At 41.8% G+C, this 72,089-nt stretch overlaps 1 protein-coding gene across 1 annotated transcript; it reads left to right on the top strand.

Moving 5' to 3' along the window:
- The first annotated feature begins 22,667 nt into the window (after positions 1-22,667).
- Positions 22,668-49,151, top strand: PI15 (peptidase inhibitor 15). Its single transcript, XM_073329382.1, has 6 exons — positions 22,668-22,796; positions 23,358-23,699; positions 45,166-45,284; positions 45,624-45,756; positions 45,919-46,034; positions 49,016-49,151. Exons 2-6 carry the CDS (start codon positions 23,427-23,429, stop codon positions 49,149-49,151), a joined length of 777 nt encoding a protein of 258 aa, XP_073185483.1. The 5' UTR covers positions 22,668-22,796; positions 23,358-23,426.
- Positions 49,152-72,089: the final 22,938 nt, after the last annotated feature.

Raw genomic sequence — 72,089 nt, 5'->3', positions numbered from 1 at the left:
CTAAACATTTCCTGATCTACTTCCATATCTTATCTACTTACTTTATCAGATAAGTAGTTCTTGGTATGATCTGATGATTTTTCATACCTGGCTTAAAGCTTCTTATGGCATTGCTGATATGTGACTCCTCTCTCTGGAGAACAACCACAGGCAGACAAAGGGAAAGTTTTTTTTCCCCAATTTTAAAAAGTTCTAGTCCTCCCATTGACTTTTTTGGACAGGTGCACACTCCCTTCCTTTTATCTGTTGACTTGTTAACCCTTTACAGGTAAAGCAAGTAGAGAACAGCTACTAACAGGGATTTTATAGCTAACTGGCTGGCTGGGTGTCCATAAAAAGGGAGCTACCCTCCCCACCTCATTTATCACAAGTCTATACTACGCTATTCAGGTTCTTATACTGCGCTCATCACTGTAGTATCTGAGTGCCTTCCACTAAGCTACATGAGTATCATTTGTCACATGAGGTGTGTTCTCTCTCTTATCTTCTCCCTAGAGAACAACTGTGTGTGCAAAGTTGTGTTTTCTTCTAGTGTTTTATTAATTATTTATTTTATTATGATATGAACACACTGTGCTGTGTTTATATTACAGAAGGCAAGGTCACAAAGTGTGTCTTTCACTTGGAATAGAAGTTGGTAAGGTTTGTGATGATCCTTAGTTCCTGTGGGTGTTTTTCCCCTGTTCTTGGACCAGCCTCCAACAAAACTCTGTTACCTACACAGATGGCAAACAGTAAGGGAACAATAAATAAGTGACACTTAAAATACCCATAAAACTTTTTCAGTAAAAATGGTACCTTTTTTCCTCAACAGATCTGCTCCTTGTGTGTATTCTGAACACTTGCTTTAGGGACAAAAATAAGGCTTTACTGCATTTTACTCCTTCTAACCCTACAGAGCCAAACAGCTAACAGAGAGATAGCTACCAATTCTATACCATCAACTCAATTGTTTGCTGAATTCCAATCATTTAGGCCCCACTCCTGCACCATTTAAGGCATTGACTTAATGAGCATAGGATCAAGCTCTAACCCTTTTGCCACCATGCTGAAGGCACTGGGGCTGCACAAATTTTTCGATTACTTAATTTAACCAGCACAGTTTCATTACTGTTGATGATGCACAAGATGGATGAAAACCAGCATGACTTGAAGAATCCAGTCTGAGTGTGCAAGGCTGGCAGTTAGAAAAAAAAATATATTTTTGCTTGTAAACAGAGCATATTTGATCCATAAGTCATTAAGACATAACACATATAGAGCACCATGATGCCATTTTTAGAGGCACCATTCAGAGCAAAACTATATTTTAAGTGGTACGCAGATGTTTGTGAAGGCCCCTCTCTAGTGGTGTCACTTTTTCACTGCAATACTTTTTGATATACTTTATAAACAGGACATTTCTGCCAGCGACAAGTAACTCAATACAGACACGATATATTTTCTATTAGGGCCGGTTATGTTTATATCATGAGTTAAAGACTTAATTCACTAGGTTCTATAGATGTGAATTTTCCTCTGAAGTGAAAGGTTAAAGGAGCTGTGCAAAACTTATTGATTTCAGTTCACAGAGTCTCATGTAAAGCAAATGTTATCTTCACTGTCAGATGGATTCACAAGAATTCAATTTCCCTTTGAGTTTCAGGACTGAATAAATTCAAAGCAATGCAAAATGCAGGAAAGACATGGCTTTGATACAAAATGACAAATCAGATGAGATTTCTTAGAGATTGGGCCCAGGTTCACTCAAAAGAGTCATGAACCCTTTGATGAATATGGGATCAGTTTTGAGTGTGTAATGATATATAAAACCAGACATGTTTCAAATGGGTTGTAGGTTTTATAATGAAAGTTTTGCATATCTCTGATTAACAATCGCTTATTACTCAAATCATTGAGAACAATGGGCTAACTTCAGTGGTGTAACTCACTGAATTCAATGGGATGAATACACTGTAGTAGGGATGAATATAACCCAATATTATTTGCACAAAGCTGATGTTTTTGTTTTTATTTAAGGTCAGGTTTACAGGTATCAATCAGGAGCAATGCTATTAGGAAAACAAAAGTAACTAAGGAAAATCAAGAACCAGCTAAAGAAATTCACCACTCCTTACTGACTTTGACTGGAATTACTGCTTGTCATTATTTCTCTGAATTTTTTCTAAATAGGTCATTTCAAATAAAGTGACCATAGAGTTTGTTTATACAAATATTTAGTTCGGGGCAAGATGGGATATAAATCTATCCCGCGGAAGCCTGCTATGCATCAAGTGTCTATGTGGATCCTGTTGTTATGCACTAAGGGTTCCCAGGGTTTAATCTACCCTGCTTTGAAACGGGAGTAGATCAAAGTACACTAAGGAACTGTTAGTGTATGGCAGCAAGGTCCAAATGGACACTTAGTGAAAGGCAGACTAGAGTGGGGTAGAATTAATCCCCAGCTTGCCACAAACTAAATGTTCATATAGACAAGCTCTTAGTGAGCTAAAAGTGAGCTAAATGCCATCCATACCACTCTCAGCTCCAGCTGAAGATCTTTACTTCCATCTTTTTTGTTTCTCATTTTCTACTTGGGGATGGAGTAAATGGATGGAGGACTCCTGGCGTGTTACTCTTCTCTCAGTTATAACTTTTTAATGTTACTATAACACCATTGTTTGCAAAGGAGTTACTCTTAATTTACATTGATGTAACTGAGATTCATATGTGGCCCTAAGTATTTGTATAAGTTACAGAGTGTTGCTTTTTCAGATTGTTGTAAATATATATGCTTAGGTCATTCCAGTCTGAAGCCATCCTAGGTATGTGAATTATTTCAAATAGTTCAGCTTTTGAAGCAGTGAAAGTGCAAACAAACAAAAAATATAAAAGGACTGATTCTTGTCTCACTTACACCAATGCAAATTGGAAGTAACTCTGTTGAAGCCAGTGGAAATATATTGGTGTAACTGAGAGGAGAATCAGCTTTCTTCCCCCAGTAAAAGATGAGAAAATAAAAGAACTGAAGGAGAGATTTTTACAATGGGAATTTAGTGTGACATAAATGACATTTATTTCTCTTTTAGCACGCTGTGGACCCTTTATTATTTTTAATGACCTATTTAGAAACATTTCAGGATAAAATGACAAGCAACATTTCCAGTCAAAGTCCGTAAAAGATTAGTGATTGTCTTTAAACTGGTTCATGCGTCATACTGCTTTCATTTGTAATTTATGCTGGCAGCTGGACAATCTACTGAAGTGAATCTCACTTGGCACGACATAAACCTGGCAAGGATTTCTGGACCGTTATGTGCATTCACTTTATGAACAAGTACACCATTCTGTGCACTACCGTATACTGTAACAAATTAAACAGCCTCACATCATCCTCTCATTTTGCCTGCAGTTTTGCTTTTGCAGACAATTGCTGGTGCAAATGATGGTAAATGATTGCCTAATTACCACATTGCACTCACAGATTTAATTGCCATCATTTACACCTGCAATTGATTTTTGAAAATTTTGCCCCAAGGCCTGTGTGATTTAGGAGTCTTTACCTCATTGACTTTCAGTGACCTAAGTGACTTAAGAGCTTCTGAACATCAACCAATAGCAACTACAAAATAGGAGGACAGTTTTATAAATGAAACCTTATGCACAAAACTTGGTGCCTAAAGTTACACAAGAATCCCATGTTTAGACACTCTGTATAAATGGCCTGATTTTCAGAGGTGCTGGAGTCAATGGGAACTGCAATTGCTCAGCATATGACTTTGACAACCCTGCGTTGCATACGAGAAACTGAGGATTTTCTGGACAAAACTCAGGATAGGCTTCTAGGGGCACAAAGCTCTACAGATATAGAGCAGGTTGCACAGAGGAGCCAAGAGGCCAGTGAAGAAGCTTGGCAACATGTGACCTCCAGAAGAGGTAAGCGGAATGTCCGGGTTCCAGTAACACAGACACAGGTAACTAACCGCTTTCATGTTCTCTCCACAGGTATCGTTGCGGAGAGTGGACCAGATGATATGTCTGGGGCGAGAAAGCAGAAGGAGACTCTGCTGGTTGGAAGGCATGAGATGCGATGTCCTGAGGTTGGGAGTTCCACGACCACCACTCCCAAGAGGAGAAGGCAGGTGGTGGTGGTCGGGGACTCTCTCCTCCGGGGGACTGAGTCATCTATCTGCCGCCCTGACCGGGAAAACCGAGAAGTCTGCTGCTTGCCAGGGGCTAAGATTCACGATGTGACGGAGAGACTGCCGAGACTCATCAAGCCCTCGGATCGCTACCCCTTCCTGCTTCTCCACGTGGGCACCAATGATACTGCCAAGAATGACCTTGAGCGGATCACTGCGGACTATGTGGCTCTAGGAAGAAGGATAAAGGAGTTGGAGGCGCAAGTGGTGTTCTCGTCCATCCTCCCCGTGGAAGGAAAAGGCCTAGATAGGGAGCGTCGAATCGTGGAAGGCAACGAATGGCTATGCAGATGGTGTCAGAGAGAAGGCTTTGGTTTCTTTGACCATGGGATGGTGTTCCATGAAGGAGGAGTGCTGGGCAGAGATGGGCTCCATCTTATGAAGAGAGGGAAGAGCATCTTTGCCAGCAGGCTGGCTAACCTAGTGAGGAGGGCTTTAAACTAGGTTCACCGGGGGAAGGAGACCAAAGCCCTGAGGTAAGTGGGAAAGCAGGATACCGGGAGGAAGCACAGGCAGGAATGTCTGTGAGGGGAGGGCTCCTGCCTCATACTGGGAATGAGGGGCGATCAACAGGTTATCTCAAGTGCTTATATACAAATGCACAAAGCCTTGGAAACAAGCAGGGAGAACTGGAGGTCCTGGTGATGTCAAGGAACTATGACGTGATCGGAATAACAGAGACTTGGTGGGATAACTCACATGACTGGAGTACTGTCATGGATGGTTATAAACTGTTCAGGAAGGACAGGCAGGGCAGAAAAGGTGGGGGAGTAGCACTGTATGTAAGGGATCAGTATGACTGCTCAGAGCTCCGGTACGAAACTGTAGAAAAACCTGAGTGTCTCTGGATTAAGTTTAGAATTGTGTGCAACAAGAGTGATGTAGTGGTGGGAGTCTGCTATAGACCACCGGACCAGGGGGATGAGGTAGATGAGGCTTTCTTCCGGCAGCTCACGGAAGCTACTAGATCGCATGCCCTGATTCTCATGGGTGACTTTAATTTTCCTGATATCTGCTGGGAGAGCAATACAGCGGTGCATAGACAATCCAGGAAGTTTTTGGAAAGCATAGGAGACAATTTCCTGGCGCAAGTGCTAGAGGAGCCAACTAGGGGGGGAGCTTTTCTTGACCTGCTGCTCACAAACCGGGTAGAATTAGTGGGGGAAGCAAAAGTGGATGGGAATCTGGGAGGCAGTGACCATGAGTTGGTTGAGTTCAGGATCCTGACGCAGGGAAGAAAGGTAAGCAGCAGGATACAGACCCTGGACTTCAGGAAAGCAGACTTTAACTCCCTCAGGGAACAGATGGCCAGGATCCCCTGGGGGACTAACTTGAAGGGGAAAGGAGTCCAGGAGAGCTGGCTGTATTTCAAGGAATCCCTGTTGAGGTTACAGGGACAAACCATCCCAATGAGTTGAAAGAATAGTAAATATGGCAGGCGACCAGCTTGGCTTAATGGTGAAATCCTAGCGGATCTTAAACATAAAAAAGAAGCTTACAAGAAGTGGAAGGTTGGACTTATGACCAGGGAAGAGTATAAAAATATTGCTCGGGCATGTAGGAATTAAATCAGGAGGGCCAAATCGCACCCGGAGCTGCAGCTAGCCAGAGATGTCAAGAGTAACAAGAAGGGTTTCTTCAGGTATGTTGGCAACAAGAAGAAAGCCAAGGAATGTGTGGGCCCCTTACTGAATGAGGGAGGCAACCTAGTGACAGAGGATGTGGAAAAAGCTAATGTACTCAATGCTTTTTTTGCCTCTGTTTTCACTAACAAGGTCAGCTCCCAGACTGCTGCGCTGGGCATCACAAAATGGGGAAGAGATGGCCAGCCCTCTGTGGAGATAGAGGTGGTTAGGGACTATTTAGAAAAGCTGGACGTGCACAAGTCCATGGGGCCGGACGAGTTGCATCCGAGAGTGCTGAAGGAATTGGCGGCTGTGATTGCAGAGCCATTGGCCATTATCTTTGAAAACTCGTGGCGAACGGGGGAAGTCCCAGATGACTGGAAAAAGGCTAATGTAGTGCCAATCTTTAAAAAAGGGAAGAAGGAGGATCCTGGGAACTATAGGCCAGTCAGCCTCACTTCAGTCCCTGGAAAAATCATGGAGCAGGTCCTCAAAGAATCAATCTTGAAGCACTTGCATGAGAGGAAAGTGATCAGGAACAGCCAGCATGGATTCACCAAGGGAAGTTCATGCCTGACTAATCTGATCGCCTTTTATGATGAGATTACTGGTTCTGTGGATGAAGGGAAAGGAGTGGATGTATTGTTTCTTGACTTTAGCAAAGCTTTTGACACGGTCTCCCACAGTATTCTTGTCAGCAAGTTAAGGAAGTATGGGCTGCATGAATGCACTATAATGTGGGTAGAAAGCTGGCTAGATTGTCGGGCTCAACGGGTAGTGATCAATGGCTCCATATCTAGTTGGCAGCCAGTATCAAGTGGAGTACCCCAAGGGTCGGTCCTGGGGCTGGTTTTGTTCAATATCTTCATAAATGATCTGGAGGATGGTGTGGATTGCACTCTCAGCAAATTTGCGGATGATACTAAACTGGGAGGAGTGGTAGATACGCTGGAGGGGAGGGATAGGATACAGAAAGACCTAGACAAATTGGAGGATTGGGCCAAAAGAAATCTGATAATGTTCAATAAGGATAAGTGCAGGGTCCTGCACTTAGGACGGAAGAACCCAATGCACAGCTACAGACTAGGGACTGAATGGCTAGGCAGCAGTTCTGCGGAAAAGGACCTAGGGGTGACAGTGGACAAGAAGCTGGATATGAGTCAGCAGTGTGCCCTTGTTGCCAAGAAGGGCAATGGCATTTTGGGATGTATAAGTAGGGGCATAGCGAGCAGATCGAGGGACGTGATCGTTCCCCTCTATTCGACATTTTCCAGGGAGGCCTCAGGTCAGGCCCAAGGAGCAGGAGTAACGGAAGCTCTCTAAAAGTTGGGGGGCCACGGGTGCCTGAACTATGGCCCAGGCCCTGCCTCTTCCCTCTGAGGCCTCATGCTGTGCCACCACTTCTCCTCAAGTAGGGTTGCCAGGTGTCCGGTTTTTGACCGGAATACCCAGTCGAAAAGGGACCCTGGCGGCTTCAGTCAGCACCACTGACCAGGCCATTAAAAGTCCAGTCAGCAGTGCTGTAATTCTAAATCAGGCTAGACCCTACCCGTCAGAGCACAGCGCTGTGCCCCAGAAGCAGACAGCAGATCTGGCTCTGAGGCGGGGGGGCACAGGGGCTCCGTGCACTGCCCCTGGCTGGAGCACCGGCTCTGCATGCCCATTGGCTGGGAACCACGACCAGTGGGAGCTGGAGGGGCGGTGGCTGTGGGCGAGATCAGCACACGGAGCCTCCTGTCCTCTCCCCCACCTAGGAGCCGGACCTGCTGGCAGCTTCCGGGGCACAGCATGGAGCTAGGAGAGTCAGGGAGCCTGCCTTAGCCCTGCTATGCCACTGACGGGAGCCACCTGAGGTAAGCCCATGCCCCAACCCTGAGCCCCAACCCCTTGTCCCAGTCCTCAGCTCCACCCAAGCCCAGAGCCCCCTCCTGCACCCAACCCCCTGCCTCAACCCACAGCCCCCTCCTGCACTCTGAATCTCTTGGCTCCACCCCCCAGCCTGGACCCCCCTCCTGCACCCCAAAACCCTCATCCTCAGCCCCACCCTAGAGCCCACCCCTCCAGCCCAGAGCCCATACCCCCTCCTGCACCCTAACCCACTTCTTCAATCCTCAGCCCCCTCCCACATCCCAACTCCCTGCCCCAGCTGAGAGCCCCCCTCCTGTACCCAGAACCCCTCATTTCTGGCCCCACCCCAGAGCCCACAACCTCAGAGCCCTCACCTCCTCTCACACCCCAAACCTCTTCCCCAGCCCAGTGAAAGTGAGTGAGGGTGGGAGAGAGCGAGCCACTGAGGGAGGGGGAATGTAGTGAGCAGGGGCAAGGCCTTGGGGAAGGGGCGGGGCTAGGGTGTTTGGTTTTGTGCGATTAGAAAGTTGGCAACCCTACCTCCAAGGCCCCACCCCACCCTGCCCCTTCTCCCCAAGGCCCCGTCCTTGCACTGCCCCTTCTTCCTGAGGCCCCAGCCTCATGCTGCCCCTTCTCCCTGAGGCTCACCCTCTCGCCATGTCTTCCCCCGAGGCCCTGCCTTCACGCTGCCTCTTCCCCCCAGAGGCCCTGCCTTCACGCTGCCTCTTCCCCCCAGAGGCCCTGCCTTCACGCTGCCTCTTCCCCCCAGAGGCCCACTCCCATGCTGCCTAGGGTTACCAACCCTCTAGGATTGGCCTGGAATCTCCAGGAATTAAAGATTAATATTTAATTTAAAATTATGTCATATGATGAAACCCCCAGGAATATGTCCCACTAAAACTGGCAACCATAAGGCTGCCTCTTCCCCCCCGAGACCCACCCCCCACACTCGCTTTTCACCGCACCCTCTCCCCCATCACTTGCCATAAAAAGTGATGGGGCCATGGCACCATGGCCCCCATGTTCCAGAGCTCCTGCCAAGGAAGAAACAAATTCAAAACACTAAATAAAGGGAAATAACTTTACCTACCTCCTCTCTGTATGTGTGTAATCTTGTTATTGGCCCCAGAGTCCCAGTCCTTCTCCTAAACAGGCAGTCAGTTCGGCAGCTTTCCCTGAAGGGAGGAGAGCAGCGTCCTACCCTAGAGAAGTCTTTCTCCCTGAGGCCATACTAGCCCTGCAGCAGCTTGTCTTTCCTCCTCTCTCACCAGAAGAGGGGTTTGTAAAGGTCTCAGGCAGCCCTTAATTGGACTCAGGTGTCCCTAACTGACATGAAGTTATCCCTTTTCAGATTAAAGGGAAAGCTTTATTCTAGGTTTAACATACTGCCTTCCACCACTCTCTTACAGCTGTCCAGCCTGACTTTGTCACACAGGATGCTTATTTAAGTGTATAAATATGAATCTAGCCATCTACCTTTGAAAGGTAGACATTTGGGCTTCTTTCCAATTTTGACATTTTGGCCAAAGTGTTTTGGTGATTGTTTTGTTTTTACTATTTCATTGGTATGACTGGATGATGGCTCCATATAGGGAATTTATGGGAAGGGTAAGTGAAGGAGCAAAGTAGTTTTGAACCTACTCATTAGGATGACTCTTAGTAGGGGGGACTGGAGAAGTTGCTTCATTTTAGGGTCCTTTGAAATCTTCCCATGGAATCTACTGAGAATTACCTATATTGCCTGGGTGGAACAGATTCTTCCTGCATAATTGTGGTAGGATAATGGCAGGCCATTTCTGAATAAATCCAGCACTTTTGATTATTCTATTATTGAATGTCACCATAACCCTACTTTGGGACAGCTGGGTATTCGGTGACCCCTCAACTTTATGGAGTTTGAAGAAATTGTGTAAATTATGGTTCTGCTGGTGTACAAATGATCAGGTTCTATAACAAATTTCAAGGTTCTCTGAGCGGGTACTGAACATTGTTCTTGGAGTCCTCATAGATTGGAGTCCTTGGGGACTTCACATTGGGGTAGATCTTGACTTCCTGACTGAACAGTTCCTTCCCAGTCTTAAACATCTGTTATGAGGAAAGGGTGATTGAGAAGGCAATGACTTTTAATTTCCAGGAACACCAATGACATATGGTAGGTTCTGGTCTGAATTCAGCTTCCTTTGGAGTTGTCAGGTTATGAATGCTCTTCTGCTGGCTTTAGGTTATGGTCAGTTGGACTCTCAGACCATGCTGGGCCTCTCAGCAACTTCTGATACAATCGCTGCTTTAGCAACAAAAGGATGTTTCTCTTGCATCTGGAACTACCAATTCCCTGTACTAAGACTTACAAAAGTTTCTTCCCTTAAAAAATGGACCCTAAAGATTGGAAGCATTTCAATGGTGAATGAACTTATTCCTGTGTATAACTTGCAAAACACTTTATTATCCTTTTGGATCAGGATTCTTATGTAATATATTGTTATCAGTAATTACAAGAGTACACACAGTAACCACATAAAAACTTGGGGCTTTATTAAACCCAGGTGTAATCAGACCAACTTAAGTGACTTCATTTGTATTATGACCCCCTTGCCTACAGCTGAATTTGGACATTTATGCCTATGCTTAAAATAATTCTGTGAAAGCATTCTAGTTAGCATAGTATATAAAACATTTCATTTGTTTGAAAAACAAAAAGGATTTTAAAATCTGAATTATTTAGATTTCATTTCTTGAACTTTGATTGAAAAAGAAATATCTTTACTTGCTAAATTATCATCATTGCTGTATACAACTGGGGAAAAAACATTTTGAAGTACATCAAAATAATATTGTACACAGTCTCACATTAATACAGAATGTAGAATTCCAGAATTTGCATCATTTGGCAAACTCACTATAAAAACAAACTTGACACCAGCATTCCCATTTTAGAAAATATTTTGTCTAGTTGTATTACCAGAGATCTTTGTTTGAGATCTTTGCTTAAGGTCAAAAAGGCCGTTGTTTTGTTCTATTCATAAAAGCGTAAATAATCTAACAAGACATAGAAGATTGACAAGACTTGAAGGTGTCTACCTCAGCCTTTGCCAATTTTTCCCAAATTGAATGCAGATGTGCTTAGGGGAAAGCTAATGATGACAGGAAAGATATCAAAAGGAATCAGAAAAAACATTACACTTCCAGTGATAATATTATTGATTCAGGTGATATAAATAGTTGAAATGCATTTATCTTCAAATCTTTCAGCCTCCAAGGAACAAGCACTACAAAATTACTTACAACTATATGAACAGAAAAAAATATAGCTCTGTCCAAAGTGTTTCAGCTTCAGAAATTGAGTTTATTATGGCCATTCTCACCATTTTAATCTCATTAGGGTGAAGGTCCTTTAACCCATCCTGTCAATTTCTTAATAGTTTCCCTTGAGCGTTTCCATTCAATGGACCACTGACATTTTAAAAATGTCATTTACTTCCTGTGCCCCACAGACTATTCACAGCTAGACATTACATACTTACATGAAGCTAGAGAGTCCCACAGACTTTGCCTAAAATGAAGTTGATTGCATATACCCTTGAGGATGTGGTTTTCCAAGCAGTGCAGGAGATTTAGCCGTGCATCTTTCACTAATTTTAATGAAAGGTGCATTGATAAATCCCTTGTACTGATTTGAAAATCTCAGACCTCATCTTTAATGCTAGGACCCATGAGAATAGCATGAGCATCCTAGTTCCAGTGATGCCTTATCTTGATCCAAGATGTCTGACTATGCAACTTGCATGGCCTCTTTGCTCAAAGAGCACCATTTATACTGTCTGTGGCCTGAACCTTGTTGTTAAAACTAAGGGGTTCTGGGTGCCACATTATAGAACATGGTGTGCCATATTTGTCCAGTGGGCTGCACCATTCTTTAGTGTGAAAAATTTGAGCTAAAATCAAAAATATATTTTGCATTTATCATAAACCACCAAAAGCATTTGAGAACCCAACTAACGTTAAAAATGGCAACATTTGGAGTGAACTCATGTAAAGCAAAAAAATGGTAGTCAACATTGCACATAAATCCAATGTAGCTGGCCTTCTCTTTCTTTGCTTATAGTTAAGATTGGACTCCTGTTTCTGTCTTTGTTGCCACACTTCTATTACACTAAGGACAGGAAGAGAAGACCAGCTGTGACCCCCAAACAGGAAGAGGAAAAGGCTAGACCAGTGGGTTTTTTTCTAACATGAATCCTAGATCTTGTTGCATTGTTGTATTTTATGCTTCATAAATGCTACTGCACTGTGAGAGAGCACACAGTCTGCTGGGAAGCAAGTGCTGAGGGGAGCATGGAGTGGGTATGAATGCAGTAGCAGTAGTCTATAGCTGTATGTGAATCAAATCAGCCAGTAGTCCTTTGGATATGCCCTTATCACAACTTGTAGCTCTAGCTTTAGAGAAATAATTCAGCTTTAAAGAGGGAAATTCAGGCCTATAGTTCTGTGACTTCAGCTTCAGTGACAAAAATCCCAACATGAGGTTGACTGAATCCAGTCTTGAAGAAGACAACATCCCAACCATTAAGTGATTATACCCCTGTAGAGGGAGACAAAACCTTTCTAATTACTGACTGTCCATGCCTTAAGGGTGAGGAAAAAAAAACATTGTTTAAATGAGTGAATTTTACATCAGGATGTAAAGTCAGTGGCTTTACAAAGTCAAAAGTGGGAATTTTCGTAACCGTAAATATTCTTGTTGTAGTGAAAGGCCATTTGTGATGGAGAATTTTGCTGTATTTATGTTCCACATGAAGTAGACTAAATTAACTTCATTGAATTCAGCAGAAGCCAATAGAATTAGTTTACCCACTACATTGTTAAATCATTTGGATACCAACATTATACAATACAGCTGATGCTGGGGAAAAGATATGTACCTTTAGGAAGAAAAGTCATTGCAGTTAGCTCCAGCCCTTGCAATTGAGCTTTTCAGTTCTGCTAGAATGGTTTCTACCACAATTTGTCTATCCTGTGCAGACAAAGTCAAACTGTGTCATCTTGGGAATCAAGAGTTTTACCTGGTCTAAAGCATGACTTTAAACAAGACTTTTCAATGGTTTGGCACCGTCCGCATTGGTCAACCAAATCGTGAAATCATGTTAGAAATCATTATAAGTGGAACTACATTTAAACAGAGTTAAAACATTATTCCAAAAAGTAGATAGAAGCATCCTTCCCTGGAGCTCTAGTCTCACTTGTCATGGGGTTGAGATGTTAAGTCAACATCACTATTCCTGACCCTCACTTAGTAAAATAACGAGTGAGGGTGAGCCCAAATAATAGCTCATCAGGAATATATATATATATATATACACACACATACCCTCCCCAGCACCTGAGAGTGAAGAGAAAATCTGCCTGTAATGGTTCCCTCCAGGCACAGATTCTCAGAGAACAATCTTCTGGACCTATTAATAATTTATCCTGCAATAATAGGCTTGTAATTTTTAATTGCCTGCTTTGATTACCAGACTCCGATCTAATTTTATATTATCTTAATTGATTTTTAACCTGTACATTGGCCAGCATTGTCAAACTGGGTGCCAAAAGCTGGGCACCAAATCCACATTTAGTGAGGGGTGGACGAATGCCCCAGCAGTTAGGGCACTAGCCTAGGACTTCCAGATCTGGCTTCTATTCCTTGCTCTGCCACAGACTTCCTATGAGACCCCATAGGTTATACCCATTTTACAGATGGGGAACTGAGGCACAGAGAGATCAAGGGACAGATTTTTAATGGTATTTAGGGACCTAACACATTAAAATCAATGGGAACGAGGCTCTGAAATTTAAAAATGTGTGTGTCTCTCCATGCCTCAGTTCTCCACCTGTAAAATGGATAGAACAGTACAATGGTTTTGTAAGGATAAGAATATTAAAGATGGTGTGGCACTGAGATGCTATGGGAATGGGGGACATATAAGTTTCTTAGATAAATGTTCAAAGAATTAACTTAGCTCTGTTCCCTCTGAGGTCAATTATTTGTATTACAGTAGCACTAAGATGTGCAAACCAAGATTGGAAGCTACATTGTGCTAAGCACTGCATGGACACATATATTGAGACAGTCCCTGCCATCAAGAGCTTATACTCCTAATAAACAAAGGCTTGGAGGGGAAATGACTTACCCAAGGTTATCCAGCACTTAGTAGAAGAGACAGGCATAGAACTCAGTTCTTCTGACTCTGGACCCAGGTCAGTAAACTACTAGTAATCCACTAGACCACACTTCCTCCCACATAATAATTTAGCAAGGATTTTTTCAAAATTAGCTTTCCACACACAGAAATCATTGGCCATTTCTGAGTAAAACTTTATCTATTGTTCACAGAAGCAGCATACTCAGAAAGGTGAGTCCTCTATGTCAATAAGAAATAGTGATGATGAATAGCCTTGCATTTTGCAGTGCTGATGCTGGGTCTTTGTCCACCTCTTCATAAGAAAAGAAGTATTAATAGTGTTGAGTAAAGAAATAGCACTCAGATCAAATTGTGCTTCCCTGGATTTATATCCTTGCTGTCTGGCAGACAGCAGAATATCTATTCAGATTGTCTTCCCTTTCTCTTCAGTATAGTATTCTTTGCTGAAATGGCTGCTCAGTCCAACAGAAATTAAACATATAAATCTCTGTGCTCAGTATGAGAAATCTTACCTTTTTTAGTACTGCAATACACTAGATTTTTTTCAGTGACATCTGTAGTTGTAAAGATGCTTAAATATCTCCAAAGGACCATATAAAGGGGAAACATTACTGCAGAGCTATGAGACAGCATGACAAAAATGCTTAGGCTCGCTCACCAGGAGTCAAAATGATGAGCAGTGCAGACGCTACGTTAATGGATTGGGAGACTTTGTTTTGTAATTTATCTACACCAAGACTCTCAACTCTAATACATTCATTTGTTTTCGTTTTGCTGGTTACGATAAGAACTCTAAAGGGACATTATAGTACTGCACAGAATGGTGTAATATGACAGCAACCAACAAAACATCTGGAAAATGTACTTTTAATATGACAAGTACACTCTGTCTAGTAAATACTCTTGATACTCTCTTCTGTGCTGCTGATGTTCCAGTGAAATTATTTTTATATCTATGTCCAAAAGTATGCTAGTTGCTTCAAATCAATAGAACATCATAATACACCTAGTAAGGAACTTCTGGCAATACGGAAGGGACATTCTAGGAGACATATCTGCATCTGGTATGCTCAAAGCAGTAATTTTTGGTGAAGTGGGATTCTTGCCAGGAGTCGTTAACATTTCCTCCATTAATTATTATTCATTATTATTATTATTGGTAGTAGTAGTAGTATAGCACTCAGGAGTCCCAGTTTGTTGACATATTTCTGGTACTGAGATGACCAATTTGAAGAAATTACTCTAAGTGTCTTTCAGATGCCAGCTTTGCTACTGCTGACATCCATATCCTCAGCCATAACCACAAAACTAAACTACAGCATTTTCTACATGAGGCAACATATTAAATCAAATGGGAAACTGAAGCTGGTACTCAAAGTAGCAGCCTGCTTGGTCAGAAGTCTGTTTAATTCTGAGCACATGACACCAGTGCTTCATGTGTTCCATCTTCATTCCCTAGCAATTGGAGTTTAAAGGCAATTAGGATTTTACCTATACAGTCATAGCTGGCTTGGGACTTGTCTGCTTGAAACTGTATCCATCCTCCCATGTGATACTGCTGAAGATGAGTTCAGCACAGGGGGTGGATCCTTTTGGTGCAACAGAGAGGGTGGCACAGCGCCCTTGACTTTGGAATTCATTCCCTACTTTGGTCTGACATAGTCCTAATCTGTTGACCTGAAGGTCCAGTGTGAAATTCATCTGTTTTCTTTAGGCTTCAGTGCAGTGGGTTGATGGCTGGGAATTTGAAGATCTGATATTTTTCACTCATCGATGTTCTGCTTATTTATTTTTACTGGGGCTACAAGGTAGGAACAGGCTGGTGAAATTGATTTTATTTTTAAACATTTTGTAGAGTTTTAAAAGTTATGGAAAAGGTACTTGGAACCTGAGACAGCCATTTTAAAAACATAAATATGCATCAAAGTAAATACATTAGGCTAAATCTTTCAATCCTGAGTGTCTTACATTGATCCCCAAATCCAGCCTTATGCAGCCAAGTAAAATTGATTTGATTTGAAGGGGTCACCTCAAGGGGTGAGATGATAGTGTACCTTCAATACTGGCTCAATCCTTGACCCGCCCATCTGGAGAGAACACCAATAAAAGCGCCAGCTAGAATGGTAGCATTTGTAATGTGTGTACTTTTTCACTGAGAAATCAATGGAGATCACCCATTGAATGGCTGACATTTAATATTCAAACCTGGATTCAGATTGGTAATTTAGAGTTAAATGACGTCATATTTCATAACCAAGCCCCAAACAATCTAGTCTGCCAATATGTTATAGTGTATGTAAAATTTTAAAAAAAATGAAAAAAATCCATTATTCTTCATCTTTTTACAAACACTCAGCATAATGAATTCATGTTGAAGAGGTTGTTGGTTTAAATGAATGGAGTTGTGGGTCTATGGCCTGTGATATACAGGAGGTCAGACTAGATAATCACAATGGTCCCTTCTGGCCTTGGAATCTATGAGCACATTCCATTTAAGGCAGGAATCCATCCAGGTTTTTAGCTAAACCAGAAATTGAGACGTGTCTGTTCCCACTACATGCTTTTCTCCCTCACTTTCAGTTTCCAATCTGTTATTTCAATACTTTCTTTTAAACTTTATATGCCCTCTCTTTTCCCTCATACCTTGTCTCTTGTAAACCAGTAGTGGACAGGAGTAAATTTACTACACTTCTTCCACAGATGCATTTATTAGCAAATGTGGGCCACCTGGTCTTCTTGCATAGGCATGGGAGGTTATAACAGTAGGTATTACTAATGTGAAGGCTCTTGTGTGACAAATTGATGTGCCTGCTGATGACATACACAATGCAAGACACATCTCTTTCACTTTCACCCATGCATACACATAGGGAAATCTGGTTCTTCAGTTTTGAAACCGCAGAAGGCTGCTACTTCAGTAAAAGGATGCAAGGCTTGGATGGAAGCCAAATGTTGACAATTCGGAGATACAACAGGCATCACAACCCTCAGCCTCATCAGCCCTATAGGCCACTGCAGAAGAACCAAGGGTCCTTAGCCTCACCACTTTATTTAAAGTGACATTTCCAGGCACTAGTGAGTTTCATACTTCTGTTTCCTATTCTGTTTCAAACAAACCTATGGCCTGTCTCCCAATTAAAATCTGTATCTCTGGCTCTTACAGCATTCTGTCATTTCTGCTGTTTTGATCTGGGTGGACATTCTACCTTGTGAAACCATAGACAAGACCATCCAATCCTGCAATCTGTCTCCCTATCTCTCAGAAGATAATCTTCATCAATTTTCCTTTACTGGTGACATTTGCTGCCATGTGGATTAAAATCATGAGACATTCCCCATCATTCTTCAAGCTACCCAATAACCCTTTGGTGGAATCCTGTCCTGGCACACTCTGTCATTAATCAGGCTCACAGATATCTTGGGCCATATTTCTAACTACTAACTGATTAACCTCTTTTTACTCCCTATAATCTCCCTTTAACACTGGTCAGATTGTTACCTCTCCCACCCCTGCTTGGGCTCCTTAGTCTGATGCTCCCCTGTCTTGTGAAGTGCATAATACTTTCTTTGCGTATCAAGGTAAATAGTTCAATTCAAATTTCACTTCTCTTCTTACAGATTTTAGTCATCCTTGATGCTACACTGTTCTGTCCTCCTTCATTCTTCCTTACACTCTCTACCTCTGTCCCTGGCATAAACATCCCTGGTGACTCCTGGCAACCACACCCCCTGGAATTTAGCTGATTTGGCTTCATCTGTCTTTCATAGTAACTTCAACTGCAGTTCAAATTCTTGACTCTTTTACGTCAGAACAAAACCTAATTTAGACCTCATGCATGTGATTGCCTAGGATCCTTCATTTAAAATTAGGTATAACCCAATCCAGTGCTGGAAGTTGAAGCTAGACAAAGTCAGACTGGAAATAAGGCATACATTTTTAGTGGTGAGAGTAATTAATCATTAGAATAACTTACCAAGGGTTGTGGTGGATTCATAGAATCATAGAATCATAGAATATCAGGGTTGGAAGGGACCTCAGGAGGTCATCTGGTCCAACCCCCTGCTCAAAGCAGGACCAATCCCCAATTAAATCATCCCAGCCAGGGCTTTGTCAAGCCTGACCTTAAAAACTTCTAAGGAAGGAGATTCTACCACCTCCCTAGGTAACGCATTCCAGTGTTTCACCACCCTCCTAGTGAAAAAGTTTTTCCCAATATCCAACCTAAACCTCCCCCACTGCAACTTGAGACCATTACTCCTTGTCCTGTCCTCTTCTACCACTGAGAATAGTCTAGAACCATCCTCTCTGGAACCACCTCTCAGGTAGTTGAAAGCAGCTATCAAATCCCCCCTCATTCTTCTCTTCTGCAGACTAAACAATCCCAGCTCCCTCAGCCTCTCCTCATAACTCATGTGTTCCAGACCCCTAATCATTTTTGTTGCCCTTCGCTGGACTCTCTCCAATTTATCCACATCCTTCTTGTAGTGTGGGGCCCAAAACTGGACACAGTACTCCAGATGAGGCCTCACCAATGTCGAATAGAGGGGGACGATCACGCCCCTCGATCTGCTCGCTATGCCCCTACTTATACATCCCAAAATGCCATTGGCCTTCTTGGCAACAAGGGCACACTGCTGACTCATATCCAGCTTCTCGTCCACTGTCACCCCTAGGTCCTTTTCCGCAGAACTGCTACCTAGCCATTCGGTCCCTAGTCTGTAGCTGTGCATTGGGTTCTTCCGTCCTAAGTGCAGGACCCTGCACTTATCCTTATTGAACATTATCAGATTTCTTTTGGCCCAATCCTCCAATTTGTCTAGGTCCCTCTGTATCCTATCCCTGCCCTCCAGCGTATCTACCACTCCTCCCAGTTTAGTATCATCCGCAAATTTGCTGAGAGTGCAATCCACACCATCCTCCAAATCATTTATGAAGATATTGAACAAAACCGGCCCCAGGACCGACCCCTGGGGCACTCCACTTGACACCAGCTGCCAACTAGACATGGAGCCATTGATCACTACCCGTTGAGCCCGACAATCAAGCCAACTTTCTACCCACCTTATAGCGCATTCATCCAGCCCATACTTCTTTAACTTGCTGACAAGAATACTGTGGGAGACCGTGTCAAAAGCTTTGCTAAAGTCAAGAAACAATACATCCACTGCTTTCCCTTCATCCACAGAACCAGTAATCTCATCATAGAAGGCGATTAGATTAGTCAGGCATGACCTTCCCTTGGTGAATCCATGCTGACTGTTCCTGATCACTTTCCTCTCATGTAAGTGCTTCAGGATTGATTATTTGAGGACCTGCTCCATGATTTTTCCTGGGACTGAGGTGAGGCTGACTGGCCTGTAGTTCCCAGGATCCTCCTTCTTCCCTTTTTTAAAGATTGGCACTACATTAGCCTTTTTCCAGTCATCCGGGACTTCCCCCGTTCGCCATGAGTTTTCAAAGATAATGGCCAATGGCTCTGCAATCACAGCCGCCAATTCCTTTAGCACTCTCGGATGCAACTCGTCCGGCCCCATGGACTTGTGCACGTCCAGCTTTTCTAAATAGTCCCTAACCACCTCTTTCTCCACAGAGGGCTGGCCATCTATTCCCCATGTTGTGATGCCCAGCGCAGCAGCCTGGGAGCTGACCTTGTTAGTGAAGACAGAGGCAAAAAAAGCATTGAGTACATTAGCTTTTTCCACATCCTCTTTCACTAGGTTGCCTCCCTCATTCAGTAAGGGGCCCACATTTTCCTTGGCTTTCTTCTTGTTGCCAACATACCTGAAGAAACTCTTCTTGTTACTCTTGACATCTCTTGCTAGCTGCAGCTCCAGGTGCGATTTGGCCCTCCTGATTTAATTCCTACATGCCCGAGCAATATTTTTATACTCTTCCCTGGTCATATATCCAACCTTCCACTTCTTGTAAGCTTCTTTTTTATGTTTAAGATCTGCTAGGATTTCACTGTTAAGCCAAGCTGGTCACCTGCCATATTTACTATTCTTTCGACACATCGGGATGGTTTGTCCCTGTAACCTCAACAGGGATTCCTTGAAATACAGCCAGCTCTCCTGGACTCCTTTCCCCTTCATGTTAGTCCCCCAGGGGATCCTACCCATCCGTTCCCTGAGGGAGTTAAAGTCTGCTTTCCTGAAGTCCAGGGTCCATATCCTGCTGCTTACCTTTCTTCCCTGTGTCAGGATCCTGAACTCAACCAACTCATGGTCACTGCCTCCCAGATTCCCATCCACTTTTGCTTCCCTCACTAATTCTACCCGGTTTGTGAGCAGCAGGTCAAGAAAAGCTCCCCCCCAGTTGGCTCCTCTAGCACTTGCACCAGGAAATTGTCCACTACGCTTTCCAAAAACTTCCTGGATTTTCTATGCACCGCTGTATTGCTCTCCCAGCAGATATCAGGAAAATTAAAGTCACCCATGAGAACCAGGGTGTGCAATCTAGTAGCTTCTGTGATTGTCCATCACTGATGATTTTTAAACCAAAATTAGATGTTTTTCTGAAAGATCTGCTCCAGGAATTATTTTGGGGAAGTTCTATGGCCTGGGAAATACTGGAGGTCAAACTAGACGATCACAATGGTCCCTTCTGGCCTTAGACTCCGTAACCTTCGTAGGAGTTACTGCTTCAGCATTTGCTATTGCTTCTTATTTAAGTACTTGTTGGTACATGTGTGTCTCACTTTGATGCACCAAGAACTGTCGTGTTTGCAGTTTGCTCTTCATGGCTATGCCTGCTAGGATTGCATATAGTTGTGTGTCTACTTTTACATGAGCATTTACTGTAAATGGCCATTAGACATGCAAACTACTAGTTAAACAATAACCAAAAGTAATGGAAATAAAGGAAATCTCACAAGCAAACCTGTTCTTAAGAGATTTGCAGCCAAATTTTACAAATGTCAGTGGTGTTGATATTTTATAATGTTTGCTAATACATCATATTTGTATAGTGTCTAGCACAATGGGGTTCTACTTCATTGTTGCCTTTAGCCACAATATAAATGTTGTAACAACAACATAAATGTTAAGTAACAATTATACCAATCTTAAAACATGATTGCTTTACAAAATTAATCCTTTGAACTTCTTAAGAGGTTGGGTCAAATTCTCAAATCATTGACAATTTACACTATCTGAGTATTTGTCTTGTTACATTCAAACAAGGAGATGATCGTTACTTAGCGGTAATATACACAAATATGGACTTTATTAACATAGGGGGAAAATTAAATAAAACAAATGATCCAATATCGAATATCATACACGCAAAATATGCCTGTGTTCAAGATTTCTTGTTTGGTCATCCATATGAATATTTTGTGGGTATAATCTTAGGCACCAGTGTTGGACAATTGGGCATACATAATAACACTATAATAATCATCATAATAATACACCTTATCCTTACATAACACCTTTCATTGCAAAGTGCATCAACAAAACCCAATTATTTGAGTCTTACAACATGTCTGTGAAGGACTATTGTACATATTGCACAGAGAAATGAAATGACTTTGTGTAGACCACACACAGAGATCCCTGGTAGAGCCAGGGATAGAGCCTAAAAGTCTTGGCTTCCAGTCCCATGAACTAACCATTGGATCACACTTCCTGGCTATAAATTCATGTCATGTTTCTTCAGCTGAAATACTGTAAACTCGTGCACTAGCAAACTCAGTGATAATGTATGGTGTATAAACTAATGATGAGTCCTCTTTTGAAAGTGTTTCCATTCCCCATGTCCTGTGAATATTCCACATCTTGTTTATGAAATCACAAAATAATTTGAGGGGTCTTGTCTTACCGAGTGCCCAAAATTTCCTACTCCTAGAAACTCATTCAGCCTGACATTGAACGTGCTCCAATCTCTAGCCCCCTAATATCTGACTGCTGGCTGCTAGCCACTGGCTGCTGCTGCTGTTACATTCTTCATGGCCTCAGTATTGTGCCCTCAGCTTTGCAGTATGAGTGGCTGAACCATCCTGTGCCTAAATAATTCCAATTTATATGCTGTTAAATCTGAAACAGATGGTTCCCTGGCCCTCTTTCATGCTCTTAGTCATGCTGTTTCTGTAGTTTCTCAGAGATAGAAGTTCAGGTAACTGACGTATTTGTTAGTTAAAAGCTTTATTGATCCTTGCTTTCGAACTTGTAGGTGTGTGAGAGAGAGAGGGACAGAGAAAGCCAGAGCAAGAGAGTGAGTGAAAAGGAGCAGGGCTTTGAGTGTCTGTTGCACTCCACAATGAATGAACTAAATACTTCTCTTTTATGCTGCTGCTTGCATGCCCTGTAAGCTCACTAACACAGATCAGTGACAAACCGTTCTTTAAAGGCATTCCCATGGACTGTTCTGAGCACTAACTTTGTATGCTGCATTGTATGTTGTCTGAGTTACCAGATCTACCTTATACTCAGTCATTGCCTATATAAATTGTATTTCCTGTTACTTGAATACTGATGTTTTAAAACAAAACATATACACCTCCCATTATCACCATAAAATAATATTAAGAAATCAAGATGAATTTAATCAAATGAGGCTGGGGGGAAAACTGTAAGAGAAAAGGTAAGAAGTACTGAGAAAAAAGAGGTTTGTCTTTTGCCTCTTTGTTGTATAGCAGCAGTGGGTGTGATACAATATCTTAACCACCTACATTAAAAAGATGCCACCCAATCATTGTGTGTTCTGTGCAAAACTCATCCCCTCCCATTTTGGCTAGGAAGAGACTTAGAGACTGCCCTTTCTGGATCATACAGTCTGTAATATATAAAAGCTGTTAGTAGCTCCTGTAGCCAGCAGCTTCAAAACTAGCAGAGTTTTGTTCTTTGAGGGTTTGTAACAAGACACAGTCCTCATTATAAGAGTTCACACTACAGCATACGAAAGAGCTGTATAAATTGGGATCACAGTGTACTGTATTGATTTTTGGTATTACACAGAGGTAAGCCATTCAGCTCAATAAGTTTGCTTTGCATGCATTTTTATTACGGTTCATCACTTTTTGCTGGAGTGAGATTTGAATATTATTACTAAGCTGTCCTATTTTCATGCTTTTTATGTTCTTTGCCTGTTAGTTTGTATGTGAGGCATTATCAGAACCATGAGTGCAAGCAGTAAAAGACATGCCCTGGAATGTATTTTTCATCCCCAGTAAATAAAATTCTGTGAGATTCCTTGCAGTCTGCCCAGTTAGAACAAGGGGTATGGTGTGTAGTAAAAAACGGATGGTGTGTATTAGTACAGTCAGTGTGCAGAATGTGTATCTGTAATTATGGCAGTCCATATATGATGGCATTTTATTTGACCTTAGTTTTTAAACCTTCATATGAATGTTCACTTTCATACACTGTGTTATGAAGGAATAGTTCTAGATTGCTTTGTATCAGAGATTTAACAAGTTGGGGGGGGGACTTTTGATCTTAGGGGGAAAAAAGTTTCCTTTTTGCTATCAAGCCATAAATTTGTGTATAGAATCACATCTTTTGACACCTTTTTTCCACAGATCTGCTCTCTGCTCTCCTGCCTTAAAGCTGAGCAACCCTGTGGCCTATCTTCCTCCCTTGGCCCTAAAATGACAGTAATCTCTGCAATCAGTTGTGCCTTCTTATTTTTCATTCTATGTGAAACAAGTGCAATAGCATTACCCAATTCCACTGACCTATTCCTCTCAAACAAAAATTTCACTGACATTGAAGCAGCTTTGGCAGCTCACTTGGACTCTGAAAAGATCCCCAAAGTCAGGAGGAAGCGATACATTTCACAGAATGACATGATTGCCATCCTTGATTATCATAATCAAGTCCGAGGCAAAGTCTTTCCACCTGCTTCAAACATGGAGTATATGGTAAGTGGTTTTTCGTTTACTTCTGAGAGGGGAATAACATTTCATTAGACCTGCTGGAAAATATAAGAGACTATAAATCAGTGATTTCATTTTCCAGAGCCAAGCCAACATTTTTTAGTTCAGTAAACAAATGATTTGTAACCACTGTATGGCTTTACTATAACATGTTTTTTTTTTAGCTGAAGTATTGTAATGAACAATAATAAGAGCTAAGAGCCAAATTGTGAACCCTTTACTCACCCTGGTGAACATTTACTCTCACAAGTAGTTCCAATAAAGTCAATGGGACTTGAGTCAATAGGGTTACTCATGTTAGTCACTGCTCATGAGGGTAAGTAAGGGGTATACAATCTGCTTTTAAATAATTAGCATCTAAACCAAGTGATTAAGATCCTAATTATTAATAGTTCAGTTACTGAATTACTAGGGAGAACACTAAGTCCTAACACTGGTGTATTTTTTAAAAAAATTCATCCCATGAACATTGCTAGTCTCTTCCACATATATTATTTGCAGAGATTGATTTGTCTGGTGATCATGGTTTTCATTTTGCATGCATATTTTGTAATTCATATAATGGTTTTATTTCTCTGACAGATACAGTACTTGTTTAAAATTTTTCTCTAAACATGTTGTATTTACTCAGAAATCAGTGTTCATGATATCCCTAGGTATTTTTTCCCTCTATTGGCTAAAGTTCTTCCTGGGAAATATCTTTCCCTACAGTATGCTAACTGAACACACTAGTTATTTCCTCATTATGATTTCATGCTTTGTCATTGAAATGACTGGTCAGCCAGTGTATTTGTAATATGTGTTTCAACTTTCAATGCATGCATACTTTACTACTCTAATGTAAAAAATAGGCCAGTTAAGCAGAAGTCCTTTTACTTACTAAGTAAAGAATTCACATTGTTTTTAAAGGGCAGTCAAATTTTGTTTATGGAGTATAATATTCACTTAAAGACACAGGAGCATCTCAGATGACAACAGCTGGTTAACAGATTTAAGAAACATGACACCACTAACATGACATGCAGAAAAGGGGATGATGGTAGTAAAAACAAACTCCTCCTCTTTAGTAGCTAATGATTAACAATTTGGACTTCTCTCTGTCACAGATGTTACCTAAATCTGGGTTTGATCATGCAACATGCTGAGTATCTCCCAAGGGCACCTCAGAGAACTGAGATTGTGCCAAACCTTGCAGCATCAGGCTTGTGTCTCTGATGGAGATTGAGTTTGACGTTTGGTTAAGTGGAAAGGTCAAAGGCAGAAAAAAATAAGAAGGTCAAAAGTCAAGCTCAATCAGCCTTTTAATTATTGAATTCTGTGACTGATGTGTTTCTATTGATTCTGTATAAATAAACATCACTGTGATGTCTGGGAGAAGGGCCGTCTAGCCTCACCCTCCCTTTGCCTTGTGTCTTTTGGAAATGTACTGTGCAATTGACTACAATGAAACCAGCTGAAATTCGCTTCAAAAGCAATGTCAGGAAAAAAAATCATATTCTCATGGGTTTTGTAAAAGAATCATTCACAAGACAAAAGTAAAGAAATTGTGAAGAGCAGGAAAGAGGAGGATGGCGCCATTCATTTAATTTATTTGGGTGAATTAACACCTTTCAGAAACTGCTAGGGCTTCATTGCATATTGCTGGGCATTCTGCTGGGCTTCACCCCGAAGTGGTGACCTTTAGAGCTGACAGGTCTGACAAAGAAGCAAGATCCTGCCGATGGCAATAGGGGTGAAATTCATGACAAGCTACATTTTACTCCTTTTCTTGCCTTCCTCACCTAGAATATCTTGCAACCAGCCATCCAGCAGTTGTATCTATGCTGCTTTCAGCATCAGCCAGTTCAGTAGCCACCAAGACAAAAACTACGCTTCCTCTGAAGCACTGCTTCCTGTTTTAATTAGTCAGCAGGGGTCACAGTGGCAGTGATGTGTTCCATTGTTTCCTCTTTCAGAGTTCAGAGAACTTGGGCAAAAGGACTAGAGATCACAATTCAGTTAGATCTGCAAGTTGTAGCTCAAGACACTACCAATAATTCACCTAGCTGCCCACTCACCCAACAGCATTCTATTGGAGTCTTATGGAAAGCTTGGATTCCATTGTGAGGCCTCCATGTAATTTCTTCATGAAATTTCAGTATGTATAATTTCATCAGCAATGTGCTGTTGGGAACATCAGGTCTCTGTTACATTTATGAGGTTATGATATTCAATATCCATTCCTACATACAATATTTGGGACATATTGTCATTGCCAATAGACCAAATGTATCATGCTGAACATTCACAGAATTATGTCATCCTACCCTGAGGCCCCTGCAAAAGGGCAATCATTGTCTTAGTCACCTTAAGATAAGGGAAAAGCAGGTCAGATGCAGGAGAACTTTGAAATACCTGAGGATGCTGTTTCAGTGCATTGAGTAGACATCTTGGTGAGGCAAGCTGAAAGTGGATCATTTCATATAGTACATCAAAATAGGGATGGGCAAACTGATTTGGAAAAAAAACCCCAAAAATATGTTGTTTCTCCTTGTTTTTTCCCCACTGTCCAAACAAATCACATTCTGCTCTTTCCCCCTGATTGCATCCTTTTTTTCCTCATAAAGGCCCTATATTCTTATTCCTTTCCACTTTCTCAGTCCCTTCTACTGATAAGGGTTTAGGATTTAACACAGGACCCCATACTCAATTCTCATACCCCATCAATTCTCTGCTCCTCCCCCCATGCATGCTTGTCTCCTTTAACATCTTCCGACCCCAAGTCTGTTCTGCCTCCCGTGCAATCTCTACATTTAGTAATACTTTGAATCCATTGGGCATTATGTCATCTGCTGTGCTGAGACACCTGTTGTCTTAAATTCTTACATGTTACAGGGCTTCTCTTGGCTATACTCCTGATATGAGGAAAGGCCAAGAATGCACAAGATTTGTATACGGTAGCCAGCTAACTTATTGCCAGACCTCTTGAGATTCCATGACACATTTAGTTTGATAGCCAAATTGATAAGGACAATGGGATATATTTTTATTGTTGCCATGCATCAGTCTCAGACATATAAAAGTAAAACACATACATTCTGGTCCTAACATTTTTATTTGGATTTTGCACTGGCAAACATGAAAGGTTTGTGTTATCTGACATTATTATTTGAGACCTGGTTTTCTTCTGCTTATATGGGTTTTACACAAGTGTAACTCCATTGATTTCAAGTGAGTTACTCTTGTTTTACACCAGGGAAAGCAATAAAAGAATCAGACCTATTGTATTAAGCAATATCTGATGCAGAGTGTTAAAGAGAGAGATAAGGTGTGTGAGGTAATATTTTTTATTGGACCAACTTCTGTTGGTGAGAGAGACAAGGTTTCAAGCTCCACAGAGCTGATTTTCAGGTCTATATAGCTCAATAGCTTGTCTCTTTCATCAACAGAAGTTGGTGCAATAAAAGATATTTCCTCACCTACCTTGTCTCTCTCATATCCTGGGACCAACATGGCTACAGCAACACTGCAAACAGATTATTAAAATCAGTTAATCTATTTGGGCCCAGTTCTGATTCTACTGGTAAACATACATTCCTTTGCTTTCCTGTTTCACAACTTTTGCCTACTCAGGACTGTGTGCATTTGAACATGTGCTAACAATATCATACAGGGGAAATTCATAACTTTGCCTATAATGTTGCTACATACATTTCACTGTGATATTATTGACCTGCAAGTTATTAGTTTCCAACTGATATCTCACCCAGTGTGTATTTAGAAAGCATCTTCAGGTTCACCAAGAGCTGTATTGAGCTCCCAAATTCATTTCACAGAATGCCATAAGTATCCATTGAATGGTCATAACTTTCAAATACTATTAGTTGGATTAAAACTAGAGAGCTAAAGGTGAAAGTCTCTGTATAAACATTCCTAGCCATCCAGTTACTCTTGAAGATGCTTTTGAAGTACACACTGGGTGGTGGATAGGTCAAGTAAATTGAAGCAATTTTGCTTACCATTCCAAGCACCTTAAAGAGGCTTATTTGACACCTGAAAACCTTTCATCATAAAACAACAAAGTGAGATTAGTTGGTTTGTCCTACAGCACTCTGGCACTGCTGATAAAATGCCTTGTTGTTTATAGACTTTGGCACATTAGCATTATGCAACTAGTACTGCTGCAGGTGTCAATGTACTAGTTTCTTTTTTTCTTTCATATATTTCAGAAGATGTTTTGTTTCTTGAGCTGTTTGCCTTTGCTCATGTGCATGATCCCATTGAAATCAACTATGCTTGTAAGGATTGTAGGATAAACTCCCTTAGGAGTCATATATAATGGGTTGGCCAGGATCTCTTAGTTCATACAGTCTGTCCCAACCCCTTGCAGAACTGTCATCTTCATTAAACACATATGGCAGTCTACTCTTGAACATGCATAGTGATGATGTCTCAGTAACATCTCTTAGCAAATAATTTGCCTTAGTATAACCTGTGAAATGTTTTTGGCTGAACATCATGAAATAAGAAAAAGAAATAGGGGCTACATTAGCATTAGAAATGATTTCCAAATGACTAACCTAAATATTTCCAAAGAGATTATTACTCTTTATGTACTGTTTGTAACCATCTAATCAAATGTATCTCCCTGTTCCATTTCATATCATTACCTCTCAAGTATTTACAGAAAGTTGTCTTCTTTGCATCATTTCTCTAGGTTGTATGATACATATCAAATGTCTTTAATCTCTTTGCATAGGTTATGTCCTACCATGTTTTTATTGATAATACATGTAAATTACAGTTATATCCACTTTAAGGCTCCTTTACCAGAGCAGTGAAAGGCAGCATTTGTGTAAATGAAAATTAGGCCCAATAATTTTAATTGGTGGATTGCTAACTACCTCAATAGTACCAACACAGGAATAACATACAGTGGACTTTGTTCAAGAAGTTATGTCTGTTGAATTGTCTCAGTCACATAGTTCTCAAAAATCTCAAAAATATAAATGGTAAAGCTTGAAATAAAGTAATGGACAGACAAGTCACAGATTCTGCCCTATGTTAAGGCTGCTTTCTGTCATGCCAGCAGAACAAATTGGCTCTAAATCTGGCGTATTCAGGACTAATGTACAAGGATCTGGTGTCTGGACAGGGGACATTGCAGTGTAAAGGGGCCTTAGTTGTGGCTTCCCTGTGCCCCAGTGGTCCACTTCTGCTGTATTGACCTCGGGGACCACTGGCAGCCAGCATAAGTCAGAGCAGCTTTTAGGATGCTCTCACTTACCTGAGGGAGTGAATCAGCATCCCACCAGACCAAGTAAAGCTCTTACTGTGTATGTCAAAAATAAAAGCCAGGAAGTGTTTCATAGTGAATGATTGGAGAACAGTTTGAAAGATTAACAGAAAAGACCTCCACTGGAAAACATCCCTTCTCTGCAAAATTTGAAGAACTTCTCAAACAATAAAATGGTAAGGAATGCCCTGTTTAAATTTGCTTTGGCATGAGAACTCCTTTCACTTGTTTTAGGCATAAATGTTTTGGAGTGTCTATGGTAAAGTGTGGATGAATATTTACATTATGTAAATGTAATATCAGCAGAAAGCCTTCTGGGAGTTTGAGTCAGAGGGGGAAAAGAAAAACCTAGTGAGGTTTCTGATAGAAAGGCAGTAACTCTGAGCCCTAGGAACTGAACATTCATTCATTATTAAATATAGCACCTCTTGAATTTCTTGGCTAAAAACAAAGACAGACATTTTTCACAAGACTCCTGATTCAAAGTACACAAAGTACTTAGCTTCATACATGAATGGAGAAGGTAGTGACTTCAAACCTCTACATTTTTATCCTCTTTCTACCTCTGAGACAAAACTGAGAAAGAGAATGTGTTCTCCAGAATTGTGGAAATGTGCATGCCAAAGAGAGCAAGAGACAAAAACTGCTGAGACACCACCTGCTCTCTATTAGATGGTGCAGTCCAGTTATGCTTACTATAGTTCATACATCCTCTGCAGTTCTCCAATGTGGCCCAGAGCCAGCTTGACCCTGAGTGTGAAGGTGTGGCCCAGAGAACAATGGTTCTCTATATCTTCATTCAATGCCTGTCAACTTGTATCAAGATGGAGCATCACATGTTGAGACTTATCACTCCTTGGACCATATTTCTATTCTGAAGAACAAAGCAGCTCCTATAGGGTCTTTTATGTATGTTACATCTCTCTTTCTGATAGAATTGTTTGGAAAATGGTAAGTATTTTCCATGAACATTTTCAAAGGAAATGGAAGAAGTTTTTTTCTCTGAAATGTTGTTTTTCAATGAAAATCCCAAAACAATAAGTTTTTGATATACCAAAACTAGAAAAGTTTCAGGTTTTTCATATAAAAGAGGATAATTTTGAGAGAAACAAAATTTCCTTTAACATTTTTGTTCTTGAATAAAAGACATTTCTCTTTGAAAATATTTCAGATGAAAGATTTCAAATGACTCTTCCTTCAGGCTCTTGGCAAATTATCAGTATGATCATCAGTTGGATAAAGTTAGATCCCCTTGGTACCTCTTCCTGAGTAAGATCGTGCCAAATAAAATGAGTCTTGGAGTAGGTTAGGAAAACACTGAATATTTTGAGGTTTGTAACTCTTTCACTTGACTTTTCCAAAAGATACACAAATAATAACATATGAAAGAAACTTATTACTATTACATTTGTCAGCCTACTGATTTTTTTTCTTTGCTTGTTACTGTTTTAAAGCCTAGTTCTAAAGATGAGAAGAAAAACAGAGAATTGAAAGAAAACTATTTGGCCATTAGTGATGGGCAAACCTGAAACAGTTAGGAGTATAGGTTTGGACTGAATAGGTACCCAAAAATGTAGATATTTATATAAAACTTTATCTGTCCCTCTTGTTTCTGCAAATTGGCTTGAAGTCTCATGACAGCAGGCTTTTTGTTAGATTTCGAGGACATCTGATCCTGGTCATGCTGGAAATGAATACCATAGGAGCGGCCCTCTTGTAGGATTGCCAGTTTTGGTTGGACATATTTCTGGAGGTTTCATCACATGACATAATCTTTCATTAAAGATTAATCTTTAATTCCTGGAGACTCCAGGACAATCCTGGAGGGCTGGCAACCCTTCCTCCTTGTAGTATTTCAGCAATTCTGCTTACCAGAAGTTCAGAGCTGTGTTATATATTTTAAATGTTAACCAACTGTCTTTGAAACTCAGAACAATTTCCCTTTGGGTTATTTTATGTGAACCTGTTTGCTCATATTTATTTGCAATAATATCCAAAATGGAACTACATCTTACAGGTGGCCTTGTGTGATAAATGAGCATTTTTTCTTTACAAAGTGGACTTTTAGAATTTCTACCTACATTTTCAAATGTATGCTGCATGTATTAAGGCAGAATTTAGACACACACTAGGTACTAATTAGTTACAGTATGCGTAGTAATATTTCTAACAGGTGGCAGTTGAGAGCAAAGAAAGTATTCTTATTCTTAGAGAGAGTCAGCCTTGAATCCAAATGATCTCACAGCCCAAATAAATATATAAAGCTTGCCAAATCTGTCTATATAAATTCCAATGAGCTCATATGTTTTCATCACACAGTATGTACTGAAAGAATGAGAGAGAAGAGAGGAGGCATTTTCAATCACCCTGCTAAAAAAGCATGCAAGCAGAAGGAATGCTGGTTGTTTTATTAAGCTTAGGGCCAAATACTGGGTGTGGGGGGGGTCCTACATATCCACAGAATATCTGAAAACATTTTAAAAGTTGCGAGTCCACTGTACAGAGGGGCCAGCAGAGAATCTGTGCAGGGGAATTCTGCATCTCTCTTCACAATGTGGTAGGTCTCCATAGAAAGGGGTACTAGGTGCGTGCCAGCATGGCCAGTTGGGATCTGCACACTGAGTGAATCACCTTGGACAAAGCCCTGCACAATGGGACAGCAGCAGGACATGTTTGCTGTTCCTCCCCATGATTACATTTGTAGCTGTACTCTAGCTGTACAGACAACAACACATGACAAATATGTAGTCACATTGCTTCATGCACCGCAGGAAGGAGCTCAGATGCTACAGTGATGAGCATGGTATAAGAACCTATATAAGAACAAAATAGACAGCCTAGCTGATAGGGGCCAAGGATTTCATTCCTCAGTCATCTCATTTCCCCCTCCCATTCCCCAATTATTTCTTTTTTGTCACAGAGAGAAGTCTTTTTGCAAAGGATTTTCTCCTTCCCTAGGCTTTACTTTTTATGAAGAAGTATTTCCGATCTGCACAGCCAGTTGAATAAATAAGCAAAAATGTTTGTCTTGTGAAAAATAAAATGGGCAATTTGATGTAAAAAATGTAATGGTTTTGATGGACCATCAGTAAAAGTACCTGCCGTTTTCTCTTTGGGCCATCGTGGTGGTTTGGTTTGGTTTGTTTTTTGTTTGTTAACTGAAAAGAAAAATCCATCAGCAGCCACAAATATAATGTAAATGAGGCCACAAATATAAAAGAAGTCTGCATGTTAGTAGCCAAGAGGATGTTGCTTATATTTGCATGACAATATGGCTATGTCAACACTTAAATCGCTATAGCAGCATAGACATTCACTACAGCAACAGGAAGGGTTCTTCTGTTGCTGTAGTTAATCCATTTCCCCAAGAGTTGGTAAACTCTTGGAAGAATTCTTCCGTTGACCTAGCACTGTCTATACTGGAGGTTAGGTCAACTTTACAACATTGCTCAGGGGTGTGGGTTTTTCACAACCCTGAGCAACGTAGCTGGGTCAGCCTAATTTCTTAGGTTTCAGAGTAGCAGCCGTGTTAGTCTGTATTCGCAAAAAGAAAAGGAGTACTTGTGGCACCTTAGAGACTAACCAATTTATCTGAGCATAAGCTTTCGTGAGCTACAGCTCACTTCATCAGCTGTAGCTCACGAAAGCTTATGCTCAAATAAATCGGTTAGTCTCTAAGGTGCCACAAGTACTCCTTTTCTTTTTCCTGATTTCTTAGGGTACACATGGCCTCACAATTACTTATCTCCTCATTTTATTCACAATCTGATGCTGTAATTATGCATGTGCAATTAAGGTTTCAGGTATGTATACAACTACACATGAAAGACTCTCTACTCCAAAAGTTTACATCAAAGTGATTTATTTAAATTGGTCAAATTAAAATATCTCTCTATTTGGGCAAGTTTATTATCTGTGCAAGGAAAGATTAAGATCTCATACCAACATGGGACCAGTAAGAAAACAGAGGTGAGTGTGGCTAAACTCCATCTGTACTTGTCCCATAAACCTAAGATCTTTCCAGTATTCCAGAGTAGTTCAACATTTCTCCTAAAATGATCAGTAGTTTAATACTAATGTAATTTAAAGCATTGTCATTACCTTTCAGAGTTAACATCCCATTAATATGAATTGGCCAGTTAAGGCACCTGTCTCTTAGCAGGGAGACAACACTATACTTACTCATATTTATAAAATTTTATTTGTGATTATAAGGGCTAGAAACTTAAATATTTTAAATGAAAGCACAAATTATGCAGAAATATACGGGCGCATGACAGAAGTGCCAGTACTATCACTGAATACCTTGCCTGATTTGTCCCTTTCTACACGATGCCCTCTTACCTTTCCAGCACCTCTTGCTGCTCCAGACAACCTTCTACCCTTTGTAGAGTAGGAGAAAAGAAGAATGCTGTACCTCCTATTTTCTCTTTTTACACATCATAGTAAGAGAGGATTAAGATAAAAACATTGGCACTGGTCAAAAAATTTCCATCAAAACTTTTTTCCAACGGAAAAATGCCTTTTCAACTAAATTAACTTTTTTAAAGTTACTGATTTCCTTGAAAAAAAAGGAAAATATTTTATTTATGGATCTTGAGTCTGACTTCTCACAAATTCGGAGACTCATTTATATATTTGCTGGAATACTTGCTTGCATTCAATCGCCAAAATCAGGAATTCAATCACCAAAATATAACTCCTACGCAATAGACACAGTTAAAGAGCTGGCTTTAAAAACACCATTTCAACTATAAATAGGTATTAGTGGCTTAAGGAGCTATTCACAATCTCAAAAATAGAGATACTGCCTGAATCGATGCTATTTTACCTTCCCGTAAAAAAGCTCAAAGAAATTTTTCTACTGTAGTCCACTTTTGGAGTAAGCCACTAAAAAGAAGATCGTAACAACACTCCTAAGCATAAGAAATTTAGTAAACTGCTGACAGACCTTGCTGGTGAATTTGGAATAAAGCAGTAATTTCTTTCCAAGGGGAAAAAAAAATCACAACACGTCTTGCAGAATTTAAAAGTCAGATCATAAATCTCAGTGATGATAGGGGCAATATGGGTGGTTAAAATTATGCATCTTCTTATCTTTGTTTCTCTGATAATGCATTAAGGAGATGAGGTAGAAAACTACCTCTTTAGTGAGCGATTGATTTATTGAGTGGCTATGGATTTTTCCTTTGGTACAAGATTATCCAGTGGTGGAATTTTGATAATTTTTCATAACAGGGAGGAAACGATTGTGTCAGTATAAATCAAGTCAAAGAAATATACTCTATTATAACATTTAAAAGCAATATATGCACATACACACAGAGGTGTGGGATTGCCTGTTTATTTTCATCAAGTGGAGTGTGGTGTTCTCCATGCACCAGTCTGAGGTTCAAAGTTCTCTACTGGTTTTCCCTTTTGACTTGTGTTAGGCTATGAGACTTTGAGGCTGAATGTAGCTGCCTCCAGAACTGGTCAATACCATTCTAAGCTGTCTAGAGAAGTTGATGGGGTGTCATGTGAAGAGCCCTATGCTTCTTCCAGTGCTATCCAGGGACTGAAAGAGGTCTGTATACCAACTCCAGCTCCTCCAGGGCTGTGACTGGGACTGAACCAATGCTCACACATGGGCACTTCTCTTGTAGACCCTTCAATCTGCACAGATTTTAAGCTTCCATTAAATATACATAGAGTGTGTGTGTATTTCTAGCCCTTCTAGTTAAGAAAACCTTCAGGCTGTCACCTGATGCAGTGTGGTTCATGAGCTACCAGGAATTCCTCAAACAGACAAATTGAAACAACAGTTCTGAAAGGAATTGCTCCATATAGTTTAATGTGATGCGAACTCTGACATCTGACAGTAGCAGTTTAAACATCAGCATGGTTTGCATATTGTATTGCTGAGAGCATTTAAGCTGAAACATTTAGCTGTGCTTGTTAACGCTACATGACCCCACTTTTCCATGATGACTGAACATAATGAGGGAATACAATCACAGACTTCATTTTGCCCCCATTGAAGTCAATGGGTGCTGAATTAGACACTGCTTTGAAATGGGAGTAGATTAAGTGCACTCCCAAACTGTTAGTGTGCATCAGCAGGGTCCACATAGATAGTTAGTGCACGGGAGGTTAGCACAGGGTAGATTCACAGACCATCTTGCCGAAAAATAAATATTCACATAGACAAGCCCTAGACGAATGCTTAACTTTGAATCCAGTGATAAATGCATAATGTGTCGTTTCAAGATAGGTTACAGTGGGACGTTAGTCTGCTCTACACTGAAACCAGTAAGTACTCCTCCAAAAGAGCAAACCTAAAAAAAAGGTGACATGAATTCTATTATAACTGAGTATTCATATAGCAGGCACTCAATGAATGCAAGAGAAAACTGCTGAGGTGCGTGTACAGAGTGAAAATGGTATGTGCTCTCTGCAGGCCAGTAAAATCTGAGTCATTAAAGTCTGATATATCCCAATAGCATACTCAGAAAAATGGAGAGTGTTGATTTTACAATTTGTTTTGTTTTAGTCAGTATAATTTAACCATGACTTTGCACATTCATCGTCTACAGATGCCCTTAGCAAAGCTTGTATGTTCAAACTGTCATGAACAGCTGCTGCCAAGTGCAATAGTGTATTTAAGAATAAGCATATTAAATATTTTACTTCACTAATAAAACAGAAGTAATTTTGTTTAGAGACCATTTTAAAAGGTGCACTTTGCTCTTGGGAAATTACCAAGAAATAAATATATCTAGAAATTGAAACCTATGTATAGTATAAGTCAGCAGCTCTTTAGCAAGCTTGCATTAGATTTTGTGAAAGCAATGGTGATGGAGGACTTCTGACTGCAGACATCCCCAGCAAAGTTAGAAAATACATTTTTTTTCCTTGTCTCAAAGACATTTGTTTCATGGTGTGACAGGATGCTGTTAACAGCTACAAATTGGGCACTATGGAAGCTACAGTGGAACCTCAGAGTTACGAACACCTCGGGAATGGAGGTTGTTTGTAACTGTTAGCAAACTATATTGAAAAATCCTTATGAAAGAATACTAGTTTCACTTCTTACAGTTCATTCATTATTAGCAGTATTTTTTACACTTTCCTCTGCTATTTGCTGTACTTGATGGGAATGATAGGATTTACTGTACTTCTTGCTTGAAGAGAGTAAAAACAACAACAACAGGGATGAAATTCTGGCCTCACTCAAGCCAGTAATAAAAAGAATTATGTCTTATTTTATGTTTCACAACTCCTAGCAACTTGTACTGTTGACTGAAAATGAATAATGATTAATTAATAAATCAAAAGAAACACAGTATTTTAGGGGTGGTCTCATCAATGCCATAAAAAGAGGGCCTTACTGCTTCCCTGCTCTGATAAGATACTTCTGCATGCACAGCCTGAAATTGTATGCACGTTTCTCTTTTGCCATCCAGACAGAAAGTTAGGCTGTGATCCTGTCTATGTGGAACACTCATTTAAGTCCACAGGGGTTACGTATATGGATGGCTTCCAGAGACAGGCCCTTAGTTTGCTGAATACAATCAATACTTTCTTTCTTTCTTTCTTTCTTTCTTTCTTTCTTTCTTTCTTTCTTTCTTTCTTTCTTTCTTTCTTTCTTTCTTTCTTTCTTTCTTTCTTTCTTTCTTTCTTTCTTTCATAGAATCATAGAATATCAGGGTTGGAAGGGACCCCTGAAGGTCATCTAGTCCAACCCCCTGCTCGAAGCAGGACCAATTCCCAGTTAAATCATCCCAGCCAGGGCTTTGTCAAGCCTGACCTTAAAAACCTCTAAGGAAGGAGATTCTACCACCTCCCTAGGTAATGCATTCCAGTGTTTCACCACCCTCTTAGTGAAAAAGTTTTTCCGAATATCCAATCTAAACCTCCCCCACTGCAACTTGAGACCGTTACTCCTCGTTCTGTCATCTGCTACCATTGAGAACAGTCTAGAGCCATCCTCTTTGGAACCCCCTTTCAGGTAGTTGAAAGCAGCTATCAAATCCCCCCTCATTCTTCTCTTCTGCAGGCTAAACAATCCCAGCTCCCTCAGCCTCTCCTCATAAGTCATGTGTTCTAGACCCCTAATCATTTTTGTTGCCCTTCGCTGGACTCTCTCCAATTTATCCACATCCTTCTTGTAGTGTGGGGCCCAAAACTGGACACAGTGCTCCAGATGAGGCCTCACCAATGTTGAATAGAGGGGAACGATCACGTCCCTCGATCTGCTCGCTATGCCCCTACTTATACATCCCAAAATACCATTGGTCTTCTTGGCAACAAGGGCACACTGCTGACTCATATCCAGCTTCTCATCCACTGTCACCCCTAGGTCCTTTTCCGCAGAACTGCTGCCTAGCCATTCGGTCCCTAGTCTGTAGCTGTGCATTGGATTCTTCCATCCTTAGTGCAGGACCCTGCACTTATCCTTATTGAACCTCATCAGATTTCTTTTGGCCCAATCCTCCAATTTGTCTAGGTCCTTCTGTATCCTATCCCTCCCCTCCAGCGTATCTACCTCTCCTCCCAGTTTAGTATCATCCGCAAATTTGCTGAGAGTGCAATCCACACCATCCTCCAGATCATTTATGAAGGTATTGAACAAAACCGGCCCCAGGACCGACCCTTGGGGCACTCCACTTGATACCGGCTGCCAACTAGACACGGAGCCATTGATCACTACCCGTTGAGCCCGACAATCTAGCCAGCTTTCTACCCACCTTATAGTGCATTCATGCAGCCCATACTTCCTTAACTTGCTGACAAAAATACTGTGGGAGACCGTGTCAAAAGCTTTGCTAAAGTCAAGAAACAATACATCCACTCCTTTCCCTTCATCCACAGAACCAGTAATCTCATCATAAAAGGCGATTAGATTAGTCAGGCATGACCTTCCCTTGGTGAATCCATGCTGGCTGTTCCTGATCACCTTCCTCTCATGCAAGTGCTTCAGGATTGATTCTTTGAGGACCTGCTCCATGATTTTTCCAGGGACTGAGGTGAGGCTGACTGGCCTGTAGTTCCCAGGATCCTCCTTCTTCCCTTTTTTAAAGATTGGCACTACATTAGCCTTTTTCCAGTCATCCGGGACTTCCCCGGTTCGCCACGAGTTTTCAAAGATAATGGCCAATGGCTCTGCAATCACAGGCGCCAATTCCTTCAGCACTCTCGGATGCAACTCGTCCAGCCCCATGGACTTGTGCACATCCAGCTTTTCTAAATAGTCCCTAACCACCTCTATCTCCACAGAGGGCTGGCCATCTCTTCCCCATTTTGTGATGCCCAACGCAGCAGTCTGGGAGCTGACCTTGTTAGTGAAGACAGAGGCAAAAGAAGCATTGAGTACATTAGCTTTTTCCACATCCTCTGTCACTAGGTTGCCTCCCTCATTCAGTAAGGGGCCCACACTTTCCTTGGCTTTCTTCTTGTTGCCAACATACCTGAAAAAACTCTTCTTGTTACTCTTGACATCTCTTGCTAGCTGCAGCTCCAGGTGCGATTTGGCCCTCCTGATATCATTCCTACATGCCCGAGCAATATTTTTATACTCTTCCCTGGTCATATGTCCAACCTTCCACTTCTTGTAAGCTTCTTTTTTATGTTTAAGATCCGCTAGGATTTCACTATTAAGCCAAGCTGGTCGCCTGCCATATTTACTATTCTTTCGACTCATCGGAATGGTTTGTCCCTGTAACCTCAACAGGGATTCCTTGAAATACAGCCAGCTCTCCTGGACTCCTTTCCCCTTCAAGTTAGTCCCCCAGGGGATCCTGGCCATCCGTTCCCTGAGGGAGTCGAAGTCTGCTTTCCTGAAGTCCAGGGTCTGTATCCTGCTGCTTACCTTTCTTCCCTGCGTCAGGATCCTGAACTCAACCAACTCATGGTCACTGCCTCCCAGATTCCCATCCACTTTTGCTTCCCCCACTAATTCTACCCGGTTTGTGAGCAGCAGGTCAAGAAAAGCGCCCCCCCCCAGTTGGCTCCTCTAGCACTTGCTCCAGGAAATTGTCCCCTACGCTTTCCAAAAACTTCCTGGATTGTCTATGCACCGCTGTATTGCTCTCCCAGCAGATATCAGGAAAATTAAAGTCACCCATGAGAATCAGGGCATGCGATCTAGTAGCTTCTGTGAGTTGCCGGAAGAAAGCCTCATCTACCTCATCCCCCTGGTCCGGTGGTCTATAGCAGACTCCCACCACTACATCACTCTTGTTGCACACACTTCTAAACTTAATCCAGAGACACTCAGGTTTTTCTACAGTTTCGTACCGGAGCTCTGAGCAGTCATACTGATCCCTTACATACAGTGCTACTCCCCCACCTTTTCTGCCCTGCCTGTCCTTCCTGAACAGTTTATAACCATCCATGACAGTACTCCAGTCATGTGAGTTATCCCACCAAGTCTCTGTTATTCCAATCACGTCATAGTTCCTTGACATCACCAGGACCTCCAGTTCTCCCTGCTTGTTTCCAAGGCTTTGTGCATTTGTATATAAGCACTTGAGATAACCTGTTGATCGCCCCTCATTCCCAGTATGAGGCAGGAGCCCTCCCCTCACAGATATTCCTGCCTGTGCTTCCTCCCGGTATCCCACTTTCCCACTTACCTCAGGGCTTTGGTCTTCTTTCTTTCTTTCTTTCTTTCTTTCTTTCTTTCTTTCTTTCTTTCTTTCTTTCTTTCTTTCTTTCTTTCTTTCTTTCTTTCTTTCTTTGAAGTATCTTGGTTCTTTGGATTACATTTTATCAGATGCATTTGTCTGTGGAGAATATAACCTTGGGATTTCTTGTCTATATTTTCAACCTTTCCAAATCCCTTGATTTATTTATTTTTTTGTCCTGATTCATGTTTGCAACATCTCCCCATTTAGTGTCAACTGCAGCTACACTCTTTGTTCTCTATTCCAAGTCACATGCTGAATAAAACTAGCCTAAGCACTAATCACTGCAGTATATCACTGGACACATTTATCCATCTCCAAATGCAAAAAGCATTGTTATTTATCATTATCCTTTGCCAGTTTACAATCCATTTCATAGTGCTCATATATAATCCTATTTAAAGTCTAGTATTAGATAGAAATCTATGGAGACCATGTTGTCACCATGTCTCAGTGAGTCACAACTGAGAATACCAAATGCAGGACAGACTGATAAGAAATAAGGCAGACACACCCCAAACTGGTGGTCATTCTATCATTAGAGTTTACCAAATCAGTAACATAAATGAGGTTCGGTATCACCACCCTAGTTAACAAGAAGCCAAAAACATAGCCCCCTTATGCATTCCAGCCCTTGGCTCTCCACCCAGACACTTAGACTTTATGATGAGTGGTTACTGAAAATCAGTTTAATCAGAATTGGGGTCCTTCCAATCCCAAGGGATCAGCCACTTAGCCAGGTCAATATATAACTCAGATCTTACCCAATAATCATGCTGGTGCCAGTCCTTCAGTAACTAAAATCTAAAGGTTTAATAATAAAAGGAGAGAGTTATAAATGGTTAATAGATCATATACATACAACTAATTGCAAAGTCCTTGTACCAAGTTTGTAGCAGTGATGGAATAAACTGCTAACTTGCAATAGCCTCTCTGGAATCATTCAAACAAATTGGGGTAATCAGTCCTTGTTTAGAACTTCTTTGTTAGAAATCCAGTCCAGAGAAATGAAGCAGGAAATGAAGACAAAATGGAGATGTTTCAGTTGCCTTTTTATATCCTCTGTCATGTGCATGGAAATTTACTGTCCCAAAGCCTGCAGCCCCTGTTTGTGGAAAGTTACTGTCCGAAGATGGAGTCCAGGGTCACATGAGCATATCACATGTTCTTACATGGCTTGCTGACTCACAGCGTTGGCCATTGGCCCCCTCAGTGCCTGAGGCATCCTCAGGGAGAGCTATATGGGCAATATGAAGTATTTTTTATGGCCCATTGTTAGAGTGAAGTATCCTTAATGAGCCATCCACATAGAATTGATGCATCCGATGAAGTGAGCTGTAGCTCACGAAAGCTTATGCTCAAATAAATTTGTTAGTCTCTAAGGTGCCACAAGTACTCCTTTTCTTTTTGAGTATACACTGAGACATTCATTGAAACAGCAATTTCATAAAATCAATTAGCATTCATAAATTTTACATAGACAAAATTCTGAAATCTTCACATGCAGTCACAGATGTGAGTTAGAACTATAGTACCATTTTATTCCAGGACAACCCCATTACTGCAGCTCTGGGCACATAGGACTGTGAACTCAGCAAGTTTTGAAGGTTCACTTTGGAGGGTGCCTTTTTGGAGGGACCTTTACTGTAATTTTTTCCACTATTAGCCTTCTAAAGCATGGCCTTTAAATTGTTCCTTATGTAACTCTCCTCTCTCTCCCCCCGCCCCCTATTTCCTTCCCAGGTTACTCAGGGACAGGCAACCCTCATCTGTTGCCAGAGGTAACACATAACTGTGGATGGGGGGAGAGGGGTGGCACAGCTGAAAGATTCTGGGGGGACAAGTGACTACCCCACATATTACCTCTGCATCCAACCCTGTGACTGACCACAGTGGGCAGTCTGTAAAGCAAGCAGTGGGAAGCACTGGGACTCCAGCAACAGGGAAGGAGTCCCATGTAGCGGGGTAGGGGGGAGCTCAGCCAGTCGCCCTGCTGCTGCCTCCCTCCCTGCGTTGTACAGACACATGGCCAGCACCACTGCAAGGGGGAGTCACTGCCTCCTTGCTGCTGGGAGGCGGCCTGAGAGGTGGCCTGAGAAATCTGGAGAGGGGGCATGTGACCCCATGTGACTACCCCCACATTGCCTCTGCCTTACATCATTAAGGATAATGGAGACCCTGGGGGTCCCAGATGAGATGGACAATTAGGTGGGAATCCTCTAGTCACCCACAGACTCATAGACTTTAAGGTCAGAAGGGACCATCATGATCCTATAGTCTGATCCCCTGCACATTGCTTGACACAGAACCTCACCCCCCCTCTGCATTACTCCTCTAATTCCTATGAATATTGATAGCTGGCGGTGCCTCTCCCGGGACAGGCACAGTATACACCTATGGGTATACCTTGGTGGCCTCCAGGTACACAAATATGAATAATGGCTCTTATGCAGATAATAAACACCCAGAATAAAACCAACACAATTTTACTTAAAAGTTATCCTACCAACATACAATACAAAATGAAACAGACTCATATAGACTCGTGCTATATCTACACCAAAACAGTAGTGGTGCTGTAATAGCTCAGCTAATGGCAGCAGCTTTAAACAGCAAGTTTCAGCATAAACCTCACCCACACTCTTGGCATTATACCACCCCATCCCTGACTGTGCGCTCGCCCTTAAGTTTACAGTCCTGAGCCCTCTCTTGTGTTGGTGCAGTGGCCGAACAGGAGTTCAAGCCAGCACTCGGTAAGTCCAGCAAAGGCAGTCCAGGTGAAACAAGGAGCGAGGCACTTTTGTATTGTGACCAGCTTCAGTTGCACAGTAGTAGGTTGCAGTAACAGTTGTTATATTAGAGAGCCATAGCTTAGGGGTAACTTGTTCTTTACTCAGTGGTCTCTAAGCCAGATTCAGATCTTCTGCACAACCGACAGTCTTCAGCTCCTGCCCTCAATGCCTAGCTGTGGAGACAGAGACCATGAGCAAGGGCTCAGCACTAACCAGCTGTCATCTGTAGTGTAGTCTTAGCCCTGGTCATGTGTCTTCAGCCCGGCAACTCAATCACAGGACTCTGTCTCTGTTTCTCCTTGGCCCAGATCCAAAGGGGAGAAGCAACTGTCTGTTGCAGTTCCGTACTCACAAAATGGAGGCCGCTGACCCCCTGAAATAGTCTCTGACCCAGGAAGCTTTGTCCAGTCCCAGAGAGCATCCAGGGAGTGCATCATAGGATTTGCAATCCTTCAAAGTCAGCATAAAGTATCTAGAGGTTTGTCTAATCAGGGTATCTGTGAAAGGATTCAGAGGCTCCTCAGACAGGCGTGCCTATACTTACATAGTTCATTGGCTTTTATTTGTCCACTTGGCATTTAATTTGCTAGTTACCCAAATATAATTAGCTAGTTACCCAAATATAATTTAATTTTGGTTAGGTCTTTTTGAAATTGCTCAGATTCTTCTCTAGTCTAATCCAAATGTCATCCAAATATGTTACATTCTTGTGGATCCCTGGAGCATCCTACCTAAAATTGGCTATTTACTTTCTTACTACTCTTAGCTTCCTGACACAACCAGTTTTAATCCATGATGAGACTTCCTTCCTTCCAGTGGCTACTAGAGTTCCTCAAGAGATTCTTGTAAGGTTCTTCATCAAAAGCACTTCGAAAATCCAAATTAACTTAAAACTATCAATTCCTTCTCCTGCATCTCATATTTGGTTACACTAAAAGAGGGCACCTTTGAGTCACTCCATAATCCTAACGTCAATGATTTTTCTCAACTATTTTTCTAAAACTGAGATCATTCTCACTGGTCTGTAATTCCCAGAATCAATTGCAGCTCATTAGTTCATTGTCAAGAAATGGGCATTATGTGCCAAATTGTCCTCTATGATGTTTATCCCCAATTGTCCATCTTACATCATATGTGACAAAGTGTATGTTCCATTCTCCAGCCTCATTGGATGTTTTCGGTTTGCTTTTGTTTTTAGAGATATATTTTTGGCCTGGATAAAATATTTATCCGGATTGTTTGTTTTTTTCTTGCATTTCTATTTGTTTTTGTTAAAACTGATCTGGATCAAAAGCCTGAACTGGAATACCCTGAACATTGAGGCATTATGAACATGCATCTAAGTCTGGAGCTAGACTTTGTTACTTGAGCACAACTTTATTTTTTAAATATATTGGGATCTGCGCATATTCTATGATATTAGTAAAATATTCATTATTAGAGGCATTACCCTGAATATGTGTTCATTCTGTAAGAGATTATTGATTGCTGCTATTTATATTATTTGACTGACACATTCCTCTGTTTATGACTTCATAACTGTTTGTGGTTGAGTCAAACCAAAGATCTATGTGAACAAATGAGAAACAAGCAGAAGACACTATTTAACCCCTGAGGGGAAAAAATTCCCCTTTAATTCAAATATCCCTAGTAATAAGAAACTGTGTGCTGGATCATTTGTTCTCACAGTAAAAATCATGGAAGAAAACTTAGGGGGAAGAAATCACTAAAAGAACTCCTCACAGAATTGTTTGCTGATTATTGAACTGGGGAATAGCATTTGATCCCCTGTGGGATGAGCTATGGAAACACGTGCTCAGTGTGGATCCTGGAGGATGAGTTCCAAGGACACCCTCTGCCTCCACTCTGGTCCTTCACTTTCCTGACAACCTGGCTTCAAAGCAGGGCTGGCTCCAGGCACCAGCGTTCCAAGCAGGTGCGTGGGGCGGCAGTTAGAAAGGGGCGGCAGTGTTTCCGTGGCAGTGTTTCCTCTGTCCCGCCGGCCGCGGCGGCAATTCAGCTGCTGCCTCTCTGTTCTGCCGGCCGCGACAACAAATCGGTGGCAGCTTCTCCCTTTTGCCGTTCGCGGCGGCAGTTTTTTTCACTGCTTGGGGCGGCAAAAACTGTAGAGCCGGCCCTGCTTCAAAGAAGCCAGGCTGGCTATTCCACCTGCTGTGTGTAGGAGGTTTCATGGAATATGTTATACCATCTGAGGTTGCATTATCCTTTCTAGGATGTTCCACAGGACAATGTGTGTCTTCTTAGCCCTGCTCCCCAACAATTCACGGGATCCCCACTGCCCACTCTGGACTCTATCCAATACAGAGAGCTTCCAAAGACTCCTGGAAAGTGGATTGGGAGAATAGTGCCATAGGATGACCCTTCCTCCTACAGGATGGGGCACAGGTGCATACTTGGGGTGCTGGACTTTTGTGGTGTGGTCTGGCCCTCTGATAGATCTGACAAGTCCCTATACATGCTGTAGCCATGTTCTTGTGGATGCTGGAGATCTCTCACTGTATTTTATTTTTTATAAGACAGACAACATATTTTTCATGGGAACCACAGATTTAACATCAAGCATTATAAAAATCTTCTTCAAGTGTTGAGCTGTTAATCTGATATGTTATATTGACCTGATCATATCATATCATACCTGCATCTTGCATTTGTCTACATTTTTCACGACCATTGCTAAGGACTTTTTACTTTGTCAGGTTTGGGATGAAACTCTTGCCAAGTCTGCAGAGGCTTGGGCTGCAACATGCATTTGGGACCATGGACCTTCCTACTTACTGAGATTCTTGGGCCAAAACCTATCTGTAAGAACTGGAAGGTAGGTAGCTGTCATTTTGTAAATCTTTTATTTTATAAAAAAATTGAGGGCCATATCCTCAGCTGGTGTCAATTTCAATGGAGCTACACCAGTCTGAACATTTTAGCTACTGCGATGGCAAGAACTCAATTTGTTTACAGCTTATAAAGATTTTCATTCCATTCAGGAATATGAGAATTAATCATTGGCAAATATTACTGTAACCAAGGATTTCAGGTCTCCACAGAATAGTAGTTTGTGAATGACTGTACTATGGATGCCAGGCCAAATGTTCTAACATAACAAGTTTTGAAAAATCAACTTTCCCTCCCCCCCACGTATGTCTTTAAATTAATCTAGGTATCGATCCATTCTTCAGCTGGTAAAGCCTTGGTATGATGAAGTGAAAGACTATGCTTTTCCATATCCTCAGGACTGCAACCCTAGATGCCCTCTGAGATGCTATGGACCCATGTGCACACATTATACACAGGTTATATGAGTTCCATTCATCCTTCACCAATCTATAGTTCAAAATTGGACTTGTCTGTGATGTGTGTGTGTGTGTGTGTGTGTGTGTGTGTGTGTGTGTGTAAATAAATAATATTTCTTTTCAATGTTGACTTCACCATAAGAATAATGATTATTTATTCAGATGGTTTGGGCCACTTCCAACCGTATAGGCTGCGCAGTCCACACATGCCACAATATGAATGTCTGGGGATCTGTTTGGCGACGAGCTGTTTACTTGGTATGCAACTATGCCCCAAAGTGAGTTGCTTTCTTTTCATTCTGTTTACTTTTATACTTCATGCATGTACGGGTTATTTGATAGGACTGTTTACTCCCTTTTTCCAGCTAGCATTCCTGTCATGCTTTTATGCTGGGCCTGCTTCCCCAAACAAATATAATAATTGGAATTATAAGAATGTACTACTTCTGTATATAAACAAACCAAAGGGGAATAACAAGATGTGTATTTAACAAAAGCACATCTCATGATCTTTTATTATTGTAATGCTCATCCTTTGCATTATTCCTTTCCTCCACCTGTTTCTCCTCATTCCCTGGCTTTGTTAGGGAATCCAGTTCTGCAATCCATACTTTGGTTGATTTGCACTTACTGACATGAGCTGGCCCATTGTAGACGGGGGCCTTAAACTGTAAGCGCCTCAGGTCTCTTTTTTATTTTTTTTTTCTATCGTGCTGTATAAAACAACCCAAATAAACAATGATGAGTAGTACAGTTTTGATAAACTTTAAATGTCACAGACCCATAAGTGGTAAAGAACAGGGCAGTGAATGAGTGTCAGTAATTTCATTGTCCCAGCTGCCATATACATAAGAAGATAATTTTTAACTGTCTCTAAAGAGTTGCAACCCCCAAACAGGGAAATTTTGGGGAAAAAAACCCCAAAGAAGAAACCACTTCTATTTTGGGAGACAAGACTGCAGGTCCTTTATATTTACTAATACAATTAATATAAAAAATCGTGGCAAAGGAACTAGAGGGGGATCAGACAGTAAAACTAGAGCTGACTCCAATCTCCACACTTTGGGGATGTTTGGACTGATATTCCAATCAGGTTCCAAATATAATAACTTGAGCCTGTCTTTAATAGCAACCCAGGCATTATAGTGTATGTATGTATCAAAAATTACAAAAACAGAAAGTAATTACAAAATTATTAGGGTACATCATTCATTTCATTCAATTATGGCAAATGAATAAGAGGCATTGTTGAGAACTGCTGAATTATTTGATTCATTATTTGATGCATTATTAACCCTGTAATAATGATATGTTACATTTAGTTTCCTTTGTTCTGAAAATCCTGACATACTTTGCAATCTGTAGAAGAAATCCTGAGGTCCCAACTCAGTTTTTACTAGGCCCTTTCTCTATCAAAGTTATTAGCTCATGGCCGCTAAATATGGATGCCAAGGCTTAGAAGGATTTAAAAAGGGGTTAGACTGCAGTTACACCAGATAAGATAAAACAGTGTTTTAAATGAGATGTGAGCTATCATCCTTCAGAGCTTAAGCCAACTATTCACTGACTAGAGGTAGGAAGAAACATCCCCTATAGGCAGGTTATCCCATAACCTAAAGGGTTTCTAACATCTTCCTCTGAAGTATTTTGGGTGAATTCCTGGCTCCAGTGAAGTCAGTGAGACCAGTATTTTCATCCCTAGTATTTGGCCCTGTCAGATAAAGGATTTGGTATTACAAGGACCACTATTCTGGTCTGGCATGACAATTCCTATGTCCCTGTTTTGATGTCAGTGGAAATTTGCCTGAAAAGAATGAATGAAACTTGGCAAGGACTTCAAGGTCAGGACCTGTATATCTACATATAGGTCACACTTCACTAATCACTAAGTCATTTGCACCTCTCAACTACACAACATACCACAGAACTATACAATAGTTGAGGGCAGGAAGTGAAGGACGCTGTAACCGTTTTAAATGAGAGGGGTTTTAGAGGTGCAGAATAACATTATTCAAATTGGAATTTTCCTAGGACATCAGTGCTATACCTCCTATTAGCTGATGTATACCCTACTATAAACTGGTTGAAAAATATGCCAGGAAGTCCACATTGTCTTGAGTTTCTGATTTCAGAAACAGTGTTAAGAAAGGTTGTTTAAAAATGTGTGTATGGTTTAGACGTAATTAACTGATATACTTAATGTACAGCTCTATTAATCACCCATGATACAGTGAATGAAGCCAACATTAAACTTGTGGCACTTCCTCTAGATTACAGTATCTGTTCCCTGCTTGTGCCGTCTGCTGTGCCCATTTGCAATAGGAATAAGAATGTGTAAAGTATTTGAGAGACTCCTACTTTCTTCCAAGACACAACCCAAAGTTAGGCTTTTTGATCCATCTTTATTGGCTGGAAAGGGGGGAACGAGAAAATGCTTCACAAATAACTGCATTACTCACTGCTGTAGCACATCACACATATATTAGAAGGTTCTTTTCTTAGTGAAATGCAACATTTAAGTAGAAATCTAATTTTAGCTTTCTTTCTCCAGTGACCATCCTGTAATCCCAGAGTCAATAGTGATGGATCAATCTCTAAAAGTTTAGAGCTTTTTATAAGCATCTGGAAGTCTGGATGCTTATTCAGGTGACTCATTTGAGACTTCCCCACTCCTCATGCTTGCCTCTGCAGCCTGCTACCTACCTGTACCCTCGGTCCTCTAGCAGAAACTACGCACCCACAACCTCCAGACAAATCCCTGGTCCTCATGAAATCTCAATAGACCCCTGACTTCATCTTTCAGTGAAACTTGCCAACCATCTCACAGTTCCTGCACTCTTTTTACATGCCTTTGTGACTAGTCCTTTGTTTTCCCAGTTCCTTTGAGCAAACCATCACGAGTTCACACTCAATACCCAGCAAAATGGATCCCAGATCAGCTAAACCCTATAACAAGATCCTCAAAAGACCCACTCCCTTCTTGAAAATAAACATTACAAATATACAATCAATGAAAGTTTTAAAACTTTGCAACAACATTGTGACACTAATATCTTATTAACAGGAGCCCTCCAGTTGGTTTCTCTTTCTAGAGAGCAAAGTTGCAAAAGTCATTCCGAAAATAGTGTCTGTCAACAATGCAATATGAAAATATTTTATAACTACATGATGGGAAATCCATCACCCATACTTAGTTTGCACTTATTAAGTGATATTTTTTCTTAAGTTACTAAAAATATGTATTACTTTATATTTTCAGGGGCAACTGGATTGGAGAAGCGCCATATAAAGTAGGAGTCCCATGTTCCGCTTGCCCTCCTAGTTATGGATCAGCTTGTACTGACAATCTTTGTTTTCCAGGAATAACATCAAACTACTTATATTGGTTTAAATAAGTTAACACGAGTTTACATTATTTTTAAATAATATGGCTGAGAAACAAAAGCTTGTATATTGAATTTTGCACATATTATATATATATATATATATATATATATATATATAGTAATAATACCCTTGTTTTCTTTTTATATGCTTTTGTATAATTAGCTTTCAGAGTACAGTATAGATTCATTTTTAACTCTTTGGAATGTATAACTATAATTCTCCATTTCAGGCCATGATCATGTAGAGAAGGATAATCTTATAGCATCTTAAGAAAGTGTAACGTCCTAAAGAATAGGAGTTCTTGTGGCACCTTAGAGACTAACAAATTTATTTGAGCATAAGCTTTCGTAAGCTACAAGCTGCCACAAGCTGTAGCTCACGAAAGCTTATGCTCAAATAAATTTGTTAGTCTCTAAGGTGCCACAAGTACTCCTTTTCTTTTTGCGAATACAGACTAACATGGCTGCTACTCTGATTCGTAAAGAATATGTTCTGTTTGATATTAAAAGCAAATTTAAAAGGGCACTGTCAACTTAAGTCTAAAATTTGAAATTATAGATACAGGCTCACTGGCAACTACACCAGTGCTTTAAAACTGAAAAATGTACAAATGTACAAAAAAAGTACAACTCCTCCCCCGCCCCGAATACATTGCCCTCATCTTGCAAATGGTTACTCCCATTTGCACTTTTGCTTACTCCTGCATAGTCAATGGGACTCTGAGCAAGAGAAAACATATGTGCAGGAGGAACTCCAGAATTCAGCCTTACGTTAGCTCCCCCATGCACAACAGTGATTAACTTAAAGGTATTTCAGGAGTTCCACACACCACTGCTGCTATCATCAATGATGCCTGTGTGGAGATAGAGAAGTAAAGAATAGGAAGCCCTCCTGGCCCTTGTACCACTAAGAAATATGATGGAACTGCAAGTGTTCACCAACCTGACTAAAGCTTTGTCTAAACTAGAAAGTTGTATCACTTTAACTATACTGTAGTTAACATTGTAGAACCCCATTAGTGTGGATGCAGTTATATCAGTGTAAAGGCACTTTTTACCATTATAACTATTCCATATAGGAAGGGGAATAACTATATTGGCATAAAACACCTTTATACGGGTATATCTGCATCCATACTAGGGCTTTTACCTTATAAATATGTCAGTTTAAAAAAAAAAGATCACATCCCTAGTTGAAATAGTCCTATAGGTAAAACTTCCAATTAGGCCTAAGTGTTGCACAATTTTGACTAACGGATATCCCAAATAAAAAGCACAAAGTGAAAATGGAATTTTTATTTAAAAAATGGGGGGGCGATTTTTTAACAGTGTGCAACAAAAAAACAGAATCTGTAAAACAGTTGACAGAGTCCTTTACATAATCTGGTGAGGCTATTTCCTGAAAAGTATCTTTATAAACCAGCGAAGAAAAATATCTTTATTCTCCCCAAAAAACCAAACTTCTTGTGGGAGCTAAGTAGAAAATTTATGGAGAAAGGGCCTACAGCTGAAACTAGAACACTGTATATATGTACAGATAGCTTTCCTGAATGGTATGCATAACAGACCAGGGTCGAAATTCTGCCCTCAGACACATGTGTGCAACTGTCACTGAAGTGACTGAGAGTTGTACCTTCATATCGCAAGGCAGAATTTTGCTCCTGATGAACAGGGAATACAAGTGATTAGTTGTTTACAATTTCCCACATTTCCACTCTGCCTGGCACAGATGTGTTGGGAGCTTTGAAGTTCATGAGCTTTGGAACAGCCAGATTCAGTAGAACAATTAGAGTGGTATAGTATAGCTTCACCAGAATCAATCATATATGCATTTTATTTTAAAGCAAAGATGTCCTCTTCCCAAGGCTGGTTAAGAAAGCCTGCCACCAGAGTACAGGATAACTTTACTAAAATTACAAATATGGGAATAATTTACATGTAGTCAACCCTATTGCCAAAGGGATCAATTATATGGACAGAATGAGTGATGTAGTATATGCCAAATGGAATTATCACTCTTCAGATCTCTATGATTTGACACTAACTCAGAGAAAGTCATTTATTGTACTGTAGCTCTTCAAGCATATCTCTGGGTGACATTCCTTTGTCTGACAAGACAATAATTAGAGAAGTATACAATGCCACTAGGCATCAGAAATTAAAAACCAAACCAGGTGTGATGTTTCTGTGACTATTATTTTAGTAACAATTTAAATGTTACAGGTTTTCCTCACTGTTAACAATGGGCTTGAGGTTCTGCAGTCCTCACTTGGTCAAATAGTCCAACTGGGTGAAATTCACCCCTTTGCAGAGGGAAAACACAAGGTCTCTGCAGCACTTAAGGCTCTGTTTGAAAGGTTTAGTTTTAAGTGGTACATAGGCCATGTTCTGTAACCCAATGGGAGTTTTTGACTAAGGAATATAGAGGCAAAATGCATTTTTGTTCCACATGACAGATGTTTTTTGGCAGATGAAGGGGGAACAGATAAAATTGTACATGTTTGCATTTCCTTACATTTGCAAACATTTGTAAAAAATAACAGGCAGAGACTATGTTAACACAAGTTCTAAGCTGCAGAGCCTAAGGATTGGAGTTAATGTTTAATAGCTATGCACTTTGTAACTTGCAATTTGTACGTTGTGTGGCACACTTTCCAAACAGAACTAGAAATTGTAAATTAATTTATAATTCTGGGATTCAGCTGAAAGTATTATAACGGGTATATATGTTATTGTATCTGTTACTTTTTTTAACGTGGTAATAATAAGCTGATCATTTGGAATATTTTGTTTTCTGTAGATATAAATAACAGCAAACTTTGCTACTATCAAACAGGGGTGCAGTTTTTTTCAAAACACAGTAATGGTGCTACGGATAATTATATCTGTCATAATCACACTGTAATTTACAGCAGCAGCAGGAAATAATCTGGATATAAGCTATTTCATAAGAGCAGCTTTTGAGAAAACCAGCAACAAACATTTAGTTTAACATATTTCATTTAACAGAGAAGGTTACAACTAACTGGACATTTGACTAACCAAATGCAGTTTACTCTTCAATTTTTTATAAACGTGCATTATCTATTTGAATCCCTGTAATTTCTCTCATCAGCTTTCCCTTGGGTTGAATAATGACAATGCCAGCAACCATCTACTTTGATAGCCTGTGTCAATGCTGCTTGATTGATTACCTGACACAAAATGCTGTTGGAATAAAAATAGCAGAAATGTGCTGAAGACCAAAGGTGTCATATAATATTCCCTCACCATTACAGAGCTACACTGAGAAAAGAGAAACCCAAAAAACCCCAAATACCATGGGAATATACCACCCATTTCATAGGTTTACAAGTCGGCACTTTTTTTTTCCCTACAGAGCAGAATAGCAGTGTGCTTTTATAACAGTAGACTGGCTATTGGAAAAATATTCCTTTTGGATACAATATCTTTTGTTCTACTTTAAATATAAAACAGATATTTATAAAATTGTACAAAAAATAAACTAGGGATGAAGAATAACTGTGATTTAAAATAAGAGACACTTATTAGAGTTATAGGAGTACAAAGCTAAAAGGATGCAGCAATGCCATTAAGAACCCAGTGGAGCCCTTTGTGTTATAATAATTGCCTGTGATAGTTTTGACTCACTGTTGTGTCATTTACTGAGCAAATGGCTAGCAGAGGCTGCCTTTTTGGTGCTAAACTATATATTCTGGTGCTGGAGACATTTTTGCAGAAGATTAGTTTTATTTCTGATGTTACAATACATGCTCTAGTGCTTGTGAGCCATGTTCAGTGGAACACAGCATCTGTGGGTAGGCCAAAGAGTCATTGGGCCAAATGCTGCTTTCAGAAGCATGCATATGGCTCCCGTTGATTTAAATAAGAGCCTTACATGCATCAAAGGGGAAAGTTTAGACGGGTCTAAAAAACAAAACAAAAAACCCTGTCGTCATTACACTTTGCACTTAAGGAACTTTCTCATTATTGTCAATAAGTGTCCTATGTGAAGATTGGGAGGTGGATAAGGTCCCTGTCAGTAATAATTTCAAATTGCCTATGAACACATTTTAGTGATCCCAAATCTCCTCCCAGGGGAATAATCTACTTCAGAAACGCTAAGGTTCACTTTGCTCAAATGGCCCTGTGAAGCCATACATCCCCCTTCCTAGGGATCAGTTCACTCCCCACTGAATTCCCAGGGAAAGGGATTAGGCCTCAGTTGAAGTCAATGGGAATTTTGCCACTGATTTCAATAGGTCCAGAAGCAGGAATTGCTGTCTTTTCTTTAGCATAGATATAAGACCCTACCAGTTTTTCTGTGGAGCTTTCTTTTTTCCAGATTCGTGTGCTTAACTCCTAGTTTCAGAGTAATAGCCGTGTTAGTCTGTGTTCGCAAAAAGAAAAGGAGTACTTGTGGCACCTTAGAGACTAACCAATTTATTTGAGCATGAGCTTTCGTGAGCTTTCGTGAGCTGTAGCTCACGAAAGCTCATGCTCAAATAAATTGGTTAGTCTCTAAGGTGCCACAAGTACTCCTTTTCTTTTAACTCCTAGTGTTGCTAAGAGAGTTATGTACATATGAAGTCTAATTCTACTCTGTTACATCCATGCAACTCCATTGAAATCTAGTTTTCTTCCTTATCTTCTCTTACCTAACTGTCTGATTCTGGATCTATTGAAATCAGTGGCAAAATTCCCATTGATTTCAGTTGAGGCCTAATTCATTTCCCTTGGAATTCAGTGGGGAGTGAACTGATCCCTAGGAAGGGGGATGTAAGGCTTCACAGGACCATTTGAGCAAAGTGAACCTGAGAGTTCCTGAAGTAGGTTATTCTCCCGGAGGAGATTTGGGATCATTAAAATATGTTCATAGGCAATTTGAAATCATTACTGACAGGGACCTTATCCACATAGTAATAAGATATTTTGTAAAGCCTTGAGTCTTGTGAGTAAAGTTTCCCTCAATTACTGTTGATTTCATTTACTAAAGTGAATGATCTTAGCCAACCTGAGGGCAGCTCACAAATGACTTGCCATTTTTATTGGTGGTTTTCTGTAAATGTGACATATATAAATTCCTGCATCCTGGCTTTTAACTATGCACTCGTTCTGATAACCAGAGAGTATGTGAACCCATACATTGGGTTTCAGAGCTTCCATCAGAATTCACCATTGTTATGCCTACAATGAACATGGTCCCCTCAACTGCTCATTTCTTCTAGAGGAAAAAGAATACTTCTGATTAATTTATGACATTTTAGTTTATTATTAATCATAATTTCCAGGCCTCCCTTCTGCTCAGTCTTTGGTTACTGAGTTTGACTCAGGATACGGTTATTGTCTGGCAAACAGGAAGTACTTCCTAGTTATATTGTTATGGATTGCAATACTTGATTCAGACTGATTAATGGAATGGGCTTCAACTCCTGGTATAGGAGCAATCCACTTCCAACATGCTTAGCAGCATTACTGTGCAGAGCTCTCCTTTGAGAAGCACTACAGAGACAACAGGAATAAAACATTTTGAATTCAAAATTATTTTCTTCTGCAAAATGACAAAAATCAAGGTGGAAAATGGGTTTCCCCATGATTAACTCATAACAATATAGTGCACCCCGCTATGCTGTTCACCCTGATAAAAATCTTCCTACAAACTCAGTGGAGCTTCAGCACATCATCACAAAAGGCAGAAACTATTTAGATACAAAGTTCAAGATAATACCCTCCTCACAGGGAGTTAGTGGCAATACGGGATTGCTCTGAAGAAGTAAATCTTTGTTTCCTGTGAGGTCTTATTGGTTCATTAAAGAGGTGCTTGAGTGCTGGGATTCATTTAATAAGTAAACTGATTTCAGATCATCTATAATTACTAAATGCTTGTATATTTGGTTTTCTCTTCATTTTCTTCCATACCATACCATACCATACCATAAACAGAATAGAAGGTTTTGGCATTCATACATACAACAAAAGATTTGGTTCTTGCTATTGAAAACCAACCCCAAAATGTTTTAAGTATTTATGCAATGCAATTTCTTGTTTCTCACACATTTTTAGGATTCTTTCTTTCTTTTCACAAAATGTTTGTCTGAGAAGAAAGTTCATTTGACACAGGTGTTGCAGTGAATTATTGAACATATTTTTTCCATATTATATGATGACATATATATGTTACAACTGAGATATCTATTAGTATTCCTGTTTCAATTCTTGATGTTATGAAAACATAAAGTAATATAGATTATTTTGAACTAATGTGTAATGTCTATGCATTTAAATAAATAATTACAATGATCCATATTTACACCTGATGTTCCTTTGAGGCACTTTTGTTTGTTTCTTTTGCTGTTTTATTTTATTTATCAAACTAAAACCCTATGTAATCTATTTGGATAAAGAAGTCAAATTGGAAAGCAAGTTTTAGGGGATGTAAGGGTAGACATAACTGTAATTTGGTTTGAAAATGTTTAGATATTTACCTCCTCTTCCTTCCTGAGGCCCAACAGGCCTTTCTGAAATCCCTCTTTGGGTCTCAGCAGGTCTGGCCATCTCTGCCAGGAGGGCTGTCATCTTCAAGTGTCATGTATTTGAAGCCTCAGCTTGAATTAAAGTGTGAGGAAATGTATTCTGGCAGTTTCTGACCAGAGCAAACTAATCTCATGAGATTTCAACAGAGCAGCCATCCAGAGCCAATCAGAGAAAGCCACATCTCAAAAGCACCACAGTCTACCTACAGTACATAGAGACTTACATGGTCCTCATTATTGTAGCATAAGAACATATATTTTTCAGTATTATATCTAATCTAACTAATGTGCTGTCATCGGGCATGTTGGAAACTGTTTGGAGACAAGGAGAAACAGGATCAGAGATAACAGTAAGAATCAGAGAGAAGGAACATCCTTGGGGTCAGAATAGGGAAACTCTCAGGGGCTTACTGGAGCAGAAAGGGATTTGGGGCTTTGAGAGATGATGTGGAACTAAAGGAACAGAAAAATAGGTGTGATGGGGTGTTCGCGCCACACAAGCCCTGAGTGGGTTATTGTGAGCCAGAAGGGGCCAACTAACCTTATATGCTGCACCTGGAGGGAACGCAGGGACTGATAAATCCTAACTGCAGATGAAGCCCAGGAAGTGAGACCAGAAGGAGGCTTACAGGGAAGGGGCCTGCAGTCACTCTCTAGAGGCAAAGGGTGTTGGTCAGGAAGAAGGAGGAAATCTACTAGGAGAATAAGCCCCAGATTTGCCCTGGCCTAGGGAGTCTGGCAAGAGGCCAATGGAGGTGAACTAGTCACAGGGATCAGAGGAAGCTCTGGTAGTAAACCTAGGGATAGACCATATGATAGTGTTATACCAATAAAATAAAAACTAGCAGGATCTTATTAAAGGGGAAAAGGCAAAATGCCACATTTATTGTGAATACAGAAAGAATCATAGTAAGCAGTTAGTTATAGCTATAACATTCCATTCAATTTCATATTTATTCACACATTCATTCATACACACACACACACACACACACAGGTTCTGCAAGGTTGTTATCATAGTTACCAGCCTTAGAGTTGCTCATGCCAAGCCACTGGTCTGGTGGCCTGGACATGAGGAGGGAGCAGGGCCTTGTCAGATGCTCATCTGATGTTCCTGGAACTTGGTTTGCAGAATCAGACCCCAAATTTCTCACTTCCTAGAGTCAATTTTTATAGGAATTTCGTCCTATGCCAGTCTATGGGAATTGCTTCATCATGCCGTTGCTGAATCAATCAGCAGATGGCACATTCCTGACGGCTCTGTGCTGCCAGATGTTATCTTGTTCGTTGGTTCTCCCATCCTTGAGGCTGTTGGGTGGATTCCAGTCTGCCCTCTGGGGGTCCTCTGGTTATTTCCACTTGACGCCTTCTTCAGCCGATGGACACTGGATTCTTAGGCTGGCACCTCCCTGATCATTCAGTTATTATCCACACCAAGCATCCATCCACATACATCCTCTATCTCTATTTTAATCACAATTGTTAACGAAGCAAGATGAATACAACAAAAGGGTGGGGTGCTGTTTCTGTTGTTACAGAGTATTGCTTTGAGTCTCTCTCTGTGTGAACAGTTGTTGTTAGAAAGAATTGCTTTGAGAACAGACTCTGTCTTAGAATGTACTAACACAATTAGCAGCTTGCAAGTTTCACACAGAGAGGGAGAGAAACAGCACCAAAACCCAAGAGACCTCTTAATTAGTAATACCCTGGAATTTAAACTATGGGGAATCAAACTTATTTGTGATTTTAATACAGAACTTCTTTAATATGATCCAACAATAGAGATGTGGGATAGTAAGGAGCTCAGGTAGACAGCACTAGGGACTGACACTGAGATTACTAGTCATAGGGTCCAAGGGCTGGAACCTGGAGTTGCAGGCAGACTTGGGTTCCCTTACCAGCTATTGGAAAATGGCACAGGAACTAGAGCTGGAATGAAAGATCATCTGAGGTGGCATCTATGTGGGATTATCCATCTGGTGACCACCCTATCCTTCCTATGGGTGGTAGTAATCCCCTCAGGCTCTACCTGCTACCCTCATGATCTGTCTGGATCGAAATCGGTAATACGGACACCAGAATGTTGCTTCAAGCACAGACGCAGTGGGGTGACCTGACCAGCAGATAACTCCCTCTAAAGAACTGGTAACAGTATATGTATTAACAATTGACCAATCAATACTGAGCATGAGGGAGTTATTGATAGGTAAACAAATTAACAAATCAGGAACTGTTGCTGGGCAGACTAAGAACTGTTGCTCAGCGGAGCAAGACTAGTGCCCTTCACATGAATCATCACCATAACAAGACTCTAAGACCTGCAATCTTCGGGCCAGGAGTCCATTCTGCACATGTGCAGATCCACAAAGGTCACACAAGAGGCACCTTGATAGACAGCCCTTAGGCTGCACTCATTATACTGACACTATACTGTTAGTGCAGCCTGCATTCCACTCCTTTTCTTTGCTTTCCCGATGGGCCTGTCTTAGGTTGCCCCTATCTTTTAGGGATCTTACTCATCATTGGCTCACCAGCCCTCAAGGGAGGATATTCCTTAGGGTTATGCTTTATTTCAGGTCCTATTTACAATTTGCTTAACTAATTTAACAAGTTCATTTCAATTTTCATCTTCTCTTGAATGCTTCACAGTCCAACATACATTCTTTTGGTCCAACAACACATTAAAACCATACTTAATACACAAACAATTTGTATAATGCATAATACAACTATAAGATGTAGCATTACATTCAAAACTCCCTTTGTGGTAAGTGACCATTGCAAAACCAATTCTCACCAATTATGCTGGATAATATTTTTGATAATTTCAATTTGTTTTGCAATTTTTCCATTAACAATATTCATTTTAACCTTAATATTCCCTATCTAATTTTGCGTTAAGTTGTGTAATGTATGTTTGGTTTTCCAACTGAGATAGGACTTGATTACACAATCCCCTTCAAGATGTTCCTGAAATTTCCTGATCCTTTAATATAATGATGAGTACAGTTTACTTTTGGTCCCCTACTTGAATTTCTTGAATACTTTGGTTGATGCACCAGGTAACTGCCACCACAGTGCCCACAACAGTAATATTTTGAGTTTCAGTTTGAAAATTAGCAAATTCTGTAATGTGGAAGCATACTTTACCTTCTCCCAAATAATTGAAGTGTTTATCAATGCCTGATGCTGAAACCAATTCACAATCCCCTGGCTGATTAATACATGTAGATTGGTGAGTGTCCCATTTCCCAAATACAGTGCCAATCTATAAAAAGGACATAAGGACAACTGGGGGAATTACAGACCAGTCAGCTTAACTTCAGTACCTGGAAAGAAAATGGAGCAAATAATTAAGCAATCAATTTGCAAACACCTAGAAGATAATAAGGTGATGAGTAACAGTCAGCATGGATTCGTCAAGAACAAATCATGTCAAACCAACCTGATAGCTTTCTTTGACAGCGTAACAAGACTTGTGGATGTGGGGAAGCAGTAAATGTGGTATATCTTGACTTTAATAAGGCTTTTGATACTGTCTCGCATGACCTTCTCATAAACAAACTAGGGAAATACAACCTAGATGGAGCTACTATAAGGTGCGTGCATAACTGGTTGGAAAACCATTCCCAGAGAGTAAGGAGCCTCTATTAACCTGGGGACCCGCAGAGATTGATTCTAGGTCCAGTTCTATTCAATATTTTCATCAATGATTTAGATAATGGTATAGAGCAGCGGTGGGCAACCTGCCCCATGCGGCCCATCAGGGTAACGTGCTGGTGGGCCCCCAGACAGTTTGTTTACATTTGCACAGCTGCCTGTGGCTCCCCCCCTTCGCTCTCCCACCCTCCCTATACATGCATTAGAAAGCCATGACAAAAGCCAGATGATGGTTGAAGTGTTGTGATTTTGCCCTCTTTGCTCATATGAAGAAATATTTCTTTTAAAGAAAGAAAAACCTCTTCTAGTGGAATTTTTCGGCACTCTGGCTACACATAAGCTAAGATTGGAATCATCACAGGCTGTTGTGATTTGGTGTTGTATTGATTCATTATCAGCTTTAATAAAAGTTCACAAGCATTGCTATTATGATCAATTATTATTTATTTATAGAAATGCCTACAGTGTGCTAGGCCTTTCCAGATAATCAAGCAGAGAAAGCTCCCAGCTCTTGAGACATTTCAATGTACGGTCAGACAGGCTCTTCATAATTCCATTCACAGTCTCATAACACTCCACTGCAGCAGTTGCTCACGTGGAGAAGGAAAGAACAGAGTGCACTTTTTAGCTGTCTTTTAATGTTTTTTAGCAGCTGGAAACAAGGAGGAGCCAGCACAATGTGACCAGCTAATTCTTTGTGGACCATGAGAATGTATTCTGCAGGCTGTGTTTTGAGAAACACTGCTGCAAACAATGCAAGAATACATTGTCCAATAAAATCAAAGAAAACTGTTCTGTCGTTTTGATGGAATGTACAAATCACACACTAGGGAGGTAGAGGTTAAGGAGCTGCTCTGGGCCCAGGCAGATTCACTCCTCCACTTCTGCAATGCAAGCAGAGGCTGGAGAAGGAGTTTAAAAGGAGAGCAGAGTAGCTGGTTTGCTGGCAGAGAGCAGAGATGAGTTGACCAGCACTCTGAGCTCCTGGTGTGTGAGGCCTGACTACAGTGACCTGACAAAGCCTACAAAGAAGGGACCTGTGACTCTCTGAAGATTAGACACATTATCTGTGTGTTCAGTTCTTTGCTTTACCCTTTGGGAAGAGAGGGGATGGGTAGGAGTGATCCAGGGAAGCAACCACATAGCACCTGGGGGGGGTAGGACTTAACTGCCTACCATTGGGCCCCTGGATTGGAGCCCAGTGGAGAGTGAGGGCCTGAGCACCCCTACCACCCCCTGAAGAGAGACAACAATGGAGGTCTGTCCCTCAATGGGGAACCTAGATGGGGGGAAGATCCTGAAGAGCAAGATCCTTGACCATGAGACCCTGACCCAAGGGGGAAGCCCTGAATCCCTTTCTTACTCCTGAAGACCTACCTATTATTGGACTTTGTTTATACCCTGAAAGGGTTGGTCTTGAAAACGTGACCTGACTGGAGGGTTGAGTCACTAAAAGCACGTCTACACAGCAAAGAAAAAGCTGTGGCTGACCCATGCCAGCCGACTCAGGCTCGTGGAGCTCAGGCTATGGGGCTATTTCATTGCTGTGTAGACTTCTGGGCTTGGGCTGGAGCCTGGGCTGTAGGATGCTGCAGGGTGGGAGCAAGAGATTGGAGGGGACTGACCAAAAGGACAAAAGAACTGCTGAAAAGACGGTTTAGAATTCTGAAGAAAATACCTAAAACAGCAGTAAACATCAGCAGTAGCCACAGCATTGGCAACATTGAAACAAAACAACTAAGGGATAAAAGGACAGAGGGAAAAGAAGCTACAGGGAGTAATCTACAAATGTAACAACTGTGACCAGCCAGAGAAGCTGAGCAGCAGCAGTGGTTTAAAGGAATATCAACAGACAAGTAAACTTGCCAGTTTTTAATACAATTTTTAGTGTAGTATAGTCGGTGATTTGTTGCAAACTGGCCACTTATAACAAATTGCTTCGCTTAGAATCATTTGAATTATGTGCTATTGGAGTTTGAATGTGCTTTAACTTGCAATAAGGGATTATGTCAGGGATTTTTAGATTATATTGTATTAGGGATTATTAGTTACTTTAATAAAATATACTTTGTTTTGGAAAGAATACTGCCTCTGTCAATTACTTTATCGGAAGGTTACATCTGTGTCCTTTAGTGTTTCACTAACAACCTCGGAAACTTTTACCTCAGGAAGAACAGACTAAGGGGGCAATTGGCAGGTTATTATACCAGCGTCCCAAAATCCATTTGTCAGAGTAACGGGAGAATAAGCAGCCCCTGAATTCCCCTGAATATAGAAGCTGGAATTGTGTTTAGCTGTTATGTTTGGCCACACCAGGGAAGACTTGTACAGTGTGTCTTACTCGGGCTCATGATTGGTCTAAACTAGGAACTTATGTCAGTGTAATTACAATCCACACCCCTGAGCGATGTAGTTATAGTGACCTACCACCCTCTCTCCCATCCCCCATCTGTAGACAGCACCATGTCAACAGGAGGGCTCCTCTGTCAAGTACCTATGCCATCAGGAGAAACTCCCATCAGCATAGGTAGCGTCTTCACTGAAGAGCTACAGTCGTACAGCTGCACTGTTGCAGCATTTTAAATGTAGACAAGACCTAAAACTTAAGAGTATAATGCTTTAAAAGTGACAACACTTTAGCAAGGCTATACATTCAAAAAGGAAGGCATTAGAAGCAATGTGCTTAAGCATACTGAGATAAATAGTTCCCCAAATGGAGGGGAAACATACTGTAACTGCTAGCATCTGGTCAGTCTAAGGCTATGTCTACACTACAGAGTAGCGTTAAGTCACAGAGTTAAGTCAACTGAAGTTCCTTTGATGGTCATAAACCACTCTAATTAAATTGCTTGTGCATATCCACACAAGGCTTCTTGTGTGGGCGGAGTGCATCCACAGTTGGTGCTCTTGCATGGATGGAGAGAGCTGTGCACCATGGGTAGCTATCCCACCGTGCAACTCACCAACTTCTCCTGCTTGGAGTTCTGGAGCTCATCGTCCCATGATGCAGTTTTCTCTGTCCCATAATTGCATGGGCTTTTGATTATATTTTGTGCTGCTTTTCAACAATCTCTGTAAACTGTGAGCCCGCCATCTCTTTCTGAAAGCATGCATCCTGCACTGCTCTCCAGTCTTGTGCTAAGTGTTATGAACACAATGCAGCTGATCTGGCAGTATTTCATGAGCTGCGAATCTGATAATGACATCCTGGTGTCTGCCCTGCTGTGAGCCATGGAAAGAAACAATTCAAGATTGATATTGGCATTCACAGAGCAGCTGCACATGATGGACAGTTACTGGGCTCAGGAAACAAGTATTGAGTGGTGAGATTGCATCATGCTGCAGGTATGGGATGATGAGCAATGGCTGCAGAACTTTCAGATGCACAAAGCCACCTTCCTGGAACTGTGTGCTGAGCTCGCCCCTGTCCTGCGCTATAAGAACACCAAAAGGAGAGCTGCCCTCCTGGTGGAAAATTCAGTGATGATTGCTATGTGGAAGCTGGCAACTCCAGACTATTACAGATCAATCGTGAATCAGTTTGGAGTTGGGAAGTCTACCGTTGGGGTTGCAGTGATGCAGGTGTGCAGGTCCATTAATCGCCTCCTGCTACAGACTGTGACTCTGGGCAATGTGTGGGAAATAGTGGATGGATTAGTGGCAATGGGATTCCCTAACTGCAGGGGGCAATAGATGGCATGCATATCCCAGCACCTTCCATGAGCCAGTAGCTGTGGGATTGAAGCCCTGATCCCCAGAGCCCCCTGCTGGGTTGAAGCTCCGATCCCTAGTGCCCCCCATTGGGTTGAAGCTGGGAGCAGTGGGGGATGAATTCCAGAGTCCCGAGTCCCAACGGGGCAGAAGCCCTGAGCCCATGGGCAGAGTTAGAAGGACATGGGGTGTTTCCCCCTTTGCCCCCCGAAACTACAGAGCAAGAGCAGTGCAGTCCTGGGGCACTCCACCCCCATCCTCCACCTCCTTCTCTCCCCACCCCTTGGCCAGGTCGGAGGTGGGAAGCCAGAGCTGGGCACTGCAGGACAGCTGCTGCTCTGGCTGGTGCAGGGGGTTGAAGCCCTCCTCTCCTGCTGCTGCTGTTGCAGGGGGTTGAAGTCACTCCTCAGCTCCCAGCCCACTTTGCTCACACAGCCAGTAAAAGCTCCTTGCATCGGGGGACCCAGGTCCATGCTGGCAGAGCCCTCAAGGAACAGGGATGGCTGGGGAGTCCTCCCTGCACTCTGAGTTATGTCCCTGTCTGCACACAGCCCCCATCTACCCCTCTCCCTGCACCCTGAGCTACCCTTCCCCACCCCAGCTGCACACAGCCCCTAGCTACCCCCTGCCTGCACCCTGAACTACCCCCTCACTGAACCCTGAGCTATCCCCGTGCCTGCACACGGCCCCTAGGTACCCCCTGCCTGCACCCTGAACTACCCCCTCACTGAACCCTGAGCTATCCCCGTGCCTGCACACGGCCCCTAGGTACCCCCTGCCTGCACCCTTGGCTACCCCCCTGTCCACCCACAGCCCTTAGCTACTCTCTGCCTCCACCCTGAGCTACCCGCTGCTTGCACACAGCCCCTAGCTACACCCCTGCCTGCACCCTGAGCTACCCCCTTCCTGTACACAGTCCCTAGCTACACCCCTGCCTGCACCCTGAGATACCCCCTGTCCACACACAGCCCTTAAGTACCCCTCTCCCTGCACCCTGAGCTGTTTTCAAACTTTTTTAGCTGAGCCCCCCCCCACCTTTGAGTTATAATTTTTGGTTGCACCCAACCCCCTCCCCCCACAACCCAGACAGGCAGGTGGCTGTTAGAGAACTTATTTCTTCACTCTTCCACTTCCCTGGTCCTTCTCACATGAACAGAGAGCAACAATACCTGAAGTCCGAAGGTGCAAACAATTCAATGTTTATTGGGGTGAACTTCCAGCAAGCTTAAATCCAAGTTCCTTTTTGCTTATTTTTGAATCCCAATTTACTTCCTGTTTGCCCCTAATTTATATAGTAATATTCTTAGCTATACCTTAACCAATCCTTCTACTGAAATTTACCTAACCAATCCTAACATATTGTAACATGATTAGCTAACCAATTATATCCCACCACCTTAATTAGTTTACACCCAGCAAAATTAATTATACAGCAGACAGAAACAATCACAGAACCAGACAGAGACCATGCAAATAAACAATAGCAAAATGGGAACTATAATGACAAAAAATACAGAAGTGAGGATTTCACAACTACAACTATAAAGACATAAGGGTTTCCCAGCTGTGTCTATTGATAAGTGAGTTCTTACCAGACAGAAAACAATTAAACTAATTTTTCTTTTGTATCTTCTAGGCTCTTCCCTTTCTCTGGAGGTGATAGATCAGATCACCTTCCTAACACCCCATATTGACTAGTTTGGAATGTGAGGATGTGACTGCTCACTTCCCAGCTTATGGCTGCCTCTGCTGCTTAGCCAAAGGCATTGGCCTAAGAACAGGGCCTCAGACTGTCACAGTGAGAGAAGGCCCTTACACAGATTCTTTCTTGTATACCTGTATTACCAGCTAAATGATAAACATATACCTACATTCTTAAAGTATAGGCCTGTCATAAATATAAAGGGAAGGGTAAACACCTTTAAATCCCTCTGGCCAGAGGAAAAACCCTTTCACCTGTAAAGGGTTAAGAAGCTAAGATAACCTCACTGGCACCTGACCAAAATGACCAATGAGGAGACAAGATACTTTCAAAGCTGGAGGGAGGGGGGGAAACAAAGGTTCTCTCTGTCTGTGTGTTGTTTTTTTGCCAGAAACAGAACAGGAATGGATATGCGTTAGATTCTGTTTTGTTTAAATGGCTGATAAAATAGCTGTGCTGAATGGAATGGATATTCCTGTTTTTGTGTCTTTTTGTAACTTAAGGTTTTGCCTAGAGGGATTCTCAATGTTTTCAGTCTGATTACCCTGTAAGGTATTTACCATCCTGATTTTACAAAGCTTATTCTTTTACTTTTTCTTCTATTAAAATTCTTCTTTTAAGAACCTGATTGCTTTTTCATTATTCTAAAAGATCCAAGAGTTTGGGTCTGTGTTCACCTATGCAAATTGGTGAGGATTTTTGTCAAGCCTTCCCCAGGAAAGGGGGTGTAGGGTTTGGGGAGGATTTTGGGGGGAAAGACATTTCCAAGCGGGCTCTTTCCCTGTTATACATTTGTTAGACGCTTGGTGGTGGCAGCAATAAAGTCCAAGGGCAAAAGGTAAAATAGTTTGTACCTTGGGGAAGTTTTAACTTAAGCTCGTAAAAATAAGCTTAGGGGGTTTTCATGCAGGTTCCCACATCTGTACCCTAGAGTTCAGAGTGGGGAAGGAACCTTGACATGGTGGCAGAAGTGGGATTCGAACCCATGCCCCAGAGAGACTAGAGGCAGTGAAAGAGGCAGAAAAAGCCCTAGAGGCTGCCCACAGGAGAGCTATGGAGGCAAAGGACAAAGAAATGGAGGCAAAGAAAGAGGCAGAAAAAAAACAATAGGCTGCCCACAAGAGAGCTATAAAGGCAGAAAAGAACCAAGAGGCTGCCCACAGGAGAGCTATAGAGGCAGAAAAGAACCAAGAGGTTGTCCACAGGAGAGCTATGGACGTAGAAAAGAACCAAGAGGCTGCCCACAGGAGAGCTATGGAGGCAAAGGAAAAAGAAAAAGAGAGGAAGCATGAACTGGAGATGGAGAAGGTAAGGACTGAGTGGAATCCACTGGATAACCCTAACAATCCTTCTCCAACAATCCACAAATGGGAGTGACTATGTCCACAGTATGATGAATCCAGTGATATTGCTGAATATTTTCTCACCTTTGAGAGACTGTGCACTCTCCATAAAATTCCTGAAGCTCACAAGATGACCATATTGGTCACAAAATTGACTGGAAGAGCTCTGGACATATTCAATAAGATGCCTATTGATGAGGCGTCTGACTATAATAAGTTCAAGGATTTGGTTTTAAAGCAATTTCAAATTACATCTGAAACGTACAGAGTAAAATTTCAAACCCTTAAGAGAGGGCTTGGACTAAGTAATGTGGCTTATCTAAACCAGATGAAGGATCTGTTAGATAAATGGGTCCAAGGAAGGGGTGTCACTAGCTTTGACGGAATGTGTGATTTGATAGCTCAGGAGCAATTCCTGAATATGTCCAAGGAGGAAAAAGAACAGTGTTTATGGGATAAGGAAATGGACTCAGCAGAAAGTCTTGCTTCTTATGCTGATCGATATGAGCAGTCCCAGAGAGGCGGGGCAAGCCGGAACAAAATGGGTGGAGGGAGGAGAGAGGAACAACCCTGGTCGTAGTTGGAGCGGATACCAGAAGGGACACCCTCAGATCACACCCTACTACCAGGGGCAGCCCAAGGCCCCAACTACACACCAAGGAATACTCCAGACACCTTATCATCCTGCCACACCATTCTCCAGCAACCCACCTCTCCTCAGTGATCCGTCAGCTGGACGATGTTTTAAATGTAATGAGCCGGGCCATGTGAAGGCCAACTGCCCCAAAAACCCCAACAGATTACAGTTCATTGCACCGGAATCATACCAGAGGTCCTCAGGCCCAGATACCTCCCAGATACCCTTGGAGCAGAGGAAAATTGTGAGTGTGGGTGGGAAGAAGGTCACCGCGTGGAGGGACACCGGAGCACAAGTGTCGGCTATCCATGCTTCCTTAGTGGACCCCAATTTAATCGACCCAGAGTGATGATTCAACCCTTCAAAGTCCAACTTTTTCAATTTTCCTACAGCCAAGTTGCCTGTCCAGTACAAGGGCTGGTCAGGAATGTGGACTTTTGCAGTCTATCATGATTATCCCATCCCCATGCTGTTGGGGGAAGACTTGGCCAATCATGTGAAGCTAGCCAAGAGGGTTGGAATGGTCACCCGCAGCCAGGCTAAGCAAGCCATCATGCCTAGCTCTGTTCCGGAAACTTCTACCAGGACACGGTCAGAGGTGATGGACCCAGATCCCAGGCCAATGTCTACAACAGCAGTAGTGTATCCAGTCCCAGAGACCCAGACAGAGCCAGTCCCAGAACTGGAACCGGCGGAACAACCAGCACCAGACCCATTGCCAGCACTGAATCCAGTACTTGCAACCCCAACACCAGAGGGCCCCACCAAACCTGAACTGGCAGCAGCCGATAACTCTACACCAGAGGCTCAGCCGGAGCCTGAACCCCAACATAGTGCACCAGCAGAGAGTGGTTCACAGTCAACGGAAACAGCCCCATCCCCTACATCGCTTCCAGAGGGACCAAACATAGGTCCACAATCCAATGAGGAACTGATGTCTCCAGCATCAAGGGAACAGTTCCAGACCAAACAGGAAGCAGATGAAAGCCTCTAGAGAGCTTGGACAGCGGCACGGAGCAACCCACTGCCTCTCAGCTCTTCTAATCGATCCAGGTTTGTTGTAGAAAGAGGACTTTTATACAAGGAAACTCTTTCTGGTGGACACCAGGAAGACTGGCATCCTCAGAGACAGTTGGTAGTTCCAACTAAGTACTGGGTCAAGCTCTTGAGCTTAGCCCACGATCATCCTAGTGGCCGTGCTGGGGAGAACAGGACCAAAGACCATTTGGGGAGGTCATTCCACTGGGAGAGAATGGGCAAGGATGTTTCTACCTATGTCCGGTCTTGTGAGGTGTGCCAAAAAGTGGGAAAACCCCAAGACCAGGTCAAAGCCCCCTCTCCAGCCATCATGGAAGTTCCATTTCAGTGAGTAGCTGTGGACATTCTGGGTCCTTTTCCGAAAAAGACACCCAGAGGGAAGCAGTACATACTGACTTTCATGGATTTTGCCACCCGATGGCCAGTAGCAGTAGCTCTAAGCAATACCAGGACTAAAAGTGTGTGCCACGCACTAGCAGACATTTTTGCCAGGGTAGGTTAGCCCTCTGACATCCTCACAGATAAAGGAACTAATTTCCTGGCAGGAACTATGGAAAGCCTTTGGGAAGCTCATGGGATAAATCACTTGGTTGCCACTCCTTACCACCATCAAACAAATGGCATGGTGGAGAAGTTTAATGGAACTTTGAGGGCCATGATACGTAAATTTGTAAATGAGCACTCCAATGATTGGGACCTAGTATTGCAGCAGTTGCTCTTTGCCTACAGAGCTGTACCACATCCCAGTTTAGGGTTTTCATCATTTGAACTTGTATATGGCCACGAGGTTAAGGGGCCATTACAGTTGGTGAAGCAACAATGGGAGGGATTTACACCTTCTCCAGGAACTAACATTCTGGACTTTGTAACCAACCTACAAAACACCGTCCAAACCTCTTTAGCACTTGCTAAAGAAAACCTACAGGATGCTCAAAAAGAGCAAAAAGCCTGGTATGATAAACATGCCAGAGAGCGTTCCTTCAAAGTAGGGGACCAGGTCATGGTCTTAAAGGTGCTCCAGGCCCATAAAATGGGAAGGGCCATTCACGGTCCAGGAGTGCCTGGGAGCTGTTAATTATCTCATAGCATTCCCCACCTCCAACCGAAAGACTAAGGTGTACCATATTAATTCTCTAAAGCCCTTTTATTCCAGAGAATTAAAGGTTTGTCAGTTTACAGCCCAGGGAGGAGATGACGCTGAGTGGCCTGAAGGTGTCTACTATGAAGGGAAAAGTGTTGGTGGCATGGAAGAGGTGAACCTCTCTATGACCCTTGGTCGTATGCAGCAACAGCAGATCCAGGAGCTGTGCACTAGGTACGCGCCAACGTTCTCAGCCACCCCAGGACTGACTGAACGGGCATACCACTCCATTGACACAGGTAATGCTCATCCAATTAGGGTCCAACCTTACCGGGTGTCTCCTCAAGCTAAAACTGCTATAGAACGGGAGATCCAGGATATGTTACAGATGGGTGTAATCCGCCCCTCTGGCAGAGCATGGGCATCTCCAGTGATTCTAGTTCCCAAACCAGATGGGGAGATATGTTTTTGCGTGGACTACCGTAAGCTAAATGCTGTAACTCGCCCATACAACTATCCAATGCCATGCACAGATGAACTATTAGAGAAACAGGGATGGGCCTAGTTCATCTCTACCTTGGACTTAACCAAGGGGTACTGGCAGGTACCGCTAGATGAATCCACCAAGAAAAGGTCAGCCTTACACATGTCGGGCTGTATGAAATTAATGTATTCCCTTTCGGGCTGCGGAATGCACCCGCCACCTTCCAAAGATTTGTAGATTGTCTCCTAGCAGGATTAGGAGAATATGCAGTCGCCTACCTTGATGATGTGGCCATATTTTCGGATTCCTGGGCAGAACACCTGGAACATCTACAAAAAGCCTTTGAGCGCATAAGGGCGGCAGGACTAACTGTTAAGGCTAAGAAGTGTCAAATAGGCCTAAACAGAGTGACTTACCTTGGACACCAGGTGGGTCAAGGAACTATCAACCCCGTATAAGCCAAAGTGGATGCTATCTAAAAGTGGCCTGTCCCAAAGTCAAAGAAACAGGTCCAATCCTTCTTAGGTTTGTCCAGATATTACAGGTGATTTGTACCGCAATACAGCCAAATCGCTGCCCCACTGACAGACCTAACCAAAAAGAAACAGCCAAATGCAGTTCAGTGGACCGAAGAGTGTCAGAAGGCCTTTAACCAGCTTAAAGTGACACTCCTGTCTGACCCTGTGCTAAGGCCCCCAGACTTTGACAAACTGTTCCTAGTAACCACAGATGCGTCCGAGCGTGGTGTGGGAGCAGTTTTAATGCAGGAAGGACCGGATCAAGAATTCCACCCTGTAGTGTTTCTCAGCAAGAAGCTGTCTGAGAGGGAAAGCAACTCGTCAGTCAGTGAAAAAGAATGTTACGCTATTGTCTACCCTCTGGAAAAGCTACGCCCATACGTTTCGGGACGGCATTTCCACCTGCAAACCGACCATGCTGCACTACAGTGTCTTTATACGGCCACGGGAAATAACAAAAAAAGCTTATTCGTTTAGCTCTCCAAGATTCTGATTTAAACATACAACACATCTCAGGAGCTTCTAACAAAGTGGCTGATGCACTCTCTCATGAAAGTTTCCCAGAATCAACTCGTTAAAATCGTCCTTGAGATGTGGAAAATATTGTTAGTCTTTATATATTTGGTAGTATATTTAGAGGTGCATGTGTCTTATTAACTCTGTTTTCCCCTAGAGCTCCAGGATGAAATCACAGTCAGTGTTTCACCCAATCTGTGATTGGTGGGGAGGTTGTTATCAATATAAAGGGAAGGGTAAACACCTTTACCCTGGCCAGAAGAAAAACCCTTTCATCTGTAAAGGGTTAAGAAGCTAGGATAACCTCGCTAGCTCCTGACCAAAATAACCAATGAGGAGACAAGATACATAAGCTTAGGGGGTTTTCATGCAGGTCCCCACATCTGTACCCTCGAGTTCAGAGTGGGGAAGGAACCTTGACAAGGCCTTTACAGGCAGGCCTGAATATCTCTATCTTAACAGTGGCCTGCTGAGGTGAGTCAGGGGGTGGAGGTGACGCTCCCTTCCCAGACCTTGCCATGAAGAGCTTGCTCGAGCCCCGCTGGCCCTTGCCCACTCAAAATGGGAGGGATTTTGTCAAACTGCACCTATGCCTGAGCTCCCACCCCGGCTCAGAGCCCCAAGTCCCCCTGCTGGGCCCTGGAGTTTTTAAAAGCATGTTGAGGGGGGCCTCAGAAAGAAAAAGATTGAGAATCGCTGATCTGGAATGTTCTCTCATGTTCCCTGGTCAGCCCAGCAGGCCAATGTTCAGGGGATAGGCTACAATCCTGCCTCCTCCCTGCCCCCTTTGCGGTGTGCCCAGAGGGAAGCACAGAGGAATTGTCTCCTTGCATGCTTTGAGTACAGACACTTTTGATAATGTGTACAACTGAAGGAGAAGGCTTCTTGTGCCCTTCCCACTTCTGCACAGTCCTCTACTAATCAGTCAGGAATAGACACTGCCCTGTATCCCAGGTTTAAAAGAGAGTGGTCCTGGAAACCAAACGTGACAAGAAAAAAGTTCAGCAGGAGTAGTTCCAGTATACACTATTTTCCCCAAATATAATAAGGTACAAGATATGTCAGCCACACAAAGCACTAGAAAGTACTGAATAAAGGATGAGAAATGCTGCACTATACAGAAAAGTCCTGCCCTGGCAAGGAACTTATTAGATGGTCTAATAGGTCCTTTCCACCTCTAACTTCTAATGTATGATCATTCCTTTGAATATCAGAAGTAAGAAAAAAAACCTAAAAGGTAAAATGGGTGAAAGGGAATTACAGAATTCTGCTTAAAGTTTTTCATATCATCCACACACCAGTTGCTATGTAACTGGTTCTCTACTTGCTTACACCATTGAAACGATAGGTTTCAGAGTAACAGCCGTGTTAGTCTGTATTCGCAAAAAGAAAAGGAGTACTTGTGGCACCTTAGAGACTAACCAATTTATTTGAGCATAAGCTTTCATGAGCTACAGCTCACTTCATCGGATGCATCCGATGAAGTGAGCTGTAGCCCACGAAAGCTTATGCTCAAATAAATTGGTTAGTCTCTAAGGTGCCACAAGTACTCCTTTTTCTTTCATTGAAACGATATTCATTTCAGAGTGGCTCCAGATTTATACAGCTGTAAGTTGGAGAACAGTCAGGCCATCTGTACTGTGTCTGCCAACTGGGGTCCTGGTCTAGAGCAGTCAAGGCCAAATAGTGGATGGAGCCTGCTATCCTGTTACTGGATTTGTGAT

Source organism: Lepidochelys kempii, chromosome 2, assembly GCF_965140265.1.
Source record: "Lepidochelys kempii isolate rLepKem1 chromosome 2, rLepKem1.hap2, whole genome shotgun sequence".
NCBI lineage: Eukaryota > Metazoa > Chordata > Testudines > Cheloniidae > Lepidochelys > Lepidochelys kempii.
Note: the sequence above shows the minus strand (reverse complement) of the source record. Positions and strands in the feature narration are given on the sequence as shown.

Excerpts from the sequence above, each read along its gene's own strand:
- PI15 (XM_073329382.1), top strand. The coding sequence starts at position 23,427 with ATGACAGTAATCTCTGCAATCAGTTGTGCCTTCTTATTTTTCATTCTA. Across the intron at positions 45,285-45,623 it reads CTATCTGTAAGAACTGGAAG|GTATCGATCCATTCTTCAGC; the intron begins GTAGGTAGCTGT and ends AAATTAATCTAG. Across the intron at positions 45,757-45,918 it reads TGTGCACACATTATACACAG|ATGGTTTGGGCCACTTCCAA; the intron begins GTTATATGAGTT and ends TTATTTATTCAG.